Below are 70,480 nucleotides of genomic sequence, written 5' to 3'. Positions count from 1 at the left end.
ATCTTGAACTCCACATGCATATATTCCAATTGTTATGTCGTGCAAGGTGGACACGATTCTATGTTCATAATTACTGAACTCTATGTTCATAATTTTTGAACTTCATATTCACAATTATTGAGCTCTATATTCACAATTACAGAACTCTATGTTCATAATTATAAAATTCTATGTCCATAATTTTTGAACTTCATATTCACAATTATTGAACTTTATATTCACAATTACAGAACTCTATGTTCATAATTCATAATTATAGAACTCTATGTTCATAATTATAGAATTCTATGTTCATAATTTTTGAATTCTATATTCACAATTATGAACAGTTTTGAAACCGTGTCCACCTCCACAACATAATTTGCCAATATATTCACCATGTTGAAGATGAGTATATAGAGGTGTAGGTTTTCAATATACATAGTATTCTATGAGTAATTAAGGTGGAATTGTCCATCCCAAGTGCTATCACACTTCGACAGAATAGTTTGTGGAGTAATAAATCATGGTGAATCACCACCAATCTTATGTACTTCTAGTGGCCGGTCAATCTTGACGATATACAGTTAAATATCTTGTATAGTTTTCTATATGTGAATCCTTTGCTACATATGGCATCGACCCAGTTCCTTAGGCCCGCATTGAGATGGGCTTGAATTGAATGTGAAATTGAAAGACTATTCATATTCTTATTTGAAACTGGAATTGAAAGGTTGTATTCATATTCTTCTAGTATATAATTCAAAGTGGATAGTGTGGAAGCATAGATTTCACCATGTCTTTGTATTACTAGGATTCGTATGTTAATAATTTTGTCATCTGTAATATATGTATTGAATTGCTTATATGCATTAATTATGAATTGTATTTTGTTGAACAATATGAATATAATCATTTTTAAATTAGACACCAATAATTGATAATACACTTAACGTAAAGCACATATAAACGTAAGTGCATCATGCAGAGTTACAAAGTAAATTTTATGATATTTACAAGTACAAGTCAAAAGTAAATTCCAAAAACTATAAAAGTACACAATAAAAACTTTAATTATATTGTACAAATTTAATCAATAATCAAAAGTGTAACACAAATTAAACATTCTAAAAGTGCATAATATAATTGTTATAAATACACAAGTTCATACATTCGCACCTAGGCGCAAGTTCTCATTTGATCCGTTATATATATATATATATATATATATATATATATATATATATATATATATATAGAGGAACAAATGTGGTTGGTGCGCATAGGTGCGGTGAGAGGAGAGCTATTGATCTTGTCAAAATCAACGTCCAAGGTTAATAATTTTTTTTTTTTTTTTAAAACGTGGTGGCAATTTGGTAATTTTTGCATCTAGGTCAAATTTAAGGTGCGTGATTTTTGTGCTTAAGGTGCCTGGTTTTTGTGTTAAGGTGTGTGGTTTTTGTGCTTAAGATGCATGGTTTGTGTGCTTAATGTGAGTAGTTGTTGAAACTTAAAGTGCATGATTTTTATGCTTAAGGTGTGTGATTTTTGTGGTTAAGGTGAGTGATTTTTGTGCTTAAGGTACGTAGTTTGTGTGCTTAATGTGAGTAGTTGTTGAAACTTAAGGTGCGTGATTTTCCTTCTTAAGGTGTGTTGTTTTCCTTCTTAAGGTGCATGATTTGTATGCTTACGTGCGCCACTTTAAAACCTTGGGTGTGTAGTTTGTGTTCTTAAGTGCGTGGTTTGTGTACTGAAGGTGCGTCATTTTCATGCTTAAGGTTAAGTTGATTGGTTCCTTCCAGAGGCGCGTTTTTTATTTATTTATTAAATTTTCATTTATTTGAGCTGTTTATTTAGATTTGATCAACGACTCAGATTAAACCACGCGTTCGCACCTCAGCAAATAACCGCACTAGGGAGGGGTTCTAGTGCAGTTATTTGCTCAGGTGCGGACGCATGGTTTAATCTGAGCCGTTGATCAAATCTAAATAAACGGCTCAAATCAATGAAAATTAAATAAATAAATAAAATGCGTAATAGGCTTCAGGTAAAAGATGGAGTTTAATCTCAGTCCTTGATCTAATCAAAATCAATAGTATAGATTAAAGAAACTTTAAAAAAAAAAGTGGTGGCAATTTGTTTTTTTTTTTTTTTTCATATTGGTCAAACTTAAGGTGCGTCGTTTTCCTTCTTAAGGTGCGTGGTTTCAGTGTTTAAGGTGTATCAGTTCTTCAGTTGAGAACTTAAGGTGAGTTTTTTGTTGAAACTTTAAAGTTCGTCAGTCTAAAGCTTTAGGTGTGTCGTTTTCCTTCTTAAAGTGCGTATATTTAAAGCTTAAGGTGTGTCACTTTTCTAATTTAAGGTGCATCAATCTAAAGCTTTAGGTGCGTCTTTCCATAGCTTATGGTGCACCATTTTTCTTCTTAAGGTGCGTATATTTAAAGCTTAATGTGTGTTATTTTATACCTTAAGGTGAATGGTTTTATAACTTAAGGTGCTTAGATTTATAACTTTGAGATCAGTTTGAGATTGTAGAATTGAATCTTCAAATCAATTTGAGATCACTGCAGTTACGTGACTATAGAATCTTCATGCTATAAAATTGAATGCAAACTATAGTCTTCAGAGGCTATAGAATTGAATCTTCAAATCAGTTTGAGATCACTGTGTAGTTTTTCTTGATTTGAGCCGTTGGTCTAGATTAGATCAACGGCTCAAATTTCACCCCATCTTTTACCTGGAGTTCCTTCGCATTTGATCTCTTTCCTAATCCCTATATCAACCCTAATCCATATCAACCGTCGAGAATGAAGGAATTTTTTTAAAAAAAAAAAAATGCTTGACATCAAAGAGTTTCCATTTGAATCGTTCCATAATTTTTGTTTAGGTGGCTTTTAACATTTCATTATATTGGTTTGAATCTGGAATGAAACATATTAGCATGCTGCAAAATAATAATTACAGTTTTGCATATCAATTGATCTTTCATAGCTTTATACATACATGTGTCTGTGTATAACTCTCTATATAAGTTTCTTTATTTAAATAAAGGGGTAAAAAAAAATAGATTCTAAAATCTATTCTTGACCGTTCAGTAATAGGCTAATACCAGGGGCCTAATAATAGCTATTACCTTATTTGAAGTAATAGACTATTACCAGGAATAATATTCCTGGTAATAGAAATGAGTCAATTCCATTTTTGGTCCTAGACTTATTGGGGTGTGGACAGTTTTCATCCTCCATAATAAAAATTGCCAATTTGTAGCCACGCTTATGGATCGTTGGACATTTTTAGTCCTCCGTCATTTGTGTCGTCTGTTGACTGTGAAAATGAACGGCATTTATGTCATTTTATGTCTTCTTCTCCTAATCTTGCCAAGAAGAACAAAGTCTTCGCTGTTGACCGAGGATTGCAGGTTAATCTCTGTCTCCTACTCCAATAACCTCCTCATTCGACGTGGGCCCCAAATCCCCGGGGCCGCTGCCGCCACCAACCACCAACCTGATGAACCCCACAACGAACTCTGTAACATCGCCACCGCCTTCCTTGCTGCAGTCGGAGAATGGCGAACAAGGTCTCTAATTTCTCCGATCTCGTCCAGCGCGTTAGCGCGTCTTGCTTCACCCACTGGTCATCACCGTCCTCAACGACTACGATGTTTCGGTTAGTCGCGGCAAGGACTCTGATGTCGACAAGTGCAAGGCGGAGAAGGAGAACACACATTACGAAGAGGTCGGAGAAGAAGCGGATTTCAAGCTTCTAGGAGGCGGCGGTAAGGAGGAGTCGAGAACTGTTCTGAGCCGAATTCAAGCAACTCCGATTCTTCCTCTGTCGTTGATTTCGATTGTTCTGAGCCGAATTCGCTGGGGAAAGCCGTCGTTCTCAATCTCAATCTCCCTCATCCCGCTCCGATTGACAGATATGCTCAGGCCCACCATTTCATTTCTTTTCTTTTCTTGAAAACAAAATCTTTATTCTACTGGGGATTTCTTTGATTAATCCGCTTTCCATTCCTTTCCTCTCAACGGAGATGTGGCTGTGGCGGCAATACTTTCCCCTCTTTCTTTTGCTTTTTATTTATAGAGTTAATTCCTTATAGAGTATCTGATCCGATTTTTTATCTTTTGTTCACTTTTCCGGATTCGAGAAGGGCTCTTGAGAGAGTGAGGTGTGGAAGGATTTGTGGTTGAAGAGATTTTATGTCGGCAAGGTATGAATTGGGTTCTGTGTTTGGAGATTTTTTGTTGAAGCTCTGGCTTGCTGTTTCTTCTGTTTTGTTCAATCTTCCATGCAAATATTTTTCCTCTGCTGTTCAGTTCAGCAGAGAACTGCCGTTGTTTCCCCTAGTGGTTTTAGGAAAATTTTTTGTTTGATTTATGTTGTTTTATGAGATTGATATGTGATGGGTTTGTGTGGATTTTGCAGGACTTGTTATGGTGTACATCAAGTCATCAACACTCACTTCCAGCGGACGAGCTAGGCAGATTAGAAGAAGAACACATAAAAAGACAGCTTTGCCCTTCTATTTCACGGTCAATAGACAGATTTATTGACGGAGGACTATAAGTGTCTAACGACCAATAAGTGTGGCTATAATTTGGCAATTTTTATTATGGAGGATGAAAACTATTCACGCCCCAATAAGTCTAGGACCAAAAATGGAATTGACTCTAATAGAAATGGTTACCAAACAAAGGAATAAGCCTATTACTGGGAATGCTATGCCATTCCCGCCCTATTCCGTGAACCAAACGGGACATGAGTGTTATTCACAAAATTAAGGTGAGGAACACTTCTGCAATCAAATTCAACTATTGCTAATACAAGATCAATCAAAGTTATGCACCATAAGATTTAAGGTGTTTGAAGTTATACATCATAAGGTTTAAAGTTATATATGAATCATAAGGTTTAAAGTTATACACTTCAAGGTTCAAAGTTATGCACCTATAGGTTCAAAATTATGAACATGTAGGTTCAAAATATGCACCTCAAAGTTTAAAGTTATACACTGTAAATATTATTTTGAGAAGCTAATAAAGAATATGCACTCGGAAAAAACTATGGACTCGAAGAGACAAAAATATGCACTTGCATAAGGAAAATTATGCATTTGAAAAAAAGAAAATAATGCTCCCATCTATCGAGAAGCTAATAAAATAAACATGCATTCGAAGAGAAACTATGCACTCAAAGAGACAAACATATGCACTTGTAGAAGGCAAAATATGCACTTAAAGAAGGAAAATGATACTGCTAATTATATGTAAGCAATATAAAATAACACGAGACCACTTAAAGCAAGTAAAATCTTTATTGATCACGGTAAAGGCCCTAAGTACAATCTACTTGGTTGCTCTGAGTACCGACTGAGTGCGGTCGGGATTCTTTAACAACAACCTATCGATCGTCCAAAAGGTCCCCTACACTGTAGCTACTGTGGGTATTTATAGCCGCCGTGCCGGGGACAAGATTCCGGCCGCTCGGCATGTCTTCCACGTAGCCACCACGTGTCAACCTCCCGGGTGCCCTGCCTGTCAGCATAAAGAACCGCCACGCGTCCCTTCGCGTCCTTTTTGGCAGCTCTTCCGTCCAAGGGCTACCGCTCGGTGGTCGACACCAGCGTTCGGGCAACTTTCCGGCCATTCCCGACCGGGGTCTCCATGGAAAAAGCCCGACCTGCCACCTGCAAAGATCAGAAGAGAAAGACAAAGGCAAGTCGATCGTGGTGGAGCTTATGTCGGTCGGGATATTCCCTACCAGAAAATAATGCACCCATCTTTTGAGAAGCTAATAAAATAAATATGCATTCAAAGAGAAATTATGCACTCGAAGAGACAAACATATGCACCTGAATAAGGGAAAATATTCACTCAAAGAATGAAAAATGTGCACTCGAAGAAGGAAAATAATGCATTCAAAGACAAAAGAATATGAACTTACAAAGACAAAATTACCATAATACCATCACTTTTTTTTTAAAAAAAAATGTTCTCCATTCTGGACGATTGATCTGAACTTGATCAATGATTGAGATTTAACCCTAAATTCTTGTATGTGAAGTGTATACAATGTCTATGTAGGGTCAAGAGTAAATACCATAATATTAGCTCTAAAAAGTCTTTTATTCATTGTAGTTCTAGTATTTTGTAGAGAGAGTTACATATGAGAGAGAGAGAGAGAGAGAGAGAGAGAGAGAGTAGTGGAGTGGGAGGAGAAGAAGCCTTCCAAACTTGTGAGTCAATAACTCTTATATAGACCCAAAGTATTGACTGTGACTATTTGCCTTTGACCCGAACTGTTTGATTCGACCTGACTACAAAACGATGATGCGGAACGTAAAAGGATGCCAAACCCGTGAAATTAATATCAATTATATATTTGTTATTTTAACGGTGATGTTGACCCGCTGTTGACTACCCAAGAATACGTACAAGACGACCTATAGTCTTCGTGTGGCGCAAGGAGAGTGAAAACTAAGGAATTTATCAAAATGAATTATGTATTATCTCTCACTCATTTACTAGAATTTTGGAATTAAGTAATTTGTTGATCCTATAACGTCAGTCAATAAAATATGTTTCAAGAACACCTGGAATATCAACACTTCTCAAGACACGTGGAGGTCTTTTAATAAAGCAAACACTGCTTTGACATCATCCTTTGAGCTAGCATCTATACTATAAGAAAAATATTTGGTGTATTCCCATTTTAAACTCCCAACTTGTACTCCCTCTCACATATTCTTGATGTAGACATTTTTCTGTGGACCCACATAATGAAAATAACCAACTTTGCCACCTCAGGGAGTAGAATTTTGGAAGTCTATGTAGTAGAACTCATACCATAAATCTTTTTTTTTTTTTTTTTTGTAATTAATAATATCTGGGACCCTCTATACCAGCCGAGTTACACCATAAACAACTACATACGCCTATTTTACGTAGAAATCCCATAAATGGTTCCTTAAGAATCATTTGGATGTACTCATGTTTGACCCATGTTGTAATCCCAAAACAAGTGGATTGGCACCTTACAACACTACCCCCTTGAACCTATAAATCAAAAATCCCTTCACTAGAATTGTCGTTACGCCCAATTTACCTTTAAAGTAAGGCAAAATTGTACTACAAGTCTTGAACATTTCAGATTAAGAATATAAGAGGACCTATATTCTTCATGTAGTTCAAGGAGAAAGAAGGCTAAGGAGTTTATCAAAATGAATCGTGTACCACTCTCACTCATTTACTGAAATTTTGAGCTTAAGTAATCTATTGATCCTATAACGTCAACTAACATAATTCTGTTTCAAAAAGACCTTCTGAAATATCACCGCTTCTAAATATACATGATGGTTTTTTAACAGAGAGAATTTTAGAGAAAGAGAGATTGTAGAAGAAGAAGGAAGATTACTGTTTCATTAGTCAATGAGAGAAGCAGATTACAAGCATTTATACACAGAGCTATAACCACCCTTAACTATCAACTGCTAGCTATTCCTAACAGCCTCTAACAACTAACTGCTACTAACTGTATGATGCAACAGAAAGAAAGGAAAGGAAGCAGAGAACAGATGGTAACTGTGAGATCAATTATCTTGACTTCCTGATATCCCCCCGCAAGCTGGATTGTATAGATTGAGCAATCCAAGCTTGGAAATGTAGCTGTTGAATGATCCTGGGCAATGTGTTTTTGTAAAGGTGTCAGCTAACTGGTTTGTTGAGGCAACATGGAGGAGTTTGATGATGCCTTTACTCAGTTTCTCTCTGACCAGGTGGCAATCCAACTCAATGTGCTTGGTACGCTCATGGAACACTGGATTTTCAGCAATAGCAATTGCTGATTTACTGTCACAATAAACAACTGCAGGAGTGTTGTGTGTTACTCCAAGTTCTTTGAGCAAATAGATTAGCCACTGGACCTCACAGGTAGTTGCTGCTAGTGCTCTATATTCAGCTTCTGAGGATGACTTAGAGATAGTAGGCTGTTTCTTTGACTTCCAAGCTATTAAGGCCTGGCTTAGAAACACACAAAATCCAGTAACAGATCTCCTTGTATCAACACAGGCTCCCCAATTTGAGTCTGAGAAAGCCTTTAGTTGTAGGTCAGATGAAGAGGGAAAGAGCAAACCCTGTCCTGGAGCAGCTTTAATATACCTTAGGAGCCTGTGAGCAGCTTGCATATGTAAACTGGTAGGCTTATCAAGGAATTGAGATAACAGCTGAGTTGCAAAACTGATGTCTGGCCTGGTTATGGTAAGGTAGAGCAGCTTGCCTACAATCTTTCTATACTGAGTGTTGTCATCAAGAGGTTCACCTTCAGTTTTACTCAACTTATGAGATGGAACAGTGGGACTGTAAACAAGTTTGGAATTTGTGAATCCTGTGTCATTAAGCAGCTCAATAGCATATTTTCTTTGGCAGACAAGAATCCCTTTCTGTTGTCTGGCCACTTCCAGACCCAAGAAGTACTTTAGGGGCCCTAGATCCTTTATCTTGAAGCTTGTGTTGAGCTGTTTCTTGACTTCTTGTATCTTTTCCAAATCAGCACTTGCAATTACTATGTCATCAACATACACAAGTAAAGCTACAAAGGAGGAGCATGCTCCTTCTGTGAACAAGGAGTTGTCAGGTATGGTTTGTTTGAACCCCAAGCTTTGTAGGACAGTGCTTAGTTTGGTGTTCCATTGCCTACTGGCTTGCTTCAGTCCATATAAGGATTTGTTTAGCTTGCACACCTGACCCTCTTTACCTTCTGTGAACCCAAGGGGTAGTTGCATATAGACCTCCTCATCTAAGTCCCCATTCAGGAAAGCATTATTTACATCCATTTGATGCAAATGCCACCCTTTTGCTGCTGCCACTGCTAGTAGGGTCCTGATGGTTGTCATTTTAGCCACAGGACTGAATGTGTCAATAAAGTCTATCCCAAGGGTTTGATTGTAGCCTTTAGCCACTAGTCTTGCCTTGTACCTGTCAATGGTGCCATCAGCTTTGTGTTTGATTTTATATACCCATTTGCAACCAATGGGCTTCTTGGAAGGGGGTAGACTGACCAATTCCCAAGTGTTATTCCCTTCAAGAGCTTTGAGTTCTTCTTCCATAGCTTGTATCCAACATTCATGCTGAACTGCTTCTTTGTAGTTCCTTGGTTCAACATGACTTGTGATGTTCATCACAAAGGATTGGAAGGATGGACCAAGGCTGCTGTAGTCCATGACTTTGTCCATGTCATGAGGAGAAGTTTTTGCAGTAATATTTTGACACACAAAATCCTGCAAATAGGCAGGAGCATGCCTTTGCCTTGTTGACTTCATGTTGCCTTGTTGGATATGACTTTCTGGTTGGGGAGGCACCAAAGTTGGAATAGACTGATCAGTGTTCTCATTTAAGGATGTATCTGTCATCTCAACTGGATCATTATTCAAGACAGCTGGGGTTGAGTGTAATTGATTCTCAGACTGAGGCAAGGTGCATGCATCAGCCACCTCTATTGGATCACCACTCAGGGTAGGTAGTATGATTTGGGGCATTGTTTTCTGCTGATCATTTTGATGAAAGGGAAATATATTCTCATAAAAGATGACATCCCTAGACAAAATAACTGTTTTGGAAGTAAGGTCAAGAAGTTTATAGCCTTTTGTTCCACTTGCATAACCAAGGAACACACATTTCTTGGCTCTAGGATCTAGCTTTGATTTTTGACCTAGTGTTGTGGCATAGGACAAGCAACCAAACACTTTCAGGTTCTGATATTGTGGGACTCTTTTGAGTAATATTTGGTAGGGGATTTGATTGTTTATAGCAGTTGAGGGGAGTCTGTTGATTATGTAGGCTGCATGGAGAATGCATTCTCCCCATAGACACTCAGGTGTGTTGGACTGAAACTTTAGTGCTCTGGCAGTGGACAGCAGGTGGCCATGCTTTCTCTCAACCCTGCTATTTTGCTGGGGTGTGTATGAACAAGAGGTCTGATGTATGATCCCCTTCTGACTATAGAGTTCCCTCATGTCAAACTCCTTGCCATTGTCTGATCTTATACACTTCACCCTGGCCTCAAACTGATTTTCTACCAAATTACAGAAATTTGTAAGTATGCTTCTGACTTCTAACTTTGCTTTCATCAAATATACCCATACTGCTCTGCTGTGATCATCTAGTATGGTGAGAAAGTAGTGGTGCCCATGTATTGTAGCCACTTTATAGGGTCCCCATATGTTAACATGCAACAAATCAAAGCAATTAGCAGCTATAGAAATACTGGATTGAAAAGACAATCACTTTTGTTTAGAAAAATGACAACAGTCACAAGCCATTTCTTTATTGATCTGAATCTCAGGTTCTATACTCTTCAAGAGCTGAATTTTAGCATGAGAGGCATGCCCTAATCTAGAGTGCCACAAAATACACTTGCTAGAAATTGAAGCAGTGTTACAAACAACTGTAGGAACTATAGGAAAAACTAAGTGATACAGTCCATTTTGCAGCTCAGCTCTTCCAATCATTCTGCCATGGATAGCATCTTGTATGATACATTGGTTAGTGTGTATTTCAATGGCACCTTTGGAATCCCTAATGAAGGATCCTATAGAGATCAGGTTATAATGGAAGCCAGGTACATATAATACATCATGTAAGATAAAGTCATTGGATAAGCATACTGTTCCAGTGCAGGCAATGGCAGCCTTCTGCCCATTTAGCAAATCAACATGAAGATTTTGAACTTTCTTTTGATTCTTTAACAGAATCAGATCAGACACAATGTGGTGAGTGGCACCACTGTCCACTATCCAATCAATTACACCATGTTTAACAGAATTGATTGAGGCTATACCTTCACTTTGCAGATCAGCAGCCACAGTGTTGATGGAGGCTTGTGGTGACTGATCAAGAGGTGAATTGCTGATGGACTTTTGCATCTGCATAAACTCCATGAACTTCTTGAAGTCATTTTGATTGAATGACACATTCTCATCACTATTATGCTGATGTGCCACAGAAGCTCCCTGTACTTGATTCACAGATTGGCTTCTTGATTTTGGCTTCCAACCAGGTGGGTATCCATGCTTTTTATAGCATTTATCTTGAGTGTGACCTGTGTAGCCACAGTATGTACACACAGGTTTCTTGTAAGGTGTTTGTGCCTTCTTATATCCTTGCTGGAAACCACCTTCACCCTTGTCTAAGAAGGCACTTCCATTGCTGTTGCTATTTTCACCAGCTTGACATAGCTGGTTTCTAAATCCAGTAGCCCCTATCTGGAATTGTCTTTCTTGCTGAGCAACCATTGAGTATGCTTCATTGACATCAGGTAAGGGTCTCATGAGGATGATCTGGTTTCTTGCCCCTGTGTACTTCTCATGCAACCCCATTAGAAAGATGGACAGTTTGTCCTTCTCAGCTTGCTCATTTACTTGATCCAGTTTCTTTCCACAAGCACACTTAACGGAACAAGTGCAGTGCATTGGAGGTCTAAGAATGACCAATTCATCCCACAACAATTTTTGTTTAGTAAAGTACTCATTCAGAGAATCATCACCCTGTTTAGTTTGATATATCTCACACATGATTTCAGCAATCCGGAATAGATCTTGTTGGCTAAATCTCCTCTTCAGATCTTCCCAAATGCCATATGCAGTGTCTATCCATAGAACACTGCGTCCAATGGTTGGAGACAAGGAACGAACTAACCAAGTGCAGACAATATTATTACATCTTTCCCAGACATAATACTTCTCCAGATCGTCCTGAGAAGGTTTCTTGATAGCCCCATTAATGAAGGGTACTTTGTTCTTGCAGGATAGAGCCATGGTCATGGCTCTAGCCCACGCATGGTAATTTGATCCATCCAAAGGGAACGAAACGAGTTCCAAGCTTGGATTCTCGTTTACATGCAGATAGTAGGGATTAGACTGAGTTAAGGGTTCATAGACTACCTCATGTCTATCCAATCTGCTGACAGGTGTTGATGGTGGCAATGTCGAAGAACCTGCTGCGTTTCCAGTGTGATTCGCTACGGAATTGGCTGGTGCAGTTTGTCCGTTGATTAGGGGCCAAGCTGTTGTCAAAGCCATCATCACACTCGCTGCAATCTCTCACTTTGAGTGCTCTGATACCATTTTAGAGAAAGAGAGATTGTAGAAGAAGAAGGAAGATTACTGTTTCATTAGTCAATGAGAGAAGCAGATTACAAGCATTTATACACAGAGCTATAACCACCCTTAACTATCAACTGCTAGCTATTCCTAACAGCCTCTAACAACTAACTGCTACTAACTGTATGATGCAACAGAAAGAAAGGAAAGGAAGCAGAGAACAGATGGTAACATATGGTAACTGTGAGATCAATTATCTTGACTTCCTGATAGAGAACACTCTTTGACATCATCTTTAGCTTTAAACCAACATCTATACCGAAAGATCTCTATTGTAATTATGTTTACTCGGACCTTCTATATCAACTGAATTATACCATAAACAAGTACAGATAACTACTCTAATGGACAAATGATGTCCTAAACATATTTTTGCCAAAGAATTAAGGCAACAACTAATAATATTTAAGCCAAGCATCTTGTGCTCAATTGGCACTTTTGTGATTTTCCTTGAGAGGATGTCATATGATTGAGTCTCTGGTGGTGTATTTACTCTTTGGGTAGCAACAGATGAAAAAAGTATATTGCACAGATAAAAAATTATACTCAAGTATGACATTAACATTTTACACTTTATTTTCCTCTAAATAGTTAATTAACACAGTTAAATAACACCATTAAATATAATAACTTGTGTTTTGTGCCATTAAATATAATAACTTGTGTATTGTTCTTCCTTTAAAAAAAAAAAAAAAAGGCTCAAGTGTCAAATCGCACCATGAACCAATTGTGATATGTCATGCCGCACCCTAATCTTATATAAGTGATTATTCGATTCACAAACTAAAAATTTTTGTCCGCCTAGCATTTTTTACAGGTTTCCCTGTTACTTTGATGACATGGAGCCGGTGGACTTATTTTATTTACTTGGTCAAATAAACTGATGAGCTGTCTTCTTTTCCTCCTTATCTTCTTTCAACCCTTATCGTCGACTTACCAGAGCTTCAGCTTCAACATGGTGACTCCCTGATTTGCGAATGATTTCTCAATTTTCGCCAAAAAGAAATCAACAATCATTTCATTCTTCTTCCAAATTTGGTTCTGAATTCTTTGTATTTTTCTTGGATATTATGCTTTAATTTCTGTGATTAATGGGAAATTATTATGCTTTCTTCTCCCAAATTCTAATGCTTTCTTGCAGCGATTACTTAGAGGGCGTTTGGTTGAAACATGGGAATCTGAATCGGGATGGGATTTTAGCGAAGTAGCTTGTTTGTATGCGATTGAGATGGACCGAACCCGTATCTTGGCGGGGCGGCCCAGTTGTTCGCAGCAGGTCGGCAGTCCGGGTGGAAGGCAGCAGCGGCGACCGGTTGCGGTGGCGGGGTGCTCGACTCCATGGTTTCTCTCCTCATCAACGGCAGCAGCTGGAAGCAGAGCACGGTTTGGCAACATGTCTCAACACCCGGGAATGCATCCTTGTTCGACAACCACTCCAGTTCTTCCTCCATATCTTCAGGGAAGTCATTAGGGTTAATGGATTTTGATGACCCCAAGGAAGACGAAACAACAGGTGAAGTGCCAATGGCGGCGGCGGCCTGGTTCGCGTCCTTCTCGCCTTCACCCTCGTCCAAGTTAAAGTTCAGAAGGTATTTTACCAGATAAAGCTAGTTCCTGGTTGAACTGCTCTGACATCTGACTAAAAGAAAGAGCATCGGAGCGAAACCGGGTGTGTTCGCCCTTATCGCACTTGATGGAGGTGGAGACGCTAGGGACTACAACGCCAGCCGGCAGAACCAAGTCTCTGGTGGAGCTGCGTTGAATTTTTGCATTTTCTATTATATTTCCAAATTCCGTCTCAGCAATCACTGATCTCTCTGTAATATTTTGTGTATTTCTCGCCTATATTTTGTTAAAGGCTTTGGAGATAAATCGTTGTGTCTGATTGCATATGATTTTGAACATTCAGATTGATTTATGAAGTTTTTCTGGAATTTCCAGAATCCGGCGACACTTCGATCGCCGGAACGCCGCCTGTCGCCGGTCACAACGCGGATGGCTGGAAATTCAAATTTTGGGTTATTCAATTAAACTGATGAAATGACTGCCACATCTATTGAAATGGCTGACACATCTACAAAACAAAACACATGTCTGCCAAATCACCTCCACATCACCAATTTATTACCTTTAACCTGAAGGTTACCTGTAAAAAATGCTAGGCGGACAAAAATTTTTAGTTTGTGAATCGAATAATCACTTATATAAGATCAGGGTGCGGCATGACATATCGCAATTGGTTCATGGTGCGATTTGACACTTGAGCCAAAAAAAAACTCATAATTCTTTATAATGAATCATCGAAATTCAATCTTGTGACTACTCATAACAGAAGTATTATTACACTACATAATAGTTGACACACATACAAATTATTTCTAATTTTACATTTTTTTAAATAATATATTAATCATTTCTATAGTCCTTATCTCTATTTGACTTCCTTATCTTTAATGAAAATAGTTAATCTGTTGGCATCATCAATGAATATATAGTGATAATTTTAAATGTCTAAGATTTTTAGTTAAACTACCATCACACGCCCACAACATACGAATACAAATTTTGGCCTATTCTAATAATTAATGTTGTTGCTGTTGCTTCAGCAGATCAGATAGATCATAGAATAGTCGTCTACTACTACTACTAGTACCATGTATAACCGCCTTAGAAATTATAATTTTTTACACCATAATAATAAAAATAATAATCAGTCATTTTCCAGTCACTGTAGCTTTTTCTTCTACACCTTTCGTTCAGTCCTCCATATATGCTAAATTCCAACTTGACTTTTGTTTCTGCTAAATCCATTAATTCATTCATTAATCCTCTCCATCCATCCATCCTTTCTCTTCCATTTTATCCCAATCTTATTCTGTTTCTTTAATGGGTTGGTCTTGTAAACTCTTCAGATAGACTCAACTGATTGATTGATTGAAGAGCTCATTTCAAGTTCGATACATATAGCCATGGTAATTTTTTTCACTTGATTAGCTTTTGGGTGTGTGTATATATGTTGTGAATGATGTTTTTGTTGTGGGTTTGGAGGGGCAGGTGAGTCCATTGGTGGGGATGGTGAAGGGGAAGGGGAAAGATGATCTTGAATTGGGGCCGCCATGGTTGAAACCAATGTTGAAGGCGAATTATTTCTCGAGCTGTGAGGTTCATGGCGATGCTAATAAGAGCGAGTGTAACCTCTACTGCTTGGATTGCATGGGAGATGCTTTTTGCTCTTACTGTTTGGTTTCGCACAGAGACCACCGGGTTGTTCAGGTGACTATGTCTATTGTTTAAGTATTGGAGTGATTGAGATTCGAATTTAAGTTAAATCGGTTAGTTAGTTATTGTTATGATGTGTGTTCGAAATGTGTAGATACGGCGATCTTCGTACCACAATGTGGTGAGGTTGAATGAGATCCAAAGGTACATAGACATTTCTTGTATTCAGACTTATGTTATCAACAGTGCCAAGATATTGTTCCTGAACGAAAGGCCCCAACCTCGGCCCGGCAAAGGAGTCACCAATACTTGCCAAATCTGCGGCCGCAGCCTCGTTGATACTTTCCGTTTCTGTTCCATTGGTTGTAAGGTTGGTCCGACTCTGTTCAATTCTTAATTAATTATGCCATATATAAGTACTAATTGAGAAAAAGTTTGATAAGATTAGTTTGGTGTGATTTGTGGTTAATAATATTATCAAAAATGTGTGGCTATTGGAGATAGATCCCTTCTGTCTAAGTTAAGACAGAGATCGTCTGAAAGACGGTTTGATTGACTCGCAATTTATCTATTTCAAACTCTTAAAATTAATAATGTATTGAAAATCTCATCTGTTTGTTATGATTAATAGCTTAATGCAATGAAACGGGGCGACCAGGAGCTGACATTCACTCTGAGGACGAAACAGATGAACCGCGATGGATTTTCAGGCTCGGAGTTATCTGATGAATCTTCGACACCAAAGAAGAACCGCAGAGATTACAGTATATTCAATCAAATTCGGGCACTCTCCTACAAGCCAGGAGATGAGATCGTCACTAACATCATCTCCCCGGCTACTCCGCCCATCTTCAACCACCACAATTCCCGGAGGAGAAAAGGCATTCCTCACCGGGCTCCCTTCTGATATGTCACACCCAGGCCAGTGGCAATTATAGATGCATAATGTATATAATTTGCGTTTGGGGTTCAGATGCTGCAGTTAAATGTCATAATCACCCAAGTCGTGAAGAATATTTCATATACCCATATATTGTAGAAAGTTAGATATGATGAAAGAAAAGATACAGTAAAGTAAAAAAGATAAAAATAAAAATGTGTATATACATACATTTCAATTATACTCTAGATTAGGTTATAGAATACCCAATGCCGCTTTCCTGGCTTTTAAGTTGTTTAATTTGCAGGTTTTAGTGATATCCTTTGCTTTGAACCTTATATGTAAAGTTACTATTGCCTCATCATGGTATATATATATGCTGTCTATTATTATTATTATTATTATTATTATTATTATTATTATTATTATTATTATCAAAATTACTATTTACCCTTCTTTAATCAAAATTTTAATATCTATTTAAAAAAAAAAAAAAAAAAAAAAAAAAAAAAAAAAAGAAACTCTTCTCCTATTCGTTCTTTACCTGAAGAATTCATAGCTAATTTTACTAAACACCTTAATGGATGCTAAATCATAAATGTTATATATATTTAAACTTTAAATTATAATTTATCACCATTTAAATTCGAATTTATAAAATGTTTTTTTTAATGTATTTTTATACTTATATCCTCTTTTTTAAGAGTTAATTTTACTATACAGTTTAGTTTTAATCATATAATTTATTAACTACTAACTTTTTAATTGAGTGTGCCAAACAGAACTTAATAGACAATTAAGTAATTATGATTTATCAATTTATTATCTTATAGAGGTTTGGGGGATGAGGAAAAAAACACAAATTATTATCCTTTGTTATACTATTTTTTTTAAATAGTTATTTTTTAAAAAATAGTTTAATGGGATTCGATAGTCTTACAGTTTTCATTTTTAGCAATGAAATTGTAGAGTTAAAAGTAGAACTCCTCCAACTGTCATTGATTTTTTTAATCCTTCATTCATTAATTGAGTAAAAGGAAAAAATGGTATAGTATATTTTAACATGAAAATAGTGGATAGTGACGTCAAGAAATACTATTAAAATAAAAATATGTATAATAAAGTAAGTACATAATTGGGAATTGACATCTATGTTATCCATACGTGGAAGATGAGAGCCGTGGGGAATCTGTAAGCTAGCTACCTAGTCCACGTACGTTGCCCTCACTAGTCACTACCATTTCTGGCTTTCCCCTCTCACAATTTTCTCTTTTTAAATTTCCCCTAAATTGTAAAGGAGTTATATATATTTTGAAACCAGAAGTTATATTACATACCCTCTCATTTTTACTTTTTATTTTATTTGTTGATATAGTAAATGATGATATGTTATCTTCATTTTATAAGTCTTAAATTAGGTCATTTATATTAGTAATTTTTAGACTAGATTTTGAGAAAACTTTAGTAAGGTGGAGGAGAAATAAATGGTAGAGATCCTTTAGAGCATTCATAATAGTGCGTTTTTTTTTTTTAAAGGAGTTTTTGTAAAATGAAAAAAATAATAAAATGAATCTGTTTTTTTTTTTTGAAAAAAAAAAAGAAGAAAATGTTAGACGCTCGCGTCAGTGCACGCACTCGCTGGGCGTGCTTGTGGAAGCCACGCGGCGCGACTGGATCACTTTTTCAATGGGTCTCACAAATTCTACAAAAAAATCCATCCTCGCAGAGAAACCCTAATCTTCTCTCTCATGCTTTATCTCTCCTCCATCTCACCATGTATTGTTCTAAAATCTACCAAAAAATCTTTGATATGGATACTCTTATGCAAGGATGAGGTTTTTTCAGAAAATCTGGAACCCACTGCCTTCTCAGGTCATTCGCGCGCTTCTCGCGTGAAGGCTACAATGGCCGCGTTAATGGCGTTGTTTTACTTTTTTTTTTCTTTTTCTTTTTTGCTATCATCTCCTCTTTCCTAATTACACTTACAAAAACTAATCAAAAATCACAAATAAATAAATAAATAAATAAATAAAACCCACTATTGAAGATACCCTAAAATGTTAACATCAACATTTTGAATGAAAAAATAAAAATAGAAAATATAATTTGTGAACTCAAGTAAAAGTAGGAAATAGAATTTCTGAGTTCAAATAGTATTTTTCTTTGTAAAGCTTTAGCAAACTTCATTTTACTTTATTCTATTTTTTTTTTTTTTTATCACAGGTTTTTCAGTTAGAGTATAATAAGGTCTAGCATTGTATTATTAACTTTTTTATTTAAGTCAGGTAACTATGAACAATCTATGATTGTTTATCTTAATGTAGGGGTGTAAACGAGCCGAGCCGAGCCCGAGCCTGGGTATGCTCATGCTCGTGCTCGTTAATGATAGCACTGCTCGAGCTCGAGCTCGAGCTCGTGAACTGATGCTCGAACTCGAGCTCGGCAATTGTCGAGCTGCTCGAGCTCGAATTTGAGCCTCAACTCGAGCTCGAATTTAGGCTCGAATTCGAGATCGAGTTTAGGCTTGAATTTGAGCTCAATTTTGATCTCGAATTTGACCTGTTTGATTTAAAATTTAAACTACTTTGTTTATGACTTTTATCCCTACATAATTATTAAAGTATTTTAATTTCCCTCCCCCTAATTATTATTTTTATATACTAAATATAATATAATTATATTATATATTATATATTATATATTATATTATAAAGCTCGCGAGCGGCTCGTCGAGCCGCGAGCCTACAATACCTAAGCTCGGCTCGTACTCGTTTAATCCACGAGCTGCTCGAGCTCGAACCGAGCTCGATTTTGACCGAGTTCGAGCCGAGCGTTGACCGAACCGCTCACGAGCGGCTCGGCTCATTTACACCCCTATCTTAATGTAGTCTTTTACTGATTAAGATTACAATTCAAGATTTATCCAGTATACCTTCTCAAGTAAAGAGTAATAACTGTAAATTTTTTTATCACTCAATAAATTTTTTAAAATCAAAAAATAAAATAAAACTTTTATTATATAAAAGTTTTTAATATTTTAATTACATTTACTCTTTGGTTTAATAGTGTGGAGAGGATAAAACCAGGTCTGCCATTATTAGGCATATAATCGCCACTCGCCACTACCATACTTTTTGAGTGGACACGTTTCAATTCGGTTTCTTCTTTCGGTGCCACAACACTCCACGTTGAGTGCAAATTTATTTATCAGCTCTTATACTGATGCAATAATAATAATAATAATAATAATAATAATAATAATTATTATTATTATTATTATTATTATAATAATAATAATAATAATAATAATAATAATAATAATAATAATAATAATAATAATAATAATAATAATAATAATAATAGAGACGTCATTTTTGTCTGAGTAAGTATGGAATTTAGGCGGTCGCTTTATATAGCATCGTTTCGTACGTTTGCAGGGAAAACGACATGTTCACTGCTCCATCTGGAATATATACTCAATAATAGTGTATTTCCGTGTATCAAAATTAGCTTTTTGTTTTGTTTTTTTTTTTTTTAAAAAGGAGAAGAAGAAATTAAGGCCATATTTAGGCAAAAAGTTGTTGGAAGTATGATATTTTTAAAGGGCGTTTGGTACTTTATTACTAATTAAATTTTTTAAATATATTTTAAGTAATATATTTGATGAGAATAATTTTTTACAAAAAATTAATTAATATGTTTGGTGTTACCTAGAAAATACAAGAATTAAATTACTTAAATAATTAAAATATTTGGTTCATTAAACTTTCATAGGAATTTTTTAAAAATTCTTAATATTTCCTTATTGTTTATCAGACTGAATTTATATATATATATATATATATATATATATATATATATATATATATATAAAATTTATTAATTTACAAGTGATTTATTAAACTCTCAATTATGTATTATGCTTTTTAAATTATTATTGTATGAAATAATATGAATGTAAAAAAAGTTGATAGAGACAAAATTGTTTGATAAACAGTGTTGTAATCTTTTCATAATGGTTGAAAGGACAAATTTCTTATATTTATAAAAGGCTCTTCACCTTACGCCAAAAATGATAAATATGTAATTGAATAAATTTGGTAGATTCTTAGTTATTCGGAAAAAAGAATCCTACCTTCCATATGTGAGATTTTTTTTTGAAAGTTACTGACTCTATTACATTGTAGTAATATCTATTCTATCTGTTCATACATACTGCACAAATAGTATCTATTCTATCCGTTCATACATACTTTCTTAACATGTTGAAGCACAAAACCTGTTGAAGCACAAAGAGGTCAACAATGCCTCAGTGGATGCCGATCTCATGACCTCTCATATGGGAGAGGTCATTACATGCCATATGAGCACAAGGTGCTTGGCCCCGTATGTGAGATTTACTTTTCATATAAGTAATAAATATTTTATACCTGATTTAGTATTACATTTGCTAGTGTAAGCATTACATTTCATCTTGATTCAATCTGTATTTTGGATAAGAATTCGATCCGTGAGATGGTCTCACACAAGATTTTGCCAAATTTATGTGTATTATACTCCACTTATCACACTATTGTATTTCCTTTTTTTTTTTTTTCCTTTTTCTTGTCTCATCAATTTTATTTTTTATGAAAACGTTGTCTTTATGTACATAATTCAATTTTCTTAGCTTGACACAAATTTCAAATTTTTTATTAGAGTTAATTACTGATTTGGTCCCTCGACTATGAAGATTTCACCATTTTGGTCCTTGACTTTTAAAATTGTCAAAATGCGTCCTCGACTATGAAACGTTACACAAAATGATCCTCAGTCTGTTTTACCGTCAAAATGCAAGGGTAAAATTGAAAGTTCCAATATTCTTCATATTCCCTAACATGCCTCTATATACCTAGGTCTTCAGAATACTTATTTCCTTCAAATCAGGCCTTCATCTCCTTCGAATTTTACCTCTCTTCATCTTACATATTTCTCTTGTATCTACTATGGAAGCAAACTACAGTGAAGATAGCTATGTGTCATCTACGAAAAAAAAAACGGTGTTCGAAAATGGAGAATCTTCAACAAGACGTAGTTGTCAGTGTGGGCAACAACTGAAGATATGCACTTCATGGACAAAAGACAATCCAGGCTGTAGGTTTTGGTTGTGTGAACCCGAAAATGTGAGTATTTGTATTGCTTAGAATCCAATTTGATAAGTTGATAAAAAAATTCGGTTATAGGGAGGAATAAGTGGTGAATGTGGATTTGTTCGTTGGTTTGACCCCCCAATGTGTCCAAGGTCAAAGGTGATAATCCCTGGATTGATAAGGAAGATAAATCGATATGAGTAAGAAATTGAGAGCTTAAATTTGAAGTCAATGGCAAGCAGATGTGTTGCAGTGAAGGCAAAGTCAAAATGTATTAAACCATTGTGGTTAGTTTTGTTGATTGTGGTCACTGTATGTATAGTTAGGATTATGATATCCAGAACAAATTGCACTTTTGGTCCTGTGACTATTAGGGTGTTGATAATTTGAGTACGTGACTTTCAAAACTCTCAATTTAGTCCTTTAACTATGTTTTTTTAGCAGATTTGGTCCTCCCGGCCAAATCACCAGCAGAATTTCGCCGAAAAAACGTGATTGGGTTCAATTTAATTTTTTTTTAGGGTAAAATGGTCATTTCACTCTCTTCTTCTTCCTTCTCCCCCTCCTTTTTCGTTCTTCTTCTTCTTCGTCGTCGACGTCGGCATGCCGTACATCATCCCACTCCGGGAACCTCGAAACTCGCTCCGAGAACATAACAGGTAGCTCACTCCGGCGTCGCTCGTGAACCTCCGGCGACTCATTTCAAGAGGACAAGGATTTGTTGGTGGCGTTGTGGATGAATGTGCAGTAGGAGTCTCCGGTCAATTGATGTTTTAAAAAAAAAAGGGAAATCATAATCGACTCCGGGAACCTCGCAGGTAGCTCACTCCGGCGTCGGTCGTGAACCTCCGGCGACTCAGTTCAAGAGGACGAGGATTTGCTGGTAGCGTTGAGGAAGAATGTGCAGAATGAGTTTCCAGAGCCAAATGTGAGCTTGGGATATGCATTTGGGTGATGAAATCATAGGCCTTCTTCAACTGCCCAGCCCTGCTGTACAGATCAACCATGCAACCATAGTGCTCCATATCTGGGTTCATGCCATATTCTCTGCTCATTCTATCGAAAATGTGTTGGGCTTCTTGGATCAGACCGGCATGACTGCATGCGTACAGGATTGAAACGAAGATGACCCCGTCGGGTTTAGTTCCAGTGGATTCCATCTTATGGAAAAGCTGCATCGCCTCCTCGCCATGGCCTTGCATTACCAGCCCTGTGATCAGACAAGTCCAAGAAATGACACTCTTCTTGCCTGGAAATGACACCCTGCAACGTGATTCCAGCGAAGAAGAAGAGAGTGAAATGTCCATTTTACCCTTAAAAAAAAAAACAAATTGAACCCAATCACGTTTTTCCGGCGAAATTTCGCCGGGAGGACCAAATCTGCTAAAAAAAACATAGTTAAAAGGACTAAATTGAGAGTTTTGAAAGTCACGTACTCAAATTATCAACACCCTAATAGTCACAGGACCAAAAGTGCAATTTGTTCTGATATCCACATGTGAAAGTAGGAAAAACTTGGTTGTTAGGCTTCCTCTAGCTTAATGTAGTAAATGGTGTTGTAATTGAATAATGGATTTATGTGTTTTGGCTGCATAGTGTAATTTCTTGGTTGTGAAATGGAGTTAAGTTTAAATCATTGAATCTATTAGCTTGGATATGTTTGTATTGTTAACTCTAGACAAAATGGTCACAAGCTTTCACAAGATGCAGAAGGAAGTAAGGCAATAACAATAGGCAGTAAGGTAGTAAGCAGAAGTAAGCACAAAATGGTCACAAGCTTTCACAAGCCAAAAAACCAACATTCTAACATTAAGGCAGTAAGCAGAAGTAAGCTTTCAAAAGAAGCCAACATTCTTTCTAACAAAATCCAAAAGGCCAACACACTATCCAACATACTAACCCAAAAGCCAAAATGTTGTCTAACAAATCTCATACATAAGCCATCCACTTTTCATTCTAAAGTAATTGGGGCTTTTGTAGTGTTTCTAAACTTAGATTTTGTTATTGACCTTGTGGAGTACTTTCTCTTCATGATGGTTCTCTTCTTTGGTAGCCCTAATGCCTTTCATTTTCCTTTGGCCTTCATCACCAGTCCCTTTTGATGTTGTTCCACTTCCTTGTGCTTGTAGCCTCATACTTTAAACTCACACCTTGTGTACTGAAGTTCATTTCCATTGGTTGTGTGCTATCACCTTGATCTGCTAGACCTTCCTCTGTGATTGTGTTCATACCAATTAAACTGTGATGTGATTCCACTGGGATTTCAACTAATGAAGTGTTCCCAGATTCCACTTGTGTTTTAGATTCATCAGGTTGAGTATGAATGAGAATTTCTTCTTGCGCTTCTCTTTATGCAATTTCAGGTTCTTGCCTTTCACTATTTCCTTCTATCTCAGGTTCTGCTTTTCTGTGTGCATTTTATTCTCTTTGTTGTCCTTCTCTTTGTGCTTCTATCTCAGGTTCCATGTTTCTCCTCTACATATATATAAAAGATGGAAACATTGTTAGATATATATACACAAAGTAAACATTATTTATCCATTACAATGTATTAGAGCTACCTAAGGACATCTTCTGCTGTTGTGACCACCTTTCTTGCATGTTGTACGATGAAGCTTCACATTAGTTCTTGATACATGCACTCCATCTTTTGTTAGTTCAAGGGCAGATTTTTTGACTTCATGGACATATTTTTTCCTAAGTTTTCTTGGTCTTCCAACTTTTGCAGTGTATAAAGGTGACAATGAGGTTGTCTATCACTGTTTAGCCACTTTTCAAACCCAGCTAATGGGTGAATACTCATTGCATAAGTCCTCATATACCTCTAAACTGAATAGCAAGAATCCACATAGTCAAATAATTGAATTTTTCCTCTCTTAAGCCAAATAACACATATGACATGCCTGCAAGGTATGCCTGTCAACTATCATTTCCTACATGAACATGTCATAGCCCTAAGATCCACTGCATGATGATCATAAACTCCTTTCACTTCAAATAAATAGTCTTCACTTTGATACCCCCAGTATACCCTCCTGCTTGTTTCTAAAAACTAACAATTTTGCAACAATTGTTGGACATATTTTTCAAGTTCAATTTGCTGCTTTCTGCCTACATTCAAACAATCTCACCGTAATTTGTTTTCTCAATATCTCAAGGCAGTTCAACAAAGGATTTTTTCTAGCATCCAAAATCATAGCATTAAAACTCTCACAAATGTTATTCACAAGTAGGGCCAGATTTTGGGCTGTGCAAGCTGGGCTACAGCACAGGGCCCCAAATTTTAGAGGCCCAATATTTAAGTTTTACCTAGCTAGTTTAGAAATAAAAACTAAAAATTTTCAGTTAAACCTAAAAGAATTTATGAAGAAATGGTAAGAATGTGTTTATTATAGTTCAACTTGGAGGTCAAAGGTTTAAAACTTATGTGTTGCTCCAGCTTTGAACATCTCACTGGAAGAATCTGAGAAATGAAACCTTGACCATGATTAGACCCTTTTGTTTAAATCTCAACACTTGCAGTAATCTCTAGATCTCTTTTCAGTTGTAAGAACCAAGTCCATGACTCTTTATTTTCCCCTTCAACAATGGCATATGCTATAGGAAAGACACTCTCATTAGCATCCATAGTAGTGTAGTTTTTTTTGTGATTTTTGAGGAGTTTTTGTATGTGTGATTAGGAAAGAGAATATGCAATGGAAGAGAAAAAATAGAAAAATAAAAATTAAAACAAATCTGATTAAAAAAAAGAAAAAAAAAGAAAAAAAATGGGTACTAATTTAAAGAAGATCAATCTTTTATACAGAGAAAGAGGTGATGCTAAAGGTTATGATAAATTTATGGATTGGGAAAAGTTATCAGTGGGGCGCAGGTGTGACAGCCACGCTTGGCTGTCACAATTGGAGAAGCTTTGTTGTGGGTCCCACATCTCTGAAAAAATCAATACCTTGCAAAGTGATCTTTAACCTTATCTTTCTTACCCTTCTCTTCTCCATGTTGGCACTTTATTTTTTAAAATTCGTGAATAATCCACAAATATGGATGCTCTTATATTTATATGATAACATTTGTGTAAGGCTATTTCACAAGTCTCAATATGTGAGACGGTCAAATCTTTGATTAATTGGTCAATTTTTGATTAATACATGGTTAATTTGCCTACTTGATCCTCTTTTCTTAGAAAGAAATTGAATTACATACATTTTACAAAATGAAAACCCGTACAACTTGAATCAGGAAACGGGTCCTTTTTCTCGGGTGCGATACTGCGATTTCATCTCGGACAAGTAAAGGGGTCCTGAAACAATAGCGGGAGCGTTGAGAAGTGCGGTCTTTGGTGCTTCTCTCGGCCATTATTCTGCAGTCATGGTAAGCTATTCATCTCTCTGTCTCGGCGATCTACTAGCTATTACCTAATCTACCAGATCTCTGTGTTTATCTGTTTCTGCTCGTCCGTACCTGATCTCGATCCGTTGAACACGTTGGTGCACTTCAATTCCGAAATTTCTATTTCTTTTTTCCGCATTGGAAGTCCTGAAATGATTATCTGTTTGACGAACGCGCACTTCGTATAAACTTGATATGGATCAAGCAATACCTTGAGCTTTACTTGACATAATTTGTAATTGAATCATGTTATGTATACTTTTTAAAAGCGAGTTGTATATAAATCCATTCAAATCGAGCTAATTTGCTTCAATTGCCGCCCGTGTTTTTCCCTCTCAATGCTCATATTTAACATGATTTGGATTCCTTTAAGTTTTCAATTGTTCTATGGAAGTGTTACCTTTACCAAAGAAAGATCTCATATGAGTTTCTTTTGTTCTATCATGATGTTACCTTTGTGTTGTCCAATGCTCTACACCTTGAGTCTAGTTGCGCCTTTGCTACTATAAAAGTTTTCTTTCTTGCCATTTCTTCATTGCTGGTTACCTTCAGTTTCTTTTTGCTATGCGATGGAAGTTATAGAGTATTATTTAGTCTGATGATTGCATATTAACTGTAATGAAACCACAAACTGATTGTGCAAGTTCAGGTGACCTTCAATGTTTCTCGGTGTTTGTTAGTCCTATAATTTATTTTTAGGTTGTATAATTTATGAATCTCTTGGGAGTTGGGACATATTCACTAGTGCATTAACAGCAAGTGATTTATATGTATGCGTGTATATCAAATGAAGAAAGACAATTAAACTATATCTGCTTGTTCCAGATCCATTTTGTACTTCTTATAAGCCGGCAGGGAAAAGTGAGGCTGACAAAATGGTATTCTCCATATGCCCAGAAGGAGAGAACTAAGGTATCCCTTCAAATTATTTTCAAGAGTTGTAAGTTATAATTCATTAGGGTTTTAAGTTTTCTTCTATGGATGGTCATCCATATATTCTATTTCAATATTTCTCTTGGATCTTTGATATAATGCTTTCACAAGTGGGGTCCCTGTACTAATTGCTTGGGAAACTAATGCAATGTTCTGCTGCACTACACCACTAACATGACTGGGGAGTGGGGATTTAAGACCAGAAAAGATTCTGGTACACTTCATTTTCCCAAAATAAAGTGAGCATAGCATGTATAGGTGTATCAGAGTTTGGGAAGAAGCTCCTTCACTCATTTACTTTGTCAGACATGTTGCTAGAGACTTTTTCTGACTTTGGCTATTGGCTTTAATTAGACTGTTCTACTTCCTAGCTGTTTGAAATGAATTTAGTTTTCAACAGAAAGAACAGAAAGTCCTTTTGTTTGTATCTTAGCATAAAGTATCTACTGTGATAAGAATGGGCAAGTATGTGTAGTATTTTAACAAACACTTACAAGAAAATTGACCTATATTTCTTCTACATGCTTATGACATTACTTGTTATGCAAACCCCTTGAAAGGTGATTCGTGAGCTCAGTGGTATGATTCTCACCCGAGGCCCAAAGCTTTGCAATTTTGTGGAATGGAGAGGATTTAAAGTTGTTTATAAAAGGTATATCTGAACCAACCGCTTTTAGCTCATAATCCTACTTATGGTGTCTTTAGTTATACGTGGTTGCACTGGAGGGACCTAACAATAAAATATGATTTGCTTTCTTTATGTTAATTTGACAGATATGCTAGTCTTTATTTCTGCATGTGTATTGATCAAGAGGACAATGAATTGGAGATATTGGAAATCATTCACCACTATGTTGAGATATTAGACAGATACTTTGGCAGTGTGAGTCTGAATTTTCAAGCTACTAAGAGCACTGCTTATCTTACTTGTCTATGTTATATTTTGAATATAATAATTATAGTGTTCCTCTTTGTTCCTTAGGTTTGTGAGCTGGACCTAATATTTAATTTTCACAAGGTATGATCACTATAACTATTTGAAGCATCAGTCAATTCTGGGTACTACTTTGTTGAAATGTTAGCTCTCTCCTTACTTGGTTGGCTTTATAGTCATGCCTATTGGGGTAGCAAACTAGCAATACTCTAGAGCCAAAATTGTGTTTTGCTTCTATGCTAACAAACACTTTCAAGTTATCACTCCTTTTGAGAATGTTATCATAGGAGTTATGGTGGTCCAGATCTTGGCAAAGGGTTAGTTCCCTCCAGACTCCATTAGAGTTAAAACTATGAAAAGAAATCACAATAGAGAATAATAAAGAGAATATAGTAATGCTTGAATACTAACTTCATAAAGCTTATATAGTGAGTTACATAGGCCTAGTATTCATAGACCATAGAGGTACATAAACAGCCTTGACTTATGGATGGGTCAAGTGATAATTATGACTCTTCAACACTCCTCAGTTGCAGTATATGGTAATAATGAAATTGGATACTTTATGTTTTTCAACACTCCTCAGTTGGGTCATGTGCTAATACATAGAAAGCATTGGAAAAAATCTGAAATTGGAACTTAATGCAATAATGTGGGGCACCAATTCGAGAAAGTCATTCTTTTGAGAAAGTGTCATGAAGATAGAATCATAGAGGATCTCTTCAAAACGTGGTTTCTTTAAGAGAAAGCATCACGAAGAAATAGTTGGACAAGAATTCTTCACAGTTGCAATTGCTTTTTAGAACAAAAATACATGAATGATGACGAATTGAAGAAGACTTCATTGACTTGAGGTTGACAAGAATCTGACTAGAATCCAATACTCCCCTCACTTTTAAAGATCAGAAAAATTGAACAGCAGAAGTAGAAGAAGAAGCAGCTACTAAATAGTGGAGGAAGCACTATCAGCGTTGCATCATCAAACAAAACTGCATTACTAGACAAGCATATATGAAGAAATTTCACTGCAAGAAGTGACAGTGGTAGAGCATGCGTGAAGAATGAGAAAGATTATGCTGAAAATAACTGAATTTCTAATGCATGACAAGGGAATGCCCAGTAAACAGTAACATGCATGTTCACCGGGAATGCCCAGTAAACAGTAACATGCATGTTCACCAATTGGGTACTGTTCACCAGAGTAACTGTACTTGGAAAATTGCTGCAAGGTTATTAGGAAAAAATGGCCCTAGTACCATGTGAACAAAATGATGTTGGGATGGTCTGGTGGCTGGCAAAGAATTACCACCCATTGGTATTTGGTAGGGCAAAAACTATGAGAAGGAAATCTAGATCGGGAATAAAGAGAATTTAGTAATGCTTTATTATTAGCTAAATTAAGCTTATAGAACAAGTTACAAAAATTTATATAGATTATGAGAGATACATAAATATCTAGACACATGGGTCTTCAATTTAGAACATATGATAATTTTGGAACCATGGCTTTTCAAGTAACCCCATGGCCTTCGAGATAACATGTGGTAATTAAGAAATCTACACAGATTTATTCTTCCAACTTCTATACTTCTTTTTATAGTTAATGCTTCACTGCACAAGGAAGCTCAAAATCTACCTTTAGGCAATCGATTGGTATGCTATGAGGTCTCTTGAAACTTTAGTTTACCTTATGGATTACTGAATTTGTATCTCTAAACTTAAGTACAACTACAGACTTAGCAGGAGCATTGTTTGCTTTATCTACTCTCTACCACAACTCTCCTTCATACACCACCTAACTGTTTCCTACTTATGGATATTGGCAGGCATATTACATACTGGATGAACTTTTGATTGCTGGTGAACTCCAAGAATCAAGCAAGAAAACTGTTGCGCGTTTAATTGCTGCACAGGTTTGCTTCTTGGTTTTCAGTTTTGTTGATGCATTAATGTGTGATTTTTAACTGAATCCTCTCTGCCGACTTGCAGGATTCTTTGGTAGAGGCTGCCAAAGAGCAGGCAAGTTCGCTAAGTAACATGATTGCACAAGCCACAAAATGAGAATGCAGTACAGAGACATTTTCCTTTTATGCATTATGTGATCTTCATGAGACATTATTTCTCCTCTGATATGTTTGTCGTGTTCTTAAAAGTACTAGTTCTCTTTATTTTCAAGCAATTTTTTTTTATCTTTTGTACTCTACTTGGTTGTAGCAATATACTTGATTTTGCATATTACAGCATAGTCTGTAGTCCTGTGCTACTTGCCCACTTGTGTACTTGGAAATGTCCAAGATGTCAATGAGAAAAAGTAATGAATACAGTGGAAATATGTTCAGTTTTTCTGAGTAGATTTTGCATGGCATTCTTTTATTTAAATATAAATTAGAATAAAAGCCACTTTTGTTTCTTTAAATTGTTATGCCAACTTGCCAAGGAGTATTTATGCATGCATGTATTTGGTCTACATGAATCAATGACAAGATACATTCCACTTGGTTTAGGTCACAAAATCAATAGCATCCGTGAACTCTGTTCAATGTTTGCAGCTGATCATGGTAGTACTAGTAGTATATGTAGAATTGGTGTTTTTCATATTCTGTTGCTATTAATTTCAATCTTGATCTTGATGACGTTATCTTTTAAGTTTAAAATTATCTAGTAGTGTAGTCAATATACTTGTTATTTACAAAGTTCCAAGCACTTATTCCTCAATATACTTGTTATCTTTTTTTTTTTTTTTGAAAAGAGTATACTCGTTAGCTATACTTTCTAAAAAGTCAAGATCCCACCACCGGAGTTCGATCCTGTGACCTTTCCTCAATGGGAGCCACAGAAGTGTCATCTGAGCATAAGGTGCTTGTTAAGAACTTGAGAGTTGGTGACAACTCTTCCTTTAAAATTTGTTTTAAAAATTTTTTTTATTTTAAATCTAATTTGGTTAAAAGGTACACACAAAAAAAAATAGCAAATTAGTAATCATCTCCAAATGTTTTACTTTTTATTTTATTTTATTTATCTCCACTCCATTACCAAAGTAGCAATAGAGGGATGAATGTTGGATAATTTTTGTGAACAATAACATTATATAGACATTTCTAGAGAAGAGTGATACTGCATTTCCCTATTAAATTTAAATCATAATATTCACCTCCTAATGAATGAATCATTTTCATATTCAATTAATAAAATTTAAAACAATATAAGTTAAATTCAAAATGAGAAAATAACATTTTTCTTCAAAAATTGGGATAAGGCCAACAAAAACCAGTCCTCCCATTGAATAGACTAGGGAGTAGGGACCCCTTCAGAACAAAAACTAGTAATCTGCATATCCATTTGAAGCAAAACAGAAGAATGAACCACCCACCCTGCATAACCAACATTTTCTACTTTGGGGTAATAAGATATGGCAACACTAATTAAACACTTTTTATTGTCTATACTTTTATCATCATATTGTCACGAGCAAAACGCCACTAATTCTACAAAATTCAACAGGCTTGCCAGCCATTTCTGATTGCACTAAAGAAAAGGATAATTATTATAAAGACAAAAGAGCACTATGACTAGTTCACTTCAAAATTTGTGGTGAATCCTTCCATTGAATCTAACCAATTCAGTAGAATTTGTAGTGAGGACTCAACTCAATAATGATGCAGCTTAAACTGTCAATCCAACTTGTACTTTTGAAGACACCGCATCGAGCATAGTGTAATAATATAAAGGAGTGCTACAATTACTACAACTACCACTGCAAAACAAGACAAAACAAAATCAATAAATAATTGTAGCAAGTATTCTCGTTGTTGTAATAAGATTATGTAAAAGAACAAAACAAACACGAGATCTATGTATTACGTATATGACTTTTGTTCAATGTAGTCCATGTATCTAAACTTTGGTCAATCCTGTCCATATACTTTTGTCGATTCGACAAAATTAAGGATAGAAACTAATGTTGTAAACTCAAACCATTAATAATGCAAATGTATCAGATGATGTACGAATGATATACCAAAAATTATTAATGTCGATTGTGTATGTAAAGGAAAAAACACATAAAATATACGAAGTAATTTTTATAATAAATAGATCACTTTAAAAAAAATTAAAAAGAAAAAGAGAATAATAAACAACCTCCTATTGTTCTGATTTCTGAATCTAACTACCTTTTTTAAAATTTTATTTTAGTTTAATTTTATACACACACAGAAACATATTTGTTGGCATGACACTGCCACATCAATAATTTTTTAAATATTAGTGCTACACTGCTACATTATGTGAGCACAATGATAATGGTTTAAGTTAATTTTTTTTTTAAGGGATAATGGTGCAAGTTAATAGTGTTAACCTTTATCCTTAATTTTACAAAATATACAATCAAATTGACCAAATTAAATTGAAGTATAGGAAGATTAGGAACTAATATGAACATAGTAGCGTAATACTTCCCAAGTATGACCAATCTAGGAATTGACAAAGAAACATGAAAACTAGATAATATGGGGATAAATAGCATACCAGTTAATGTGAAAAGGAGCAGAATAGCCAGTCGGTATCTGACAAGCAATGGTAAATCACCTTCAAGAGAACAATGCTTCTGAAATTTTTCATTCACTGTGTTCATTTTGGTGTCTGTTCTTTGGCCTTGGAGTTGCAATAAAGAAATGTTCACAGCCGTAACTGGTAATCCATTTTCATCTTTTACTTCAAATCTCAAACTGGCCGGAGTTGTATTCCAATTAATCTCAATCGATCCGAAATTTGGTTTTCCTAGGATTCATCCAAAGCCTTGAGGATCAATGAAATATATGGAGCTACCACACATAAGGGAAGAAAAAGCTTACCACATGTGCATGAATGAAATCTGCAGCTTTTGTCCATCACTCTCATTGGAGCTGGTGTTAACCAAGCCAAGAATCTCACAAATAGATGTAATGGTGGCGGGACAACCTTTTCCACAGCTTGAGTAAGCCCACTAGATGTTATGTCGTACAAGGGGTACCCAACAGAACAATCACTTCGCGATATTTCTCCAAAATGAACATCTCCACTTATAAAGAACACGCCTTCCCTCTATGCAAACATAAAATGACTACTCAGAAAATTTTCAGTAATAATAAAATCAGACCAAGTAGCATGAATGCATATCAACAAGCTTTAAGATATTTATATTTGAACTAGGAAAATAGTAAGGAAGCTGAAGCTTTATATTGTAGTATATGGGTGGTGAAAATTTGAAGAAAGCATTTCGGATGTGCAACATAAAGAGTTATCCAACTCAATTATAATATTGATATTAGCACCTTATTATGATCAGATATTAACTGAACACCAGTAACAGATATCAGCACCTTACTATCAGATAATAATTTGAAAAGATGACTTCTTTCTTTAGGGAAACGTGCCCACGACTCCATATAAAATAGAGGGCCAATTGTTGCTGTATGGTTTGATATGACCTGCATGAAGAAGCAGAGCAGAGAGGCAAATGTAAAAGCATAGCTTAATTACAAACAAGTAAAATCCATTTAAAAGAAAGTTTTAAAATAAATGTGTCTACTCTAGAGAGCCTCCTTCCTCTTCTTTTCTCTTAACACGAGTATCAAGAGAAAGCACTAATTCAGTGTCCAAACTAAGGGGGTAGTCCCACTTCAGCAAACAAGTTTGACATGGACATTGTTAGTTCCTCAACTATTGGAAAAGGCTCACAAGCTATACGCATAAGGACCATTTAGGTTTTTGGAAGGACGGAGGAACTAGGAAGTGGGCTTCCTCCTCAAGCAATCCCTTGCTCTAAATCTACCTTCCCTCCCTCCTGGTACCTTCATTCTCCTGTAACCTCCATTTTCCCTATGCTCACAATCAGCAAATCTAATTCCAATCAAAATGGTTATAAACAACCCACCATTCACACGAAAGATACTGAGCCAGTCACCCCATCTTACCCTACATTGCTAGATCAATAGGGAGTTTTAAGAAAGGTTACAGCTGAATTCCTCTCCCAAACCTTTACCTGTTCCCTCAATCTAATTCTCACCAATATCAACATTCACACTGCCATCAACAAGGCTTGGATGTGCAATCCTTTGGTGAAGATGGGGGAGTACAATTTGTTAGCCAAAAATTCACCATCAAAACCTTTCACTTCCACTTTCACCAAAGGATTTCTAAAGAGGAAGTCTAACACTATCTATTTCCTGTTAGTTCACCCTTCTGCTCCAAATATGACTGCATTGGCCATAGCAAATTACCATGCAGACTGTTCATCACTTCAACATCAAAAATGATTAGGACTACCCCTGATATACAAAAACAGATCTTGGACCATCATGCATTGTCATTATCATCTTTCATGGCAACACAAAATTGTGTTCGGCATGTTAGTTCTTGCCTTGGGATAGCCTTGTTGGCATCAAGGTATTCCTTTGTGGGAAAGGTAAAGAACTAGAAACTTCTTTGACAAGCAGAGATGCAAATTTCATACCAGAATCACTTCTCCAAGAAAAAAAATGACACTTCAATAATCATATCTTTAATCCTAAATTGTTTCCTGTACACTCAAACTTATCCAACTGAAAATCCTGGTAATTATTTTTCAAGCTTATACTGGAGGAATTTCAAACTCATTCATTAAACATTTAAAACTTAACAATGGGTTTGTTATTCACATGTACTTCCCCACCTTAACAACTACAAAAACAAAAGATTTGAATGCTTAAAAATAGGCAAAATTGTAAATACTGTGCTAGGTCAAAGTATTTGCTACATTAATGTTAATACCTGAATTGAAGATCCAATGATGGTAACAGCTGTGGAAGGTCCATTCAATTCCTCCTCCAACCATTTCCACTGTGCTTCCCCCAAAATACTCCCATCACTAAATAATGGATCTCTATGGTACCTTGTATCCAGAAGAATAACCTAAAGAATCTTATGACCAAAAATAAGAACAGGCAACCATGATATTTCATAATAAAATAATGTCAGTTATTGTTTGAAATTGCAATGTTTAGTTATTTAATCCAAAGCCAAGGCTGTGTTGCACAAAAGAACTAGAAAGCTTAATCAATGTTGTAAAAATCGCTACGTGCCCATTGGGCGTTTGATGGGCGCCGAGGTGCACAATTTTATTTTTTTATTTAATTTTTGCATATGTCATCCTGGTTTTTTAGACTTCTAACAAGTATTCTTCCCATAAAATATAAATGTTCAATAGTACATAATACTAACCATAATACATACAAACAAAATTTAAAAATAAAAATAATAACAGCTGCCTAGTTCGCCTACTAGTTGACCGACTGCCTAGTTGGCTGATTTTCCCATTATTCCTTTTGGCCTAAAGGCGCCTAGCGCCTAGGTGGCCGCCTTAATGGAAAAATAAAACTACTTTTAAAAAGCTATATACACACCTTCACTTGTTTATCAACAGGACCAAATACATAAGAAGCATAGATGCCAGCTTGTTTCCTCCTACAAGAAACAAAAGTGGTGGGAGAAGGAAGCTGAATAACAGCACTGGATAAAAGCAAAAATGGGAAAAAGCATTCTCCTAGAAATATTGAATCTTACGGTGCATGCAAATTTTGTGGTAGGGAAATTTAAGTTGTTTTAACTTTTGATTTACATACGAGGGAGAAAATATGAATGACCTTACCGAGGACTTTCCTGTGGTTCATCCAAGAAATCAAGCATAAGTCTCTGGTTATTAATCTTCCCCTGAAATTCTTTGCCAGCATCGTTTAATCCATAATCATGGTCATCCCAGGTACCAACAACCTATAATACTAAAAAAGAGAGATTAAAGCATCTGAATGAAGATAAGTACATAAAAAGAGATCTAGTTTAGCAGAGGGGAACGAATGAAGGGAGGGAGCACCTTAGTTTTGGTTCGAAGACGAGAATAACCAGGATTGGCCTTAGCCAGGTGATAGCGAGACTTCATTTCCTGTTCAGAGGAAGGTATGAACCTGGGAACATTTTTCCAGGGCCCAATAGTCCTTTCCTTACCGAAAAGCTTGAAAGGGCGTCTAATGTCTCCATAGATGTTGTCCCCCAGCCAAATGAAAACTTGGGGATCATACTCAATAATTGCATCCCAAATGGGCTGATTAAAGGTAAATGATACGAATTATCAACGCCATTGCCAATTGCCAATTGCCATGAGAAAGAATTTTTAAAGAATGAAAATAAAATTAAAAACAAAAAATCACCATCACAGACACTTGAAAACAGAGCACATTCATTGAAAAGACAGAGAGAAAGGGACGGAAACCTGTGGAGCGCTCTGATTGGCGCAGGATCCAAAGGCAATTCTGGAAACAAGAGGAGCCTCTTCCGCCGCACTGCATGATACAGCAGCAGCAATCACGATAGCAGCAGCCGCCGCCGCCGACCACCGCAGCTGAACTAGTATTTGAAATTTCCGTTGATCCGTCATTCACAAATTATTCAAATAATCAAATCAAATCTAAGAAATATCCAATTTCGTAAATGGAAATGATATGATCACGCGGTTGTAAACTTTTTTTTTCCTGCGTTATTCCCTTGGTTCAACTTTTCTGGAATTTGCATCGCATCATACCGCCACGTTCATCGTCGATCCATGGATGGGATCACTCGACACTTGTCATTTCGTTTGCTTTCTTAAATTTTCTACTCGTAATAAATTTATAATTATTAGGGAGTATGTAAATTGTAATTATGTATTGTTAAGGAAAAAGACCAGCGCTATTAATCTAAGTAGTAGTTAATAATACTTGCATGTTGTTAGGCATAGGATGTTAGCTTGTTACTATTTCTCGCAAAATGTTAATCCCCAATTTCAAGAGTCTTATACTCTGACCTGATTTAATGATTAAGGAGACATGACTAAATATCGGTGTACATAAGGGACCTGTCCACTTTAGACATAATCCTCACATAAGAATGTCCACTTTAGACATAATTCTCACATTGTGGTTGTCGAAATTCGAACGTTAGTCTTCAAATACAACCTGATTCAATGGTTAAGCAGACATGACTAAATACAGGTGTACAAACAGAATTTACCCACTTTAGACATAATTCTTACATTGTGATTGTCAAAATTTGAACTTAAATCTCTTGTTTCAAATACTGCATACTGAACTATTGAGCTAAGTCCGTACAGACATATTAGCTTGTTAAAATGATATGGGATAGTAAAAATGAGAGTAACTAAGATGATGAAACAAATCAATAACTACATTACATTAGAGTAAGGCAAGGCAAGGAAGCAGTTTGAGTTGCAGAAACAAGAAGACACAACTACTACACAAGACTAAGACTAGCAAGGCATTCATGCCAATTGCCAATGAGACTCCTCACCAAATGGCAAATGCAAATAGACAATGGGCTTTACCAAAGCTCAGACCTCCATTTCACTCCTAATTAAATTAATAATTCCCACATACACATAGTAGTAGTATATTATACAATTGCACTTGTCATATGCTTTGGAAACAACTTCAAACAAACAGACAAAAACACATTCCTCACATAAGTTGATCAAAACACCAAGGAACTCAGCAAGTGCAGAGGAGGAGGTTAGACCAAAGAGGCTCAACCCTGCAAAAACGAAAGCAACAATGATGCTTCTTGCCCAGATTACCCCCGCCATGCGCCACTGCCTTTGCCTTCTCTCCAACTTCTTCCTCTTCTGTACTCGATCTCTGCATCAGAGCTAGACAAACCAAAGTGATGTTTCCTGCCATGTCTGGAATTTCCCATCTTAGAGAAAATATCTTCATCATCGCTCACACCAGGACTTGCTCCAAATGCATTTCCATGATTCTTCTTTGAACAATTATCTGTGGTGGATAAGGCAGAAAGAAATGCTAGCAGTCAGGTGTTACCACTTATTTAATCGCATACAAAAGCACCAAGAAATAGTTGTTTTGGATAGCAGTCCCAACCCAATGCAATATATCTAAACAGAAAATGGAAAATATAAAATAGTCTAATACTAGCAGTCTTACTTGAAATAAAAAAACACACTGAGTAATCACAGAGAAGCTGTAGATTAGATATGCATTTAATCTTATGACACACAATTCAAGCGTGTCAGTTTTAAGACTGAAAATTCTGTAAACAATGAGTCAGCAAATGCACCTGTCTTGTTGCTGTCTGGAACATCAGCAGCATGGTTTGAGCCTGATTTACAATATTGTGGACTCAACATGTTTTTGTTGGCTTTCTCTGCTTTTGTCCTTTTATCTGCTGACACAATCTGTATATTTTCCTGTTCTTGAGACTTATCAGAGGTAAAGGGTGTCATACTAAATGAGTCATCTAAGACATCAGTAATCTCCACATACTGAGCTGTACTAACAATTTCATCAGCACTAAACCCAAAAGATGCTCTGTAAGCTTCAATCTCCTCAGCATCTTGCTTACAATTTTTGTTCTGCCAGTTCTGATGCCCATTTCCAGCATTTGAATGTGCATCAGACTCCTTAGAGACACTCAACCTGCCTCCAGACAGAGGAAACGAGTGATCATAAAATTGGGCAAATGTAGCTGGGCAGAAGAAATTTGAATCCTTGGAGGTGCCAGCTCTTTCCAATCCATAGAGACCACCTGAATCAGACTCTGGAGTCTTGAGCTCTTGTGAAGCAACAGAAGGATCATACTCCCTTTCATTAAGAGGTGATGGCAAGCAACCAGTGGTCCTTGAAGAAGGTGATCTGAAATTACTAGCAGGGCTCTCTGGATATAAAGAGTAGGCTGAATGAAGATCACTAGCAACAACAAAGTTTGTCTTGTCAGTGCCTTTAATACCCACAGATGAAGAAAGGAACCGAGCGTAAGGCACATCCGGGGAAGAGGGTGTAGTCAAATGTGCTAATTCTGGTGGAGGTGTGAAGGGAGCAGTAGATGGCTCAGTTGTGAAGGTAGAGAACACAGGAGGAGATACTAGTTGTGTCTCATGGGCATATGGACCTGTAGCATACATATTTGATGACGGACCTCCCGGGGAGTTGGCAGACAAGAAACAGCTTGGTGACTGAGCTGTTGATGGGAGTGCTGAAGTAGAAAAGGATGCAGGAGAAGAAGGTGGAGCCAAAAGTGATGGTGGAATTCCTGTAGTCTGATTATTCACACCCCCCACTTGTGGTCCATTAGGCTGATTTGTCAATGAATTGGCCTCTGGCATACGTGAAGCAGGTACAATTCGTTTTCCGCCTTTTTGTCTGCCAAAACAAGACAATCCACCCCAACATCCAACCCATCTTTTATGCTGTCAAAACATTAGAGCCATTAGCTGTCTGTAGGCAACTAAAAGAAATGCAGTATAAAATGGCCAGGTAAACCAATCAAGACTTCAGGCCAAATTAGAAAACAATACAACAAACCAGTCACATACATGTCATACATCAGAGTAATAATAGCACATTATGTCAGGATGTGTGCATAGATAAATTCATATTCCCTCGTTATATTAACTTGCACTATCATGCTAAATGTAAATATGATTATCCAAAGCAATACAAAATCAATTGCTTATGTACCACATTGATGTTATTGGCTCTATTTTAAATACACAACATGACAACAATGTGTTACCTTGTCCAAACAAATAGAAACAGTTGCCATTAGTTAATAATAACTTAATATTAATATATTTTCTTGAAATATTGGTTCTCCTTCGTACTTCTATTTCATTCTTTAACATGAGCACGTAAGGCACCATTTACAGCATAATCTCAACTCTCAATGAAAGAAAGACACATAATGCTAGTTAGGATTCTTTCTCAACAAGTTATTGTTCCCTATTGTTATGTCTAAAAACCATACATAGCAAGATGGAGAAAGAAAATTTACAAATGTTTTATGTTGGGAATCTATAACTTGCCAGTTTCATAAATCATTATTCCGCCCCATAAATTGAAGCTCAAATGAATAACTAAATAGAATGAGCATATATATATATATATATATATATATATATATATATATATATATATATATATAGCTATTAGCAACAAAATCCTCCTCAATTTTGTCTCTATATGTTTCACATTATAATCTCCCAGTTCTTATTTGAATCCCTAGAACTCAACCAATTAGCATAATTGTTCGTGATAGACTGAAATTCCTCAAGCCAAAAGCACATTTATGCCCAATCAAATGCCAATGGAGGAAGGAGACATTTTCTCTATGGACTATGGAAAGCCAGAGCAATCCTCTTTAGTAAAGGTGGCAAAGGGAAAATAACTTCATTCGACCGTTAAAAGCTATATCTATGGCCGGAATAGCAGAGCAGAAGCGAATGGCCAGTTCACCAAGGTCAGATCTGCGCCATGATCAAGCAGGAATAGAAAGAGAGAGAAAATGAAGCACCCAACAAGGCAACAGAAGAGGAATGGATCCAACACATTTAACGAAAAATTAAAGCAAAGCGAGAGCAGCATAATGTAGATCTGGAAATGATAAATACCCCGGAGGTACGAGGCGGCGGCGGCGGCGGCGGCTGTAGCGGCTGCGGTTGCTGGGGAGGAGGAAATCTATGCTGCTCCGAACCCATTTTCTACATCTAAACTGGGCGCAACACTTCCATCCACTCACATAAACACAGCTTATATGCAACTTAGCTTAGCTCTCTGGCTGTTCTTGCCTTCCAGCACACACAAACACGCACTATACTGTGTTTACCAGATGTTGACACTCCATAGATTTGGTCACACTTGCACAGAATCAAACATGGAGCATAATTATTGGTTTGTTTATAATCATAGATATGAACGGCTCTTGTATTCTGCCAAAAAGAAAGAGAAAGAGTGGAGAAAAAGGGCTTTTATCGAAGACCATGAAAGACAAAAGCAAGATTAAAGGAGCAAAAAGAAAAAGAACCCAAATTTGTTGTGACTTATGAAATAATATTTTGCCCACAAAGTATAATTCATACTTTAGTGTGGGGCTGCGGCTAACATCTTAATCAATTTTTTTTTAATAAAAGAATAATAATCACAATCATAATAAAGCACACACGTAGATGTATTTTCTTTTCAAATACCTTATTTGGTAGTATTCTACAAATCAAATAGCAAAATCACGGGAGTAGCATGAATTCGCGTAAATAACCATCACGTCAACATGTTACCAGGTCAGCAGGTCATTTTAAGTTGAATTGCATTATTTTACATGAGATCTAATTATAGTTCTTTTAGTTTTATGGCTAAATTACAATTTACTATGTAGTTGGATGACTTATTTGACCCTTATTCCAAGTAAAAAATAGTACCACAGATAATGCAAATATAGGATAGACTATGCAAGGAGATAAGCAATTAAGGTTATTTATTAATTATATTTCAGTGTTAAGGTCGGAAAATGACTAATTTTAGGAGTACAAGGAGGTTCCCGATCGAATTTAAAGCCTTTTCTTTTCTCCTCTAAAAGTCCTTATCTCTTCATAAGTTAAGGTTTATATAGGGGTGTATCCGACACATGCTGGATATTCTTCTATGGCAATCATGTCTACGTAGCAGACATGCATAGGAACATCATGTTAGTCATGTCATTTGGATGTAACACTTTGCACAATATTATTCATGCTTTGTACTCTGCCAGGTGTAGGCTCTAAATTCCCCAACCCTAACCGAGGTCGGTAACAAAGTCTTTCTCTGCTACGGAACTCGATTAGGGTCAATCAACTATTTCTATGTGGTTGAATCGTAGTCGGTTAAGATCATGAAGTTTTCTTCATCATTAGCCCCATACTCCTTAAGGGTCACGATATTCAACTCGATGGAGTACAACGTAGTGATCTGACCTGACCCGAACCCGACTCAGACACGTCACCAAGGATACGTGTCCAATGTAGGCTCCATTTAAGGTTTCACTCCAAAACTTTTCAATTCCTGACTTTCTATTCTTCTATAAATAGTCGAAATCTTGTAGGTCTTAGTTATTCATTATCAATAGAAATTTCTAGAGATTCCTGCACAAAATCGAGCGCAGTTGATATTTGACCAGGTACCTTTCTGCTCTAGTTTATATATCTACTTGTACTATTACTTTATGAAAATCATTATTATCTCATAACCCTGAATGCGCTCCTCTCCTTCTTTTCAAATAAGGAGAACAATGTCAAGTCCAGATAGCCAAACTGCTTCTATTCACGACTGTGAATGCCTTGAAGTCGACATCAGATCTTTTACACTTTTTCTCCAGAGACCATGTCTCTTTCTACCTCATATGCTTACCCAATGCTCGAGCCAACCCTACCCCTTGGTCATAAGGTGGAATCGGGCCGCGGATCGGATAGGTCGATCGAAACCAACCAAAATGTGGTAGTCGATCCAATTACTTCCTCACATTTGCTTGACCGACCACCCTCAACGATCCCAATCGAGGCGATTCTTTTGTTCATCTAATAGAGACCTTAGCCCATTCTCGACCCTTAGTAATAGTGGCTCATCCCTCTCCTTCTCTCAGCCCCCCAACCTTAACTAGTAGGCACCATCAGTATCTTAGTACAAGTGCGGTAGAAGGTTATTCGCCTTTATTAACAATCACCAACCATGAAACTCTTTTTGACTTACTAGGTGGTCGAGTAGCCTATAATACTAGGAAGGGATTGGGTAACATCATTGATAGACACCATGGGTAATGGATCGGGTTACACGTTGATTCATTGATAACTCCCATTCAATTTCCTTTATCTCCCTTTTTACAAGCTTTCCTTCATTATTATGAGGTTTTACCCGATCAGTTGGATCCAAACACCCATCACATAATAGCTTGTTTTCCCCAAATTTGTGTCTGCCACCAAATCTCTTGCATATTGTAACTTTTACGCTTTCTATTCAATGTGCGCGAACTATCCCCTAAATTCGGTGGTGGGTTTCTAGTTGCGCATGCTAAAGGGTCTACTTGTAGTATCCTTAGCTTGCTCAAGAATAATAAAGGGTGTAAACCCCTATTCGTCTTCATCCAACCCAACAAGGTTGATCCCTCTATATAATGCTTTGGTTAAACAACTACAATTGTCTACTTACGCTTACTTTATTACAATTGTCCTAGAGGATGCATTTGATGTTCCCCATACTAGATCAAGTGGGTAAAGCTCCCAACCAAAGATTACACTCGGTGGGAAAAAGAAGATGGATGAGGGTATTCCTACACGAATCCTACTAGTGCCTATTCCTCCAACTAGTTTTGGCGTTACCTGACCTATCACTCGAGCAGGTAGCAATTGACTGAACTGTGACAGGATCATGCAATTCTCAAAATATGACATTTTTAAAAGTTGGACGAAATTATGAAAAGACATTTGGGAAATGCGTTTTACCACATTTTCGGTCAAACATAAAATGCAAGTGATACTTGCGTTTCTCGAGAATCGCAAATTTCACTTGCGTTTCTCGAGAAACGCATATTTAAAAAAAAAAAAAAAAAAAAAAAGGTTTCCGGTTGGTCGTCGGCTTCTCCGGCGAAGGAGAAGGCCACTGGTTGCCTTCTCCATCGCCGGAGAAGTCGGCGACCAACGGAGACCAAAATTAATAAAAAAAAATGTGTTTCTTGAGAAACGCAAGTGGGATTTGCGATTCTCGAGAAACGCAAGTCTCACTTACATTTTATGTTTGACCGCAAATGTGGTAAAACGCATTTCCCAAATGTCTTTTTCATAATTTCGTCAAACTTTTAAAAATGTCATATTTTGGGAATTGCATGATGCTAGTGTCACATTTCAGTCAATTTTCCGCAAACACTCCTCTAAGTCTCAAGGCAAGGAAAAAACTAGCAATGTTGAAGTGGAACCTTGACCCGAACATCCAAAATCCCCATCCAGCAGCATCCTCATTATTGATGTTATTCTATCCGAGATTACACAACCGGTCGCCATGCTCAAAAGGTTGAGTGGGATGCTCTCTACCCGTGGTGTGTCAGCCAAACAAGTTGGTAAAAGAGCTTGTCGCGAAGTGCTATAGGTATATTTGTTATTCCTTTCTTCGCCTTTTTTCCTTTATTTATACTTATCAGTTCATATTACTTTCTAACTTGTTAGCAACATGGCAAACCTCTTTTGCTGGACAAAATGGGCAGAATAAGCCATGAAAAAAGAAATCAATTTGCTAAAGAGGGACATTATCAAGCGGGACATAGAGATCAAAGAACTCAAAGATTGGGTAGACCTTTTGCTAAGCTTGAGTCAGTCAATGCATTTTTTCAAGCACTACTTTCCAACCAAGCCGGTCGTGACATGGTCCGCAAATAAGGGCGATGGGTCTTTTATCTTAAATAAATGCAAGATGCAAGCAAACAACTATGTTAACTTTCACAAGGTTCTAGTAAGGATTACGAAGCCTTACTACATGCCCTATCGGAGGAAGTTCTCGATTCTAGCTAAGCCCCTTTTATTGACGACGGCTCCTCAACCCCTAAAGTTAGGGCTTTAGGCATTGGTGGGGATTCTTGGATGTATATTTTCGAGAGGAGTGGCTCCATTGTGCTAACCACCTTATATATTTGTTTTAGAGAATGTCTATTTTGTGATTGTATTTTAAGCTTGTGAATAAAATTATGTACTATTGCTACCTTAATTTCATTCGGTTATATTTTCATGTTCATATTCTAAAGTGCCAGGGCAGACATGGGCTTACATAAAATAATCGGAAGGCGGGCTGCTGACCTCAATCGATTAAAATATGAAATTCTGAAGACTTTATATTTTCAAGGAAGTTTCCCGATTTAATTCGATCTTCCTGGGCTTATATGAAATCATCATGGTTGCCCTCCACTTCACCCTTCCCCACCCTCTAATATATATATATATATATATATATATATATATATATATATATATATACACTTTTAGGTGAAAGCTGCAAACATGTACATAAATGCACATAATCTTCTATATGATGCACACAATCTACCATGGACTAGTTTGCGTGCATCCATATAGTAAATTGTGTGCATTCATGTTGTTCTCACGTTATTACCAAAGGGTTAGTTCGCACGCACGCACGCGCGTACACATACACTCTCTCTTTATATTTTGATATTTTGTCATATACATTTTTGAAAGGGCTTTATTCTAACTTTTTTTTTTACCTATAATATATATATATATATATATATATATATATATATATATATATATATATATATATATATATATATATATTTGTGCTTTATATCACATTTTGATATTTTGTCATGTACATTTTTGAAGGACTTTATTCTAAATTTTTTTTTTACCCTTAATATATTTGCTTTGTATCAAATTTTGATATTTAGTCAGACATTTTTTAATTCATTTGAATTTCGTCTGCACTCATAAAAATTCCTAGATCCACCCTTGTAGAGCCTACAACCACTATTGTAAAAATCGCGTCTAGCCTTTGGTCGGCCATCTAGAATTTCACCGTAATCGGTGTTCTAGGCGGCCTAGGCCACGGTGGACTAGGCGGCCGATTATCTATATTTCTGCTTTTTTTTTTATGGGTTATTTTGTTCAAAATGACGTCATTTTGAGCGAAATAACCTTAAATCGTTCAAATCGGTTGCAAACTCAAAAAATGTAAATAAAAAAATGTTTAAAAAATTGAAATCAACTACTCTAATATTAATACTTTGTAAGTTGTGACTTTGTGGAATTGTGTTTTGATTCTTTAAATCTTTATACAATTTACAATTCTAGATGTAAGTTAATATTTAATATTTTATTTTAACTATTAAAGTATTAAATAATTTATAATTATTAAATATTAAAAATTAAAAAAAAAACATTAAAAATATAAATAAATAAAAAATCGGCATCTAGGCGTTAGGTGTCAGAAGAACGCCTAGCAATTTTTGCAACCGCAACACATGAATGAGAATGTGTCCTCTTTAAAGTAACACAATGCAACACCCTAATTAGAGCATTCTTAGTGGGATATTTAGTTTGTGAAGTTAATATTTGCTACTTGCACTTTAAAAAGCAAAATATTCAAATGCATATACACACTACAGAGTACAGACCGTATCTACAAATTTGAAGAATTAAAAATTAAAAGAAAAAAAAAATCAACACTTTGAGACAATTGTTAAGGAAATTGCTAAATTGTTAATATTATAATCAATTTATGAATTATAAATTATAATTATAATTAATGTTTTATTCGATTGTTGTTAAATCATATTATTACTATGACTATTACTACTATTACTATTATTATTATATGACATTATAATAAAGGGAAAATGACACTTTTTACCCCTTAGTTATATATTTATAGCACTTTTTCCCCCTTAATTATTTAGGTAAGCATATTAGCCCCTCAATTATTCTAAAAGTGGTGCCTTTTTCCCCTAATATATTAAATTGACATTTATACCCTTAAAGTAAGCATTTTATTTATTTTATTACTCCAACAAATTATTGCGTATACGTAGGGATGACCACGGTTCGGTTTGAATTGAACCGGATACTAAAGCAATCGAATTAATAGTTTACGGTTAGAATTCAGATCTAGAACACATTATTTAAATGTCAATTTATTAAAATTATGTATCAAAAAAATTGAATCTTGAACCGTGAACCGGCGGTTCCGGATCTGATTCGTGATTTTGAACCGTCTTTATTTTAAAATTTTATTTTTTTATTTTAAAATAGTCTAAATTCAACAATAAATATATTTTATTTTTTCAGTTCGGAACATGAACTGTCCGTTCCGGTTTACGATTTTAATAAACTCTAAATATCGAATTCCGATTCTAAATTGTAATTGGAATATTTCGGTTTGGTTGCTATAGTGTTTGTTTAGTTTGAACCAAATTATGGTCATAATTTGTTGGAAAAAAATAAATTAAATATTTAGTTTAAGGGTAAATATGTCCATTTAACATTTCAGGGGGGAAAACAGCCACTTCAATAATTTAGGGGGAAAAAATGCTATAGGTATATAACTCAGGGGGAAAAAGTGTCATTTTCCCTATAATAAATGAAAAAAAAAAAAAACAAAAACAAAAACAATGTGTGAAAAGAGTGAACAATGTGGAAAGCATTAGGACAACCATTGTGTATACTCTTATCTTTACCACAACCATTACTTGACATTACAATAACTTACCACTATTAAAAAATAATAATTAAATTTCAAATAACTTCATATTTTATAAACTACAAAATAATTGAATTTCCACAAGTTTTCTAAATTTCCAACATAAAATGAAAACATAAAAATCTTTAGAAAATAGAAGAAGAAAAAAAAAATGATGTACCTAAATAGATATGGTACCTAATTTGCAGCCTAGTGTACAAAGACAAGCACCTAGTGGCCACATTGCAAGTTACATGATTTTACATGAGCTTTACATGTCAACTATCACTAAGAAGCCTCATCAGTCATCAACCCCTTCCCCATCTTTACTAGTAACAGCTTCATCTACTAGTAAATTGGATTCTGAATCATGCTCGTTGACGATAGGAATTCCACTACTGTCACTATCTGCGGTAGGGTGGTGTTTCTGTGTCTCATCGCCTTCTGGTTCTGCAACACTTTCAGATAATGATGGAGATGGAACATCAATACCCAGCCCTTTAGAAAGACAGACATATTTGAATACGAGTTGCTTGTAGTTACTCAACAGTTCTTCGACATCCCCGACGGTTAAGACACCAGCCTGAGAGTAGAAATAAGGGAAATTTCGAAAGAAGTCGTCTGCGTTGTCCTCCTTTGTAATCATAGCTGCCCCTTTATTTTCTAGATCTGAGATCGATGGAGTTTTATCAGTTGAAGGCTGATGATCCTTCACATACTGGTCCTCGTTTCTGGGTTTAGTTTCAGATGGCTCAATGGTAAACTCAGGCGGCAAACCAGAGGCTTGGCGGTTGTTTGTGTTCACCGCCTGTTTAGGTGCCACAGCTTCTCCAGCATTCTGGGTATTATGACTAATTATATCAACCGAGTCTGCTGAAAGGCCGTAAAGAACTGCTTGAGCAGATTGCATATTACTTTCAAATTCAGTTTCATCCATTGATAGTGCCTTTGCATCAATGTTCATGATGAAAGACTCTGCAGAGAGAAGGTTTGTGAAGAAGTAGGCTGCTTCTGAAACTAAGCGAGTTTGATGTCTAAACCGTTGTATGTATAATAAATTAGAATGCAGCTGGGGAGGGTTTGCCTGTGCAAGACAACACAAAGAGTCATTCAAAACATGGATACGAGAAGGATATTTACAAAAGAAAATAAAGACAATCCAATTCTCTTGTCAGCTATGCTGATTCTGGTACTTAATGAACAAAGGAGCCTTTAGGGGACAATTCTCAATTCAAAATTTCTTTTAGCTAAACTTCGAGTTCACTTTTGAGTTCTTATCTTTTATTTACATAATTGGTATTGATCTGGTGATTAGTATTTAAAAGATTTTGAGTTCTAATCTTTTTTTTTTTTTTAAAAATTAAATTTTTTTATTTAACTCAAAAATTATAAAAGAAAATTTTAGAATCACGGTATATAACCAATCTCCAAGTCAGAGCAGTTAAGTAGGTTACCTTTATAGTGACATATATAAGAACAGGGAGAAAATCATCGGCTCCTGGAGGATTTTCATTAGCTGAAATGGAGGCATTTATCAAAAGATTATTGATAACCTTGCAACAATTAAGGATGCAAAGAAGTTTATCCCTTGGTGCCTTGTACATGTTGATTTTCAGTAACTCCTTCTGAGCAAGCTGAGGAAAAGGTACAGAACTACAGAATAAGACTTCTCAGTACCAATGCTATTAAAACCAAACCATATACATTAAATTGTATTGTCCAATCATCAATTCACCCTACTACCCCAGTAATTAGTTAAACCACCTCTAAACAAATTTGAAAACTTATATTTAAGTTTATAAGTTAATAGAGTAACTAAGCCCCTAGTTGATTTGTCCCAGTGGGCCTGACACGGACAAACGAAAAAGGATCCATAGAATGACTTTTACCTGAAACCCATAAGCGTGGGTCATGGGTTCAACCTAGTATGTACCAAAGAAATCAAGCAATGCAGAGGAAAAATGGGACAGGTTGACGCTCTTCACAACCAACCATTTGACATGAAGGATTCTCAAAGAATGCCAAGCCAGTAGTCCATCCCAAGATCACTGAAGCAGTATATCAATATCTTTTAACAAATAAGAACAATCCACAGCACAGGCATCCTAGAGGCTTAATCCAATGACAGGTCAAGAAGAACTCGGCCACATGGCTCAAGGCATCCCCTGTCCCTTTGAGTGAGCTGCTATGGGAATGCTTGACAAGTAGGGAAGCTCAAGAGAGAGTGAGAGACACCCATAGTTGACAAGGTTAACATTTAGACTACACTCAAAACATCAACAATAGATGAAGCGCAGCCTAGAAGGCCTGTGCTTGGCCAAGCAACCCCAGAATGAGAAAATAATCAGCTAGTCCGCTGGTATGGGATGTACAAGAAAGATGGTCATTGCTCATCTATGACCCCCATCCAAAGAACTAATGAGCCAATAACAAGTTAAGAAGTGAAAAGAGCCACTTGAACTCTCAAGCAATTGCTAGACCTTGGTTAGCTAGCAATGCTCAACTGAGAGCAATGTAAATCTAGAGATGAGCGATCACCAAAGGACATTTCAAGCAAAGTGGTACTTGGCCTTACAAGCAAACATCTAGCCAATGTTTTACCCCTAGGAAATGGGTTTGACATTTGACCAGGTTGAATGCTAGGCTCAAGACTCTAATTCTATACATTTAGGGCTGATCCATATCCAAACCTCATGTACTCGGGACCAAGCATGGCAACAGTACATCAAAAGATTCACAAATCTATCAAGCAAAAACCCATCTGTGTAACCAAGGACTTAGGGCCACCGACCACATGTGGCCAAGGGCTGAGCATCACCTATGGCACACTCTGCCAGCGGTGAGACAGGCAGACATTTACTAGACACTCAGCCAATGGCCAAGCACAACCTATGATAGAGGGGATGAAGTCTTCGTTAATCCCCCAGGTCATCCACAATGCCAACTCTCTCCAATGGCCAAGCACATGCCTCGCTACAATCCTCTCTGAAAAACCCCTCCACCACTTAGCACCCCATCCCTTGAAGGAGTCCTTAGCATGGGGATCTCACAACTCTCACCTAAGGATTGGTCTCACTACTCTCTTGAAGGGGCTTAGCACTCAATCTCCCCCTTCCGAGGAGCACCAAGCACATTGGACATTAATAACTTAATCCATTGCAAACCAGTCCAGCCCTTTAAAACTTGGCTCCCATTGTATGAGATCTCATTCCTGGCTTCCCACTCTCTAATGAAGACTGGTGTCTTACCTAATAGCCTGCAATTTTCCCCTGTTGATTTTCTATACCATGAAAATATGTCCATTAAGGGTATCACAGATCTACCATCCCCCTTATATGAAATAAAAAGGAATACAAATGAAGAGTAAGCAAAGGAAAACAAAAACAAACAAACAAACAAACAAAAACAAAAACAAAAACAAAAACAAAAATCAAAACAAAAAAAAAAAAAAGAAAAAAAAAAAACAAAACAAAACAAAAAAAGTAGATAAAAAGATAAGGCCAACACTTCAAACAGAACCATGACCCATAGATAGCAGCATAAAAAATATAATACCAGCACATCAAACAAACCATAGCATCACACATGCACACACCAAAGGACATTTCACACTGTAAGATAACACCATGAAAAGTTCAAACTAAAAATGTATTTTATTGTGGGTGTGTTTGGTTGGTGGGTTTTGCCCATAGGAATGGGTATGAAAGTGATTGTTGTTGTTTGGTTGATAGGATTTTAGAACACTACTATGGGTTTCGAATACCCCATCAATTGAAAAACCCATACCCAAATAAAATAAGGGTTGCATTCCCTTATTCATTCTCAAGCACTACTATTAGTAGCCATTCCAATTCCACCCTACTACCAAACATGTTAAATACTTTCACCAAAACCCATTACCATTACTAAGTATTTGATACCCATTCCGATTCCGATTCCTATGTGCGAACCAAACACACCCTGTGAATAACAAAGTTAAGGGAAAATAGCTTGGGATAACCATAATATTGCATGCACATAACATTCATGTGATATTACAGCATGCAGAATCAGTTCTATAAGAAATTAACTTACTCACCAGCCATGATGTTTCATTTTGAAAGACAGGCTTAATATCCAAATTCTCCGGCCTGACAAACTGTTGAATCAAAGCAATCTTCTCATAAAGTTGGTCATCAACTTTTACATCTTCAGGATGTGAAGCAAAAACATGGGAAAACAGCTTTGTCATGACATATTTCTCCAGTCCCTGTGTTTCAAAAGAGCGTAAATATCATAACACAAAAGTAAATTGTTTATGAAATGATGATGGTGACTTTCGTTTAACCGAATACACTAGGCAAGAATAAAAAAGAGTTAACAGAAAAATAATAGGAGGGGGGCATTTCCAATGTATTTTGAGGATTAATTTGGAGTGGAAGAAACACACATTTTCTGGGGCTCCCACCCCTGTGCATATGTTAAAATACACTTGCTAGAGAGTACTTCTGTTTTGGTGTAAAGGGGAGAATAGTACTGGTATAGAAGAGAATTTGGATTTCCAAAGTTTAGGCAAAGTTGATTTTTTGTGTAGTTTTGTTTTAACACACCTGCTTGACATTCCCCTTGTAAATAAATTAATTTTATTTCTCAAAATAAAAAATAATTTTTTTTAAAAAAAAAAGGGAAATAAAGACAGAAAGAACATTTCAGAAAAGAAGATATAATTCTATTATCATATTGCCAGACAAAGGCTCTAAGTCGCATCTCAACATTTATTATTCTCAGGCATCTTACTAATGAATAGAGGAAAGAAACTCTTTATAAATACCATGGATGTGACAAACAAATGAAATAGCATCATAGAACTGAGAGATATACAACTTGTGGTTGAGATCAGTGAAAAATATAATCTTTAGGGGCAATGAAAAATTGGGAGATGCCTGCCACCTTGCCTTCCCAAGACTTTATTTCTTCAATTAAATGCTCCATATTTAGCCAGCATAGGCAGATACAACAAACAATAAAGTCTGAAGGACTAATGATTACCTATAATGTTTTTCCCCTTCTTGGACCCTTTTGCCTTTTGGAGGTGGTCTGGTATGTATGCTAATTCTAAGAAAACGAAACCTCAATTCCAATCAAGTGAAGCTTTAAAGCTTTTCCTATTGAATTTCTCACTGCTATTTCCAGCCACTTGTATGTGTCTTAATCACTCTAGGTAGTACTTATTAGCACTACTTACATCAACTGAATCATCTGAGTTTGAGTCTAGGGAATCTGGTAAAGCATTTCTTCTCAAGCTTTTTTCATCATTCAAATTGAGATAAGATATAGCCCATGCATTTGTTATAAGCTAATTCATTATCTGTGTATTTGTTATAAGGAAAATTCCCTACATGAATAGTGTCATTCACATACTAGACCAGTGCCAGTCACACATAGGAAATTTTCCCTACACATGCAATACATGATGCTACCATGTACGATCAGTACCTTAGAGTTTTCCATGTAACATGAAATATATACAATGAACAAAAAATTTGCATTTATTTAATTTTTTCTCATTGCTCTTTTATCAAGTAAAAGTCGCCAATTAATTATTTTGTTGACAACAATTTTTTTGGCAATTAACTAGATATTCATCTTTCTAATTAACTGGATATTCCCAAATTTGAGGACACAAACCAGGAACACGAATTAAAAAACCAATATTAATCTTTTTAATTTTAGAACTAATCCTTTGAACTGGCAAATGTACGCCTTAAAAGTGTAAATATATAGTAAAAGCACACAATAAATTATTAATTGATTAAGTAGTAAAAGTGTAAAACTAAAACATATACCTCTAATTTGGAGATCTTTTGAGTTAAAATTGAATATTTGATGATGTTAATTAGTGAAATTTTGACAAAGGAAATAAGCCAATAAAAAATGGTGGATTTGGGATTTAAATGTTTTGGACTCGTATAAACTTTGAAGAACTCCTTATTAAGTCAAACAGTGCAACTATCCAAGTTAAGAAATGTAACAAAACCTTATAACTGCTGCAGGAGATCATGAACCTTCAATTTTGGTTTGTGGCCAAAAACAATAACATTTGAAACACAATCTATGCAGTGGTAAAGGAGTTAAAAGAATGGAAAGGATATACTCACGTCACCCACACAAGTAAAAAGAATAGAAAGAATGTACTCACTTCACCCGCACTCTCTAACACCTCCTCAGAACAACCAGCACACAGTGAATGAGCTCCCACACAAGTAAAAAGAATAGAAAGAATGTACTCACTTCACCCGCACTCTCTAACTCCTCCTCAGAACAACCAGCCCACAGTGAATGAGCTCGAAAAGCAGCTTCCATGTTGCCAAGGAACTCCTGCACAGCTTTACTATCCCTTTCTGGATCAGGAGCATTGTTTGAAAATGATACTATGAAACTGCAAAAGTTCCAACCAATTTACTTATCCACCACTCAACAAGGGTCAATGTATGATAAACTACATATATGCATATCTATAAGGGCACACAGACTAATATATGTTCACGCAAATGTATACCTTAAAGAAAAGGAAAATCCCTATAACAGATGAAAACTAGTCTAGAAACTTCTCTGGCCAGAGAAATAGTCTGGCTTTAATGGACAAGGAGTCTTTTCAAAACACATACCACAAAAGAAAAGGAAAGATTAGTGGCTTAATGCCATCTTATTTATCTGGTCATAAGAATTTGATAATCCTCAATACTATGCATCTTTTTTTGTGTTAGATTCAAGTATTCAACAAGTTACATACATCAAGATAGGTTAATGATAGTCCCTGCCTGTATCTCTGACCATCAGAAAGTGATGAACTACAAATAATCCTCAATAAGTTATTATGTGTTTTCTCATTACTTGGATAGTTGTGTCAGACTCAGAGAATACGGAAAAGTACATATCTTTCATTAAATTGAAACTGCCAGCATGATTCTCACTAATATTTATCAAAAATTCTAAGAAATATCCATCCCCTCTGAAGCTTTATTCATTCCCTCTTGTTAATAATGTTCATAAATTAATTTAAGGGAACACTACGGTATGCCTGATTCATAGTGCATCAATTGGCATCCAGTGTTACATATGAAGAGTCCTTTCCATCGCCAACAATGCTAGTAAAATAGTCTAGCTCCTTAAGGGCAGCATGAAATAAATCTTTAGACTAAAATGTTAATAAGCGTCACTGTGAATTGTTCTTTCCCCCAGAATGCATGAGAGCCATCGTCTAAAATTAGTCTACCATATTTAACACTTGCCATAAAAGTGACATAAAACACAACTGAAGGAACCTGTATCCGAAACATCGTAGTACCTTTTGATGGCTTTGACAAAATCGGCAGCGGAAGGCTGGCGCATGCGCTCGAGGAAGTCGTGCCAAGTCAGAGGCGCCGTCGACGATCCAAATACGTCGGCGTTCTCCATTGCTAGTCGGAGTCCGACCAGATCGACGGCTAAGATTCCGTCGATGCTACAGTCTCAGGAGAGAGAAATAGTGAAATGAACGAGGCCAGACATTGAAGGCATCCTGCGGAGTCCTTTTACAAATAAACTATAGTTTTTTCTGAAAACAAACTATAGTTAATTACTTAATTTACCTAAAATAATTCATAATTATGCCATTGGAAATTAAAAAAAAAAAAAAAAAAAACCACAATGGAGAATCTATTAGCTAAAGCAATGGAAATTATTATCCAGTCAATTCTCTCTTCCTGAGAACTAGAGCTTTCTCTCGTACCCCCCTGAGATCTAGGGTTCTGTCGGTTTTCTTGCGTATGATCGGGCGATCATCGGCAATTTGGCTATGGATGTGCGTGAAATCATTGCATCTATTGCGGAGATACGTCTGGAAGATGAAGAACAGGGTGTGCGTTTTGACGACGAGGGATATGGTATCGCGATGCAACTGCCGGAACGTCGCACATGGACGTTGGTTGGCCGGTTCCTTACGGACCGAAACATGAAAGTGGAGATGATGAAGCGAGTCATGGCCTCGGCATGGCGGCCACTCATGGGAATTGAGATAACGGACGTTACCCCGAACTTATATCTCTTTACATTCTTTGATGAGGCAGACATGCGCCGGGTGTTGGAGGAGGGTCCTTGGGCGTTTGAGAACGCGACGTTTCTTTGCCAGGTTTTGAATGACGGGGAAGATCCGACGCAAGTAGTGTTGAACACTGTGGACTTCTGGCTGCAGGTTTATGATATTCCATTGGGATACCAGACTGTAAAGGTGCTTGAGCGGATTGGGGATTTCGCGGGGGTGTTTTTACGTTATGATGAACGTAATTTTGAGAGACCGTGGACCTCGTTCTACCGGGTACGTATAACACATGATGTATCTGTCCCTTTGAAACGTCGTATGAAGATGATCATGCGGGATGGGACGTGGGTCTGGATAAATTTCAAGTACGAGCGTTTGCATATGTTCTGCTTTTTTTGTGGTGTAATGGGGCATACTGATAAATTCGGTTTAGCTGCTCGTCGTTCGTTATTGACACCGGATCAATATCTGTTTGGTGCGGCTATGAGAGCGGGTGGTAATAATCCGGCCAAGATATTGGGTGATAAGTGGTTTAAGATAGGGCAGGAGAGAAGGAAAGAAATCGGGTTTGGTGTTGGTGGCTACGGACACAATGTTGCGGCAGCAGGTAGGCCGGCTATATCCGAAACAAGGGGTCGGGTGGCGGTGGGTAGAGCTGCAGGGGAGGGTGGTGACGGTCAGTTGGGGTTGGCGAGGGAGAATGGGGTAGTTGGGGAGGAAGAGGGAGTAAGGGTGGATCCAAAGAGACGTAGAATGGATGGGGAGATTGGTGGTGGAGTGGAAGTAGGGGTGGACATTGAGCCGGAAAGCTTATGTTTGGCGGATTCTGAGAATGGGGGTGGTAGGGGGTACCGGGTGAGGGAGGGAGTGGTGATGGAGGAGGATATAGCAATGACAGATGTTCAAAAAAACTTGCAGATGGCGGGTGCTGCGGTGTAGACCCGCCCGACCCAATGAATACTTTGAGCTGGAACTGCCGTGGCTTGGGTAATCCACGGACAGTTCGGGAAATTGAGGACATAGTGTCCCGCAAGAAATCCGATTTTGTATTTCTGATGGAAACTTAGGTTAACCGAGATCATGCAGAGCGACTTCGGATTAAGCTTGGTTTCGAAGGCCTTTTTAATGTGGATAACACTGGATTGAGTGGAGGACTGGCATTGTTATGGAGAACGAATGATACTGCAAGAATAATTGGTTATTCTAATAATCACATAGATGTTGAGGTGAGTTTGCCAGGTTTTGATAAGTGGAGGATGACTGGTTTCTATGGCTTCCCGAAGCGTCCGCAGAGAAGGGAGTCGTGGGACCTTATTCGGTCATTGGCAAGTAGATCGGATCTGCCATGGGTAATCATTGGAGATTTTAATGATCTTTTATATCAGTATGAGAAACGAGGAAGAAATCTCCATCCAGACAGCTTGCTACGGGGTTTTGGAGAAACTATTGAGGAGTGTGGTTTGACACAATTACCAATGTCTGGATATCCCTATACTTGGGAGAAGGGAAAAGGCACGCCAAACTGGATAGAGGAACGATTGGATAAGGTTTTGGCTACTCAAACCTGGAGAGAGTTGGTAGCTGATGCAAATGTGCAGAATATATTAACCCGGAAATCAGATCATTCTTTCCTTTTCCTTGGGATTCTCAATCTTCGGGGAAGGAAGGGTGTTCTGAGAAGGGGTTTTCGTTTTGAGATGGCATGGCTACATGATAAGGGGTGTAGGGAAGTGGTGGAAAGTCCTGGGGCGAAGAAAGAAGTAGGGGGTTGCAGGAGTGTGTCACTCTATGTGGTGATCGGTTAACACGCTGGGGTGGAGACCGATTCCATAAATTTGGTGAGAAAATATTGAACTTGCGTAAGGAACAGTTGCGCCTCAGGGGGTGTACGGATCCGGTATCCCTAGCCGAGTTTCGGAGACTAGATGAATGTTTGGCTCGTATTGAATTACAGGAGGATACGTACTGGAGACAGAGGGCCAAACAACATTGGCTCAAGGATGCAGATGCAAACACCAGGTTTTACCACAGGTATGCTTCTCATCGAAAGAAAAAGAATGCTATTACTAAAGTTATGAATAATGATGGGGATTGGATTGAGGGGGATGCCATGAGGAATGTAATCTTGGATTATTATCGTGGTATTTTTAACTCGAGTTCTCCTACTGTTAATGATGATTTCTTTGGGAGTATACAATCACGTGTAACAGGCACACAGAATGAGAGTTTATTGCGCCCATTTGAAGAGAGTGAGGTTAAATCTGCATTGTTTTCAATGTATCCTGATAAAGCACCAGGCCCGGATGGTATGAACCCTGGGTTTTATCAGCACTTTTGGGATGTAGTGGGTACTGATGTTTCTTCTTATATTTTGAATTGTCTGAATACTTGCTCAATGCCTGATAAATTGAATGAAACAAACATTATTTTGATCCCCAAAAAGAAAACCCCGGAAATGGTTTCTGATTATAGGCCAATTGCTTTGAGTAATGTCGTTTACAGAGTTATGGCGAAGATGATTACAGCCAGGATGAAACCACTAATGGAGAATATTATATCTGAGTCCCAGAGTGCATTTATATCTGGAAGGCTAATTACAGATAATATCTTGATAGCTGCGGAAGTTGGCCATTATTTGAACAGGAAGCAATGTGGACTAACAGGTTGGGGGGCTTTAAAGCTGGATATGGCTAAGGCTTACGACCATATGGAATGGTCTTTTTTGCAAAGGATGCTAAGGGCACTGGGATTTGATGAAAGATGGATAGAGTTATTAATGATGTGTGTAACCACTGTGTCTTACAGTGTACTGGTAAATGGTTCAAGGACTGATCAAATAATCCCGACTCGTGGTTTAAGGCAAGGTGATCCCCTGTCACCTTATTTGTTCATTATTTGTGCTGAAGGGCTTTCAATATTATTAAAACAGGCACAGGCAAAGGGAGAGATACATGGCTATAGAGTGACTAGAGGAACTCCCTCCATTACCAACTTATTCTTTGCTGATGATAGTCTGCTTTTTTTCAAAGCAAATATTCAAGAGGCGGGTGTGGTTAAACGTTGTTTGTCGGAATATGAAAAGATGTCTGGCCAGGCAGTTAACTATCACAAATCGAATATTTATTATAGTAAAAATACACGAGGTGAAATAAGGGATGAGATTGCCGATATATTGGGAGTTGTGCAGGCGCAGAATTTTGAAAAGTATTTGGGGCTTCCATCATTTGTGGGCAGGAATAGAAAAGTGGCGTTCTCTTATATTGAAGATAAGATAAGGCAGAGGATTAACTCGTGGAATAAGAAATTTTTGTCACAGGCAGGAAAAGAAGTTTTATTGAAAAGTGTGGCTCAATCTATGCCTACCTTTTCGATGAGCGTTTTTCTACTCCCTACGACTCTGTGCACTGCCATTGAGCGAACCATGAATCAATATTGGTGGAGATCGAGAGATGACCAGGGTATTCATTGGAAAGCTTGGGATAAACTATGTATCCCAAAAGAATATGGAGGATTGGGATTCAAAGAGTTGTGAGCCTTTAACCTTGCAATGTTGGGCAAGCAAGCGGGGCGCTTTCTGACACAGCCACAATCATTGGTTTCAAGAGTTTATAAAGCCAGGTACTATCCCACTAATTCTTCCTATGAAGCATGCTTGGGAAATAACCCAAGTTTTTGTTGGCGAAGTATTATGGCGGCACAAGATTTGATTTGTGGAAGGGTTAGGCGCATGATTGGGGATGGCAAACCAACTTTGATTTGGGACCATCCATGGTTGCAAGATGTGAGTCAGCCGAAAATATTAACAGAAAAACCACCCCAATTGGCACAGGCAAAGGTGATGGGACTGATGGATCAACAGACAGGAACCTGGGATCAGGATATTCTAACTGATATTTTTGACCCTGAGGATGTAGAGCGAATTTTAAAAATACCTGTGTCACCAGATTATGAGGATTTGTGGTATTGGTATGGGGACCCAAAAGGAGAATATTCGGTTAAAAGTGGCTATAGAACAATAGTAGGTAACTACACCCAAGCGGTTGGGACCTTTGATAAATGGAAAATATTATGGAAGCTTAAAGCCCCCCAAAGTGGAAAACATTTTTGTGGAGAGCACTAAATGATATTTTGCCCACTACAAAGAACCTACTTATAAAGAGAGTTGATATTGATCCAACATGTGCCATGTGTGGGATTGGGCATGAAGATATTGTGCATTCTTTGATCACATGTGATTATTCAACAAACATTTGGGCACAATCCTACCTTCCAATCCCCAATAGTGTCACAAATATTCTCAGTCATTGGTTTAATGATTTGATGAATATTTTAGATAATGATGGAATTATTTATGCAGTGGCACTCTTATATTATATTTGGCGTGCAAGGAATGGGGCTGTATGGGATGCGACCTTGCCCAGACCTCGGAAGATAATTGCAATGGCATCATCAGCTGTGAACGCTTGGAAAGTAGCCCATCCCGGTCTGCGTCCGCCGGCCACCTCCGCGGCATCAAGCAATACTATTGGTGTGCCGACTACACCACAGCTGCCAACGCCGAACATGGTACACCAAGCCACGCAAAACATGAGGGATCAATGTTACTTCGATGCGGCGTACGACGCACAAACAAACAAAGCAGCGGTGGGAGCCATTATTCTAAATTGGCAAGGACATTATGTTTCGGCTATGACTGCCCCTATGATAGACTGTTTTTCGCCCCTAATGGCGGAGGCCTTTGCATGCAAGGAAGTTTTGTCGTGGCTAAGAAGTCGCGAAATAAAGTCTATCGAGCTCTTCACGGATTGTTTGGTGCTTCAACAATATTTATCATCTATGACACACTCGTCAAGATCGTACTTGGGTTATGCCATTGATAGTTGCAGGACTAGTATATTATCTTTTGATTGTTGTTTACTTCATTATGTTCCTAGACTAGATAATTATTTAGCTCATACTCTAGCATCTACTGCAATTACTCAGTCAACTAGTATGTACTCGGACTATGATCCACCAGCATCTATTTCTGCATATTTTGAATAAATGCCGTACAGGCTCCTTTCAAAAAAAAAATGCCATAATTGAAAAATATTAATTTCATCAAATTAAATCCTCTATTTTATTTTATTTTTTAGTATTATTAACTCTGTTACAATGCAGTATTTGTTCATAACTATTTTCTCAACTCACTGAAACACAAAGAGTCAATAATGTCTCCACTAAAAATAGGCTTCCATCACTCATCTTATGAAATCAGCATGTAAAATAAGCATAATGTGTAATTTTGTGGGGCTCCCATTCACCGTCGGTAGTTATATCAAGGACCGCGGTGCACGCGTAAAAAACGGCGTCGTTTCTTTAAGTAAAGAAACGACGTGTCGTTACTGTTAACAGAATATGTATTTTTTGTGTATTAATTATCAACTGAAACTACGGTGTATCTAAACTGATACTGACTCACGTGTTATTTTTATTTTATCAAGTGAAAGTATAATTGAAATGAAATGAAACTGTAATTGTATTGAAAAGAAAATGCAGTGTATACAAAATGAAACTGAATAACAATTTCACATATTTGAGTGTATATTACCCAGCGAAAGTGTAGTTATAGCAAAATGATATTGTAGTTGTGTTGAAATAAAACTACCGTGTATATAAAATGAAATTGGATAACACTTCACATATTCGAGTGTATATTGTGCAATGAAGCTGTAGTTATATCGAAATGGTCATGTAGTTGTATTTTAATGAAACTATAGTGTATATAAAATAAAATTAAATAACATTTTCACATATTTGAGTGTATAAATATCGAATGAAACCGTAGTTAATCAAAATGAAATTGTAGTTATGTTGAACTGAAACTGCAGTGTATACAAAATGAAACAGAGTTACTTTTTACAGAACATCACGGAACGATAGAACACAAGTGACGTTTCTTTCATTAAACAAAACGACATCGTTTTGAAGCTCAATGCATAATCGATTATGCACCGCAGTGCACGATATAATTTACCTTTCGCCGTTTAGCAAATATTAAAATTGTCAAAACAAACCAGTACAGCCTATATAGAAGCGAGGTTGAGTGGAAACGAGTAGAGCCCAACTTAACCCCTTTTTAAAAATGGGTCAGAAATTGAAATCCAACTCATTTAGTAATGGGTTAGCGTGCTAAACGGGTCAGCTCCCATAATATCAATATTAATATTATAATAATAATTTTTTTTTAAAAAAAATTAATTTTAAATTTGTTATCTTAGGATATTGCTACTACCAATTGTTACAAATTAATACTTTTTTTGTCTCATTTTATGTATACATATTTTTTTAATGCTACTAACTATATTGCAATGTAATATCTGTTCATAACTATTTCTACTTTCTCAACCTACTGAAACACAAAGAGCCAATAACATCTCCACTAAAGCTCAAACTCACAACCTCCCATATTTGGCTAGTATTATTATATAAAATTTATATATTTAAAAATTACATTAAAAATACTATTAAATACAGAAGATTAAATTTAAAAATCATTAAAAAGTACAAAGTACTAAAGAAAATAAATAAAGAAAAAAGAATTAGTTTAACCAATGAATAACAAACAAAACATATAAAATTGGACAGAGCCACATAGGTCAGGGGAGTATAAAATAAAGCCATTAGAAATTTGAATACAATATATTAATAATTCTAAAAAAAATCACGTGTTTTTTGGATCACCATTAACAAATCAAGTAATTTACTAAATATTAATTACAATTTGACACATATACTAATCCATGAGAACCAATATGATCATTAAATAAATAAATAATATATATATATATATATATATATATATATATATATATATATATATATATATATATATATATATACATATATATATATGAGATTAATTGGGAAAATTAAAATCGCATGTGTGCATATGAAACATTATTATTATTATTACTTATTACTTATCGGTTGAATACATCGAGGAGGAGAGTCAACCCAAATACAAAGATCAATGTTCGAATGAGAAGCTTGATATGCCTGAGACTTAGACAATATTCTATGACTATCCCTAACAACAAAATTAGTATATGATTGATCCGAGGGAAGGTCGTTAAAAAGCCAACACACTTGTTGACAATCTAACTAGATACAGACTTTGTGCCAACTCTCATCCTTCAACCAAGATAGTGCTTCTTTAACTGCGAGAGCTCTATCAAGATGTAGATCCTTCACTGGTCTTAAAGGTCCAAAGATAGCAACTAGAAAATCACTTGCGTGAGAGACAATCATTACTCCAAATATAGCAAAGTTGGCCAAGATGAAGCATCAACGTTGCAGATAACCCAACTAGGGTCAAACTGAAACGACTCACACGCTGCTTGGGTTGTTGTGGATAGACTGTTTGCCTTGTGTAGATCAAACCAGAGCGACTCTCAAGCTCCTTTAGAGTATATACTAGTCATAATTCACGAGTCATTACTCCTTTAGAGTATATACCAATCATAATTCACAAGTCATTACTCCTCTAGAGTATATACTAGTCATAATCCGCGCATTTCATGATTAAATTAATACTTAACAACTAACTACCGTGTAGTGTAATAACACTTCTATTACCATTCCAAATGGTGACCATAGGATTGAGTCTCGATAGGCGGGAACATTGATTCTTTGAGCTAAAAAAAATTGAGAAAGTATAAAACAGATATTACATTGTAAAGAATCACGAGTGTTTTAAAAAAATTAATGCTCAACAAGAAAAATAAAATAAGTAAATGGTTAATATAATATTTAAATAAAATAAAAATGATTGTTTTCTCATCAATATAATAAAATTAAGTATTTTCAATTTTTAATTAAAAAGTTATGCAATAAAGTTATAATGTACAAATTCATATATGAATATATATATATATTATATATTACAATAACAATTACAATGAACAAATAAATGAATACATTTCAAAACAATTACCAATAACCTATTATTACACTACAATGCACCTAAATAAACAAAATTTAAATACCCTCCCCATACAAATCCTTAAATAAATAACTAAATACTCTGTAAACCCCACTTAGGATGGCTCTCGGTGAAACTTAGTCCCTAATTTATATGTTATAGCAGACTCAGTTTTGCCTAACTTGACAACACATTCATTGGCGAGCAACTCCAATTTAGAATTGTAGGTTGGATACATCAGTGTATCTTGAACATTTTTTCACCTTGCAATGGTAAACCAAAATACCACTAAATAGATAAATTAGGCAATGCAACGATATCCGAAGGAAGAACTCCCAACATCCTTTGGAGAGTGATTGCGAAGACAGTATTATCAATGCATGAGACAATACAATTGTATGAACAGATGACCAAACTAAGTTTTGTTTAGTTGTTAATGAGATAGTCCGTGTGATGGTTTATCATTTGTTGAGATCATAAGGGAGCAATCTCTAACTGACGTGGGCAATGACACTAACCCTCTACTCTACCATTTGAGCTAAGGTAAGTACAAAGGGTAACGGCATCGGTTAGATATGTTGGGTCCGGACTGACATTTTGTTGCATTTGTGACATAAAAATACCCCTTACCCACGAAAAAGGCAAATGGGTCAGCAAGATCCCAAGGGATGTTCTGTTTGGTGTGTGGATGTCTTGATTTTACGGCAAAGGACACCCACATTTCACAAGTCTTATGCCGATGCTCTGCCGCTTAACGAAATGAATGGGCATTTCATATTTTCATTTCTACAGATAATTCTAGTCATACAAACTCCGCCTGAAAGGATTAATGTCATTATAGATTCCATCACAACTACCCATTTCAGTTTTTTTTTTTTTTTTTTTTGGGTCTAGTAACAAATATAATGCACCACATTGTTTCATCATCAAAATTTTCAAACTTTGTTACCCCAATTCTTTTCAGATGTTCAGAATTGTAGGAATTAATTATATTAAGAAGCCTCCTTTCCAAACCCATTATACATGTACCAAAGCTGACTAGTGAGTGGCAGGAGATATCCTTGACAGGGCACAAAACAAGGTAAATAAGAAATGAGAAAAGGGATACATACCAGAAAAGCTTCAAATATGTCCCAACTAGAAGTTTGTGCACTACTTCATCGCTCCCTGCGTCAATAATAATTGGTATTGGTAAGATCTCTCCGATATAATGCAAAAGAATTATGGACCAATTAGTTATACTCAAATGCGTTTTTGCAATTGTTAAACAATTATGGATCATTGTCTAGATGAAAGACTTACAGCAAACATATTTATGGAAAAGGGGTTATAAATCTTCCTTTGAAAATAAATAACCCAGACCTTTTTATCACTTCCCTCTCAGTGAATCCAAATCAATTGAACTTATTATAGCACCCTAATATTTAGGCTCAGAACCACCCCATACTTCATATCAAGATAAATGAGGATAATCTCATACACATAAATACCTAGAGTTGATGGCTCAACTTGGCCTCATATAATAGAAACAAACAAAAAAGGACTGGATTAATCATGGTTTCAAGGGTTGACAATAAATTTATATAGCATCCCTATTTCATTTTGAAATAGGACAATGAGAATATTGTATGGTATAATTATAATAACTAAAGAATGAAGGCATAATGCAAGTCTGTACAAGATAAAATTTCCAAAAAAAAAAAAAAAAAAAAAGAGCCTCAAAAATGAAAAAAAAGAGCACCCGACTTTCAGGTCTTAAGAGGGGAAAACTCATCTGCAACTGAGATATCTACAACCATTTGCAAAGGCAACAGGTATTCATCATCCTTTACATGGAAAAATGCCGAATCAAAAAAATACTACACATCAGGTCACCGAGCATTGTTTACAAATAACCTGAAAACAACAGCAAAGTGGCATCAGAATTTTGAACACTACATAGGTCGAGCAGTACCACTTCATTGTTGATAGCAGTACCAACTGCATGTAAAATCTCATTTTGACCAAAGATTATTTAGCATGGCATAAAAATAATTACATTAATTCAACTCAACTGAGTACTGCTCTCACAATATAGCTAATACCTGCATAGATGCTATTTACCAATAACCAAATCTAGCCACAGGTCAGCCAACATCGATGCTAATTTTCTCTTTAATGTCATTAAGCAATAACTTTGTTGTGAACTATTATAGGTTTTAGCACAAATATCTTTCTCACTGATTTCAAGTAAATTTTAGATTACCTCATTGCCCGTCTGCCAATTCATCTCATATATCCTATTTAATTCCGCGCTATTAGTTCATAAACTATAGGTGTTACCGTGTGCTTAGATTGAATAAAGAATATAAAGCAATAAGAAAATATATTTCTTCTTTTCTGTTGTTAAGCTTATTTAAACTCTCTAGGAAGAAATTTCACATTTAAGTTAATTTCTGTACTATTATCTATTTCAAGATCCCCTTACAAATTAACAAATAAAGGTTCCGATGTGTGGAGGTGCAAAAAAGGATCATACTAGGTTGAATATATTTGTTGAGCATGAGGAACCAGTTGAAAATAAACTGAGATTAAGATGGTTTGGTCATATTGAGAATGTACTATTCAGCCTTGTCATGTTCTCTCACCAGTTAGCATAAACTGCTTTCGAGTTTGAAATAGTTTTGCTCCAGGATTACCTTAACTGTGAGAATCTTAGATGCTTCCCTTTGAATATGATTTTGTTTGAACTTGTTTCTTCTCAACTAGCTTCTCTTAAGAAAACAGTAACCTTGGTGCCCCCCACTCCCACCCACTACCCCTTTTCTGCTTTTCTTTGACTTCTTATTGAGGGTTCAATGCAATCAAACACCAAAACATATATCAATCTCACAATACGAAGGACAAAGTGCAATCATGTTCTTCGTATTAACATCATAATATTGTAACTCCATCATTTGAGTTCCAATGCAAAAGAAGAGGGAAAAGCACTCACCCAAAATCCTTAGTTCAATGAACCACGACACCTGTAAATATAAAGTAGAGAATTCAGGATAATCAATTTAATAAACAAATACGAAGGACAAAGTGCAATCATGTTCTTCAATTAACATCATAATATTGTAACTCATCATTTGAGTTCCAATGCAAAAGAAGAGGGAAAAGCACTCACCCAAAATCCTTAGTTCAATGAACCACGACACCTGTAAATATAAAATAGAGAATTCAGGATAATCAATTTAATAAACAAAGACTCACATGCACAACTAAAAACACAAAAATTCTTTTTGGACAGTAAGCCTTCATAAATATGGTGAAGATTCTGAAAAATGCTTAGAAACAAGTGACATGTACTGCAGAAAAAAAAAAATGAAATCTCAAATTCAAAAGGAAAAGACAGAGGGGGAAAATATAATATGGTATAGCTTGCCAGAAGCTAGATGGCAAAACATTTAGGAATACTGCTACCAAATCCTATGCTGTGGGCATTACCTCAATCAGATACAGTATACAACAAATAAAATATGAAATGCAAACAAACAAAATTCTAGACACTCAACATCGTATACACAAATACAAAAAACATATCCTAGTCATTACATTAAGTATCAAAATGCAATGAACAGCCACCTGTATTGTCCAGAATTAATCACAAAGATCACAGCTGATACTGAGAGAGAAACAACTCAGGTACTGCTAGAAAACTGACAGTTGCAATTTCATTACCTCTTAGAACCACAGTTGCAAGGGATCTTTTTCTCCTCCAAAGGGAATTTGTAATTGTACGTAATTTCTTCACCAGCAGCAATATGCCGCTTTGCATAAATAAAGATCTTTTTCTGACCCTCAACACTAATGACCTTCGTGTAGCAGTTAGGCTGCAAAGCACCCATTGCAAATGAGAATGATGTCACTTTTAGAGTAAAACAATGCAATGCCCTTGCTTATTCACAAAACTTTGTAATTTCTAGTAGATTAATCACCTCACAAGAATGATTAATAAATCTAGCAACCCCCCCACGCTTTGTTGCATCAACCTGCAAGGAATTAGTGCAAATATATATAAATGTCTCATTATACTGCTTATTATCTTTCAGAATCTCTAAAAATAAACCAACTTAAATTATTGAAAGAAGCTAGAAAACACTAAGAACAAGCATTATAATAGTGTCATACTGGAAATTAATTTGATAATCTAAAGAGTGTTAACAATTGGAAAATAAAATATATTTATCATACAAAATGAAAAGACATTGTAAGAGAAAATCTGAGGGTACGGCAAGATTATAGGTGAATTTGTTTTACTCCAAAGCAGTAAAACATTGTCTTAAGACTTCAGATACAGGGGAGCACCTCAAGATTAAGAGCAACCAGGGTAGCTCTCTCGCTGTGCACCTCTTGCCCAATTTTTTACCATTCACACTGGCTAGATATCTTTAAGAAAGCCAAATCAAAATATTGTCCACACTTACCACATAACCATCATCCAGTCTAAAGAGGTAACTGCTTCCAATTCCCATCTTCTCATAATTGAGTTCCCGTATATCAGATATCTAAGAGAAAATAGTGAGATGTCAGCATCCAAAAAAAGCATTTTTAAAAAATGAAAAAAGCACTTCAGTGTCACTATTATAAGTTAATATCTGCAGTGTCGTTAAATGTGGAAAAATCCATGCTTACACGGGGACGAATAAGTTCTCCAACATATTCAATCACAAAGTCCTCAGCCTCAATTGGCTCTAAGGCTACAAGACCCCAGTCATGTATCTTACTACGCTGAAAACGCAAACGCTTTTTCCTTGCCTGAAAAAGAACAAGTATGTAAGAGTAAAATAATTGATTTTAGAAAGGAAAAGACAACGATAGTGATTGCACTCTGTGTACCTTTATTTGAGTTGCTTTCAAAAGATCAGCACCCTCTGCAGCAGCAAGAAGGTTACGCATCTTAACCCTGTTAGTTCTGGCTGAAATTCCTTTAACATTTGACAATTGAGAACTGTTTCCATCTAGACTGACAGGATGAACATGGACATAGCGACTCCCCCTAACATGAGCCCTTTCAGCAGGAGTAGCACTGAGAGACCACTTGTGCCATTGCCATCCATTGATTGATGTGCGAGCACACCCATCTGATCGGGGGAATCGTTTTGTTTTCCTGGATTTACCACTGCTTTTATTTTGCACAATAACCTGTTTGTCTGTTGCTTGATCGGAAGAAGCAACCGGAACAATCTGAACTTTTCTCAACTGAATATCATCAGTCTGTTGTTTTCTTTTCAATTTTGCTAATTTGGTTGCTGTATGTAATAATAAACCACCCATAAATGGTTTACACAAAATAAATATTGGATATTCATGAGAATAGAACCCACAAACAAATACAACAATTGCATAAAAAAAAAAATATAGGGAACCAAGAAATGGTACTGACATTTTGGTATCACTTTTGATATTATTTGCACTTCTTGTTTTTTGAAATCCTTGTTCAAATTATTGGAAAGCTTATCAGCAGTACCGGTGTCTTCAGCAAGTACAGAGGCCTTTCGTTTAATTCCACTTGAATTATTTTCGCAGGCCTTTCGTTTAATTCCACTTGAATTATTTTCGCAAGCCTTCCGTTTAATTCCACTTGCATTTTTTTCGCAAACTGCAATATAAGTTAAATATTTGTAATTCTCAGCATGTTACACCACCACAATCTATTGAGAGGCACAACATATAATCCAGGAAAACTAAGATACCTTTTGCAACAGCTGCAACCTTCTCTGACTTTTTGTTAGAACTAACATGGGATGATGAGTAGTTTTTATGTGATTCACTGCAAGATTTTGCAAGTCGAACTTCTTTAGTGTTTAAAACAGACATTCCATGCTTAGCATTCTCTGGTACGTCACCTGAGGCATCTTGCTTCTTTGATTTATCAACACCACATTGTTTTTGTGGACCAGCACCCTTGGTGGTCATAAACTGAGATAAGGAGCCCGACTTTCTCTTGTCAAGCTTTTTCTTACGATAATATGTATATCTCCCTGTGGTCAAAGATGCCTCAGAAGAGTTCTCAACATGATTTTTTGATGTGGCAAGAAAATCATTGTGTTTCTTTTGGTCTATCTTGATCTTTGAAACCTGAAAAGAATTTGTGAAAGAATCAATTGAGCAGAACACCCTTCTGAAGATAGTTTTGCAATTGACAGCAGTAAGAAAACACAAGTTGCAGTAACCTGACAATCTCCTGATTTGGTTGATTTCTTCATAGAATACCAAGCTGTAAGATGTTTTTTTATTGTATCATCAATAAACAGTCTCACTTCTCTCAGCACATTTTCATGTATCTTTTGCCGACAAATTGTCAGGACACTATGCCACAAAATCTTTGGAACACAATCACGATATCTAAATGACAAGTGGCTAGAAGTTTGTACAGGAAGTAAGATTCTAGACTCAGGTGGTTTCAGCTCATCAACAATTTCATCATCTAAATGAACATCCAATTTCTGAAATGAACTCAAGAATACATCTGAAAAAGTAAACCTATTTCTAGTAACAATATTCTTTTTTAATGGCCCTGATAATGGAGAGAAAACCTCAAGACCATAAGAAAGTAATTCCTTTGAATTAGGAATAGTGTCTGGAGAACCATTTTGACTTGTATGGCAATCATCACCATGGAAACTAGAATCCTCCACAACCTGCTTAGAAAAAAATTGTTAGCCTCACACCAGTGTTAAAAGCGTGGAGAATAAGAACTTCTAAAATATGGTAGAAATTTAAAAAAAAAAAAATAGTCCATTTATTTTGGGTGGTTAGGGTGGGAGGGAGCATATGGGGTGGTAGTTTGACTTTTCATAGTTGACTCAAACTAAATATTATCCACCTCATTCAATTGCACATCCTTTGAGGGGTCATCCGCATTTCTCCCCACTTCCTCATCCAAGAGGTCCATGAAAAAACTTTCCAAACTTAACTTCACAGATCGGTGCAGATCATTCAATACATTCTCATGGATTAATCCTATGTCATCAAAATCTTTGTGTTCTATTAACACATCGCCTTTACATGATACTTCATCAACAGAAGGCAAACACTGTGAAGGTAAATTTGGATGCACATCTTGTATCTCCATCACCCGCTCAAAACCTGGGGGGCAATCGTTGTCACAACCAGATGAGTCGTCTTGATGCAACTGTAAACAACAGATTGGACATGAGATACAAAGGGATCACAATAAACTACAAAAACAACAGAATAAAGCACTCACAGCTTCAGTATGTGGCTCTGGATAATGGACAAGTGAAGACTCCAAAACATTACTTGATTTCACCACAGCTCGAAGATCAGACCAGCGCTTTCTATTTCTCCATGCAGATGAATTATCTGCTATGAGGTCATAAAAGACAGCATTCCACATGACTTGCATGCATGACTCAAAAAGTATTCTGCAGATAACTGTATATGCAGAACAAAAATTCTGAAAACTTCCAACAGATTTTGTGCCTGCTGAAGACATTAAAGTAATCTCATCCGGATGAGGTTTCTGGTGAACAGTATTAGAAGTGTCTGCTCTGTTCTCAGTGAGAATACATGTCTTATCCTTGCTTAAAGCCATACACTGACAAAAAAGTTGGCACAAAGATATAAGCAACAGCCAACAGCAAATACAAAACATGCAACACTCATTTATTGTGAAGTTATTACCATTATGCTATCCTCAGAGCAAGCATTGACATGCTGATTAAGAGTTTCATTCCTAGGATTTTTGTCTGCTTCATTTATTGCAACAGACTCTGAAATTATTTGG

At 36.4% G+C, this 70,480-nt stretch overlaps 8 protein-coding genes across 11 annotated transcripts in view; 3 read left to right on the top strand and 5 right to left on the bottom strand.

Moving 5' to 3' along the window:
* Window positions 1-10,258: 10,258 nt before the first annotated feature.
* LOC109181224 lies at window positions 10,259-12,055 on the bottom strand. The gene has a single exon (XM_019330976.1). It carries the CDS (start codon window positions 12,053-12,055, stop codon window positions 10,259-10,261), a length of 1,797 nt encoding a protein of 598 aa, XP_019186521.1.
* A 2,862-nt stretch (window positions 12,056-14,917) lies between these two features.
* LOC109180910 lies at window positions 14,918-16,619 on the top strand. Of its 2 annotated transcripts, none has more exons than XM_019330625.1 (4): window positions 14,918-15,108; window positions 15,185-15,409; window positions 15,510-15,725; window positions 15,987-16,619. In XM_019330625.1, the coding sequence occupies exons 1-4, from the start codon at window positions 15,106-15,108 to the stop codon at window positions 16,260-16,262; spliced, it is 720 nt and encodes a 239-aa protein (XP_019186170.1). In that variant the 5' UTR covers window positions 14,918-15,105; the 3' UTR covers window positions 16,263-16,619. The 2 variants fall into 2 exon arrangements, with proteins under 2 accessions (XP_019186170.1, XP_019186171.1); XM_019330626.1 differs by having other exon boundaries at window positions 14,925-15,108; window positions 15,191-15,409; window positions 15,987-16,612.
* An 8,939-nt stretch (window positions 16,620-25,558) lies between these two features.
* On the top strand, window positions 25,559-29,968 carry LOC109182374 (AP-1 complex subunit sigma-2). Its single transcript, XM_019332543.1, has 7 exons — window positions 25,559-25,732; window positions 26,576-26,662; window positions 27,244-27,335; window positions 27,458-27,566; window positions 27,666-27,701; window positions 29,444-29,530; window positions 29,607-29,968. Exons 1-7 carry the CDS (start codon window positions 25,730-25,732, stop codon window positions 29,676-29,678), a joined length of 486 nt encoding a protein of 161 aa, XP_019188088.1. The 5' UTR covers window positions 25,559-25,729; the 3' UTR covers window positions 29,679-29,968.
* A 1,059-nt stretch (window positions 29,969-31,027) lies between these two features.
* Window positions 31,028-36,258, bottom strand: LOC109181327. The gene is made up of 9 exons (XM_019331079.1): window positions 35,902-36,258; window positions 35,506-35,733; window positions 35,284-35,405; window positions 35,039-35,099; window positions 34,407-34,547; window positions 32,978-33,085; window positions 32,471-32,699; window positions 32,145-32,396; window positions 31,028-31,371 (listed from the first exon to the last, which is right to left on the bottom strand). The coding sequence occupies exons 1-9, from the start codon at window positions 36,064-36,066 to the stop codon at window positions 31,289-31,291; spliced, it is 1,389 nt and encodes a 462-aa protein (XP_019186624.1). The 5' UTR covers window positions 36,067-36,258; the 3' UTR covers window positions 31,028-31,288.
* Window positions 36,259-36,835: 577 nt separating this feature from the next.
* On the bottom strand, window positions 36,836-40,473 carry LOC109182219 (uncharacterized protein At1g76660-like). Its single transcript, XM_019332326.1, has 3 exons — window positions 40,087-40,473; window positions 37,758-38,886; window positions 36,836-37,456 (listed from the first exon to the last, which is right to left on the bottom strand). The coding sequence occupies exons 1-3, from the start codon at window positions 40,171-40,173 to the stop codon at window positions 37,254-37,256; spliced, it is 1,419 nt and encodes a 472-aa protein (XP_019187871.1). The 5' UTR covers window positions 40,174-40,473; the 3' UTR covers window positions 36,836-37,253.
* A 6,257-nt stretch (window positions 40,474-46,730) lies between these two features.
* Window positions 46,731-54,231, bottom strand: LOC109181812 (vacuolar protein sorting-associated protein 9A-like). The gene is made up of 5 exons (XM_019331730.1): window positions 54,009-54,231; window positions 52,952-53,099; window positions 50,760-50,930; window positions 48,136-48,315; window positions 46,731-47,765 (listed from the first exon to the last, which is right to left on the bottom strand). Exons 1-5 carry the CDS (start codon window positions 54,116-54,118, stop codon window positions 46,983-46,985), a joined length of 1,392 nt encoding a protein of 463 aa, XP_019187275.1. The 5' UTR covers window positions 54,119-54,231; the 3' UTR covers window positions 46,731-46,982.
* A 266-nt stretch (window positions 54,232-54,497) lies between these two features.
* On the top strand, window positions 54,498-58,272 carry LOC109181223. The gene is made up of 3 exons (XM_019330974.1): window positions 54,498-55,673; window positions 55,808-56,500; window positions 56,605-58,272. Exons 1-3 carry the CDS (start codon window positions 54,498-54,500, stop codon window positions 58,270-58,272), a joined length of 3,537 nt encoding a protein of 1,178 aa, XP_019186519.1.
* Window positions 58,273-63,279: 5,007 nt separating this feature from the next.
* LOC109181811 (histone-lysine N-methyltransferase ATXR7) overlaps window positions 63,280-70,480 on the bottom strand; it is an 11,438-nt gene continuing 4,237 nt past the window's right edge. For 2 of the 3 annotated variants that reach the window (XM_019331726.1, XM_019331728.1), the window contains 13 exons: window positions 70,378-70,480; window positions 69,941-70,291; window positions 69,557-69,865; window positions 68,904-69,371; window positions 68,424-68,808; window positions 68,114-68,329; window positions 67,567-67,979; window positions 67,363-67,485; window positions 67,155-67,235; window positions 66,666-66,719; window positions 66,409-66,560; window positions 65,855-65,885; window positions 63,280-64,599 (listed from right to left, as the gene is read on the bottom strand). The exon at window positions 70,378-70,480 is cut by the window's right edge and continues 221 nt beyond it. In XM_019331726.1, the coding sequence (XP_019187271.1) occupies window positions 65,864-65,885; window positions 66,409-66,560; window positions 66,666-66,719; window positions 67,155-67,235; window positions 67,363-67,485; window positions 67,567-67,979; window positions 68,114-68,329; window positions 68,424-68,808; window positions 68,904-69,371; window positions 69,557-69,865; window positions 69,941-70,291; window positions 70,378-70,480 (2,677 nt within the window). In that variant the 3' untranslated portion in view covers window positions 63,280-64,599; window positions 65,855-65,863. Of the gene's footprint in view, window positions 64,600-65,677; window positions 65,709-65,854; window positions 65,886-66,408; window positions 66,561-66,665; window positions 66,720-67,154; window positions 67,236-67,362; window positions 67,486-67,566; window positions 67,980-68,113; window positions 68,330-68,423; window positions 68,809-68,903; window positions 69,372-69,556; window positions 69,866-69,940; window positions 70,292-70,377 lie in introns of all 3 variants that reach the window. The other variant, XM_019331727.1, reaches the window with a different exon arrangement.

The sequence above is a fragment of the Ipomoea nil genome, unplaced genomic scaffold (assembly GCF_001879475.1).
Source record: "Ipomoea nil cultivar Tokyo-kokei standard unplaced genomic scaffold, Asagao_1.1 scaffold1043, whole genome shotgun sequence".
In the NCBI taxonomy this organism is placed as follows: domain Eukaryota; kingdom Viridiplantae; phylum Streptophyta; class Magnoliopsida; order Solanales; family Convolvulaceae; genus Ipomoea; species Ipomoea nil.
This window is presented reverse-complemented; position numbering and strand designations above follow the sequence as displayed.

Bases quoted from the DNA above. Each gene is read 5' to 3' on its own strand.
- LOC109181224 (XM_019330976.1), bottom strand. From the start codon at position 12,055: ATGGCTTTGACAACAGCTTGGCCCCTAATCAACGGACAAACTGCACCA.
- LOC109182219 (XM_019332326.1), bottom strand. From the start codon at position 40,173: ATGGGTTCGGAGCAGCATAGATTTCCTCCTCCCCAGCAACCGCAGCCG. The intron at 38,887-40,086 runs GTATTTATCATT...ATGTTTTGACAG, and splicing joins CGCCGCCTCGTACCTCCGGG to CATAAAAGATGGGTTGGATG. The intron at 37,457-37,757 runs GTGCATTTGCTG...TATCCACCACAG, and splicing joins TCCAGACAGCAACAAGACAG to ATAATTGTTCAAAGAAGAAT.
- LOC109181223 (XM_019330974.1), top strand. From the start codon at position 54,498: ATGGATGTGCGTGAAATCATTGCATCTATTGCGGAGATACGTCTGGAA. The intron at 55,674-55,807 runs GTGTAGACCCGC...ATGGAAACTTAG, and splicing joins TGCAGATGGCGGGTGCTGCG to GTTAACCGAGATCATGCAGA. The intron at 56,501-56,604 runs GTAGGGGGTTGC...AACTTGCGTAAG, and splicing joins GTCCTGGGGCGAAGAAAGAA to GAACAGTTGCGCCTCAGGGG.
- LOC109181812 (XM_019331730.1), bottom strand. From the start codon at position 54,118: ATGGAGAACGCCGACGTATTTGGATCGTCGACGGCGCCTCTGACTTGG. The intron at 50,931-52,951 runs GTGAGTACATTC...TTTGAAACACAG, and splicing joins AGTTAGAGAGTGCGGGTGAA to GGACTGGAGAAATATGTCAT. The intron at 48,316-50,759 runs GTGAGTAAGTTA...CCTTTTCCTCAG, and splicing joins AAAATGAAACATCATGGCTG to CTTGCTCAGAAGGAGTTACT.
- LOC109181327 (XM_019331079.1), bottom strand. From the start codon at position 36,066: ATGACGGATCAACGGAAATTTCAAATACTAGTTCAGCTGCGGTGGTCG. The intron at 35,406-35,505 runs GTGCTCCCTCCC...TTAGTATTATAG, and splicing joins GTCTTCGAACCAAAACTAAG to GTTGTTGGTACCTGGGATGA. The intron at 31,372-32,144 runs GTATGCTATTTA...CTTGTTTTGCAG, and splicing joins GCTCCTTTTCACATTAACTG to TGGTAGTTGTAGTAATTGTA.
- LOC109182374 (XM_019332543.1), top strand. The intron at 27,336-27,457 runs GTATATCTGAAC...TTAATTTGACAG, and splicing joins TTTAAAGTTGTTTATAAAAG to ATATGCTAGTCTTTATTTCT. The intron at 27,702-29,443 runs GTATGATCACTA...GGATATTGGCAG, and splicing joins TAATATTTAATTTTCACAAG to GCATATTACATACTGGATGA.
- LOC109180910 (XM_019330625.1), top strand. The intron at 15,410-15,509 runs GTGACTATGTCT...CGAAATGTGTAG, and splicing joins GAGACCACCGGGTTGTTCAG to ATACGGCGATCTTCGTACCA. The intron at 15,726-15,986 runs GTTGGTCCGACT...TATGATTAATAG, and splicing joins TCTGTTCCATTGGTTGTAAG to CTTAATGCAATGAAACGGGG.